At 49.0% G+C, this 70,339-nt stretch overlaps 1 protein-coding gene across 4 annotated transcripts; it reads right to left on the bottom strand.

Annotated features, from left to right (window-relative positions):
• Positions 1–45,574: 45,574 nt before the first annotated feature.
• TRIM29 (tripartite motif containing 29) lies at positions 45,575–70,093 on the bottom strand. 4 transcript variants are annotated; one of them, XM_064634395.1, is made up of 9 exons: positions 68,942–70,093; positions 61,283–61,378; positions 59,855–60,088; positions 59,307–59,505; positions 56,037–56,120; positions 52,599–52,664; positions 51,363–51,464; positions 50,253–50,329; positions 45,575–47,764 (listed from the first exon to the last, which is right to left on the bottom strand). In XM_064634395.1, the coding sequence occupies exons 1-9, from the start codon at positions 69,794–69,796 to the stop codon at positions 47,702–47,704; spliced, it is 1,776 nt and encodes a 591-aa protein (XP_064490465.1). In that variant the 5' UTR covers positions 69,797–70,093; the 3' UTR covers positions 45,575–47,701. The 4 variants fall into 4 exon arrangements, with proteins under 4 accessions (XP_064490465.1, XP_064490467.1, XP_064490466.1 ...); XM_064634397.1 differs by having other exon boundaries at positions 51,363–51,461; positions 52,605–52,664; XM_064634396.1 differs by having other exon boundaries at positions 52,605–52,664; positions 68,942–70,092.
• Positions 70,094–70,339: the final 246 nt, after the last annotated feature.

Here is a 70,339-nt window from a genome sequence, read left to right as displayed (position 1 = left end):
CCTCAAAAGTGAAAGGACAAGAGGAAATGGCCTCAAGTTGTGCCAGGGGAGGCTCAGATTAGGTATCAGAAATACCTTTTCACTGGAAGGGTAGCCAGGCATTGGAATAAACTCCCCAGGAAGGTGCTGGAGTGGCTGCCTGGATGTGGTTTGGGGGTGCTGGGTTGGTGGTTGGACTGGATGACCTGGAAGGGCTTTTCCAACCCCGATGGTTCTGTGACTGCAGAGCAAAGTGCTGCAACCAGCTGGGAGCTGAGAGCTCAACCTTGGCCCAGGAGTGAGATGTGGGCTCTAATTGCACAGCTCTGGAGCCACAACTGCGTGGCAGGAGCGGGGCAGGGGCAGATTTGGGGGTTGGTGACTTTACGTCGACTCTTCGGTGCCAGTGACTCATGCAGACCCTCGTGCCTGACTTAGAAATATCAGATTAAAGCTGCCAAACCCCCTGTCCCAGTGACCTGACAGATTTCCCCAGGTGAAGTTTTAATTCCCCCCCCCCTTTCCACGGTGTCCTCTGCCCTCACCCCCAAAATATCCGACTTTTCCCTCATGTGGGAGCACGAGGCTTTAACAAATGACACCCCAGAACATTAACTGGTGTGCCATGAAGTATTATCATAATTAATTACAGCTAAACTGCAGTTGTCACACAAATGAACAGAGTACATTTCATGATGCATTATCCTTGCTCTTTTATTGTTTGTCCTCTCGCTCGTTAGGCTAAAAATAATCAGTCATTTACAGCTTGGTTGTTCAAAGTTCCACTGCAGCCATGGAGTTGTAGGGAGGTGTGTGTGTGGGGATATTTAAAATGTAGGTGCAAACAAATATGAAGTTATTAATGAAAAGAGCACAACTGGTACTAACAGTGAGGTCACAGGAACTTTCTTTGGTCTTTATGTAGTAACAGAGAAGGGGGTTAAAATGTTTGCAAGACTTGTGCAGTTTTGTGTCCACTTCTGAGGTAAAAAAAATGATTAAAAGAAGCAAATTGTGGGTGGGGTGTAAGGAAGAGCAACAGGAAAACAGGCCCTTCAAGGGGGTCTGTGACACTTTCCTCCAGCTAAGGGAGACAAGATCTGGGCAAATAATACATGGAATGACCTTCCCAAAGACTTCTGAGCTTGGTCTTCAGCTTCCAAATATTGGCAAAGCTTCCCTGAAGGGGCTGGGATGCACCTGATTTACTCCAGTTAGCTGCCTGATGGTTCCCATCAAATTGACTCAAACAAGGCATAACTTTTTTTTCCTCAGCTATTGACAACTCGCTGGATGAACTCTAAGTCCCTTTCCTTGGATGTGATTGAGTTTACTCTGTTAAAAATGGCCCTGTTAACTTCTAAAGCAAAAATTGATTGCCTGAGCAGTGACCTGGCAGAGCAGGGGGTGGTTGTGCATAAGAAATTTTCAAGCCAGGCACTCAAAACCCTGATTTTTGAGTGTGTTACCCATGTGAATGCACACAGAGCCGGGACACAGTGGATGTGCCCGCACGAATAGTTGCCTAAAAGTGGAATATAAGGACGTGCAGCTGTTTGTGCCACACCTGGGGAAGGAGCAGGAGGACTTGGCTGGTTCTCTCTTGCTCAACACCACGAGGTGGGCACTGTAATTCTCTGCAAGGCAGATGCTCCTGTCAGTTGTTGTTTCCTTGCCAAGATGCACAGTTTCCTCTGGGAGCCCTTAGGGGCCCGTTTACCAGGGATAATTAATTAAATTAACAGCCTTTGGGAGGCGTGCTGGAGGTTCATGTAACAAGTGTGCTTTGAAACAAGGAGCTGCATTTCAACAGCCCTGGGTGAACAACGTGCAGGTTAAAACTCTTGGCCGTGTCTTTCACTGGTATTAATCAGCAAACAGCCAAAGTGTGCCAAGCTGGGGACCCAGCTCCTTTTATCTGTCCTTTTCTCTTTCATATTCGCTCTCTCTGTCTCTGCTAGGTGTAGAAAATCTTGTTTTTTCATGCATACCACGGCCCAAACTCGGCAACCCCTCCCTGTCAGCAGGATTTCACATCGATTCTTCATCATCTTTCATGTCATAGAATTAGGTCTCATTAAAACAATCTCTTCCCCCATGAGCCAGGCTCGTTCAGCCTCCTACTGTCTCCCCAATCTGCCCCTTGTTCTAATGAAACAGCTCTTCCATTTGCACCCCCTCCCTCCACCTTGGAAGGCAGGGAGAGGAAAGATGGGAAGGATGGGAAGGGAATATCTCTTGCCACTTCTAAAAGGAAACCAGTGCCAAATATTATGAATATCCCCTTGTCTCAGCAGAGATGGCCCTGTTGGGTTGTAATTACCCACAGCCTTCCAGGCCATTCCACGGGGGTCATGGATCAGAGCTCTGGAGCAAAGACAACCCACTCAGCAGAAAGGTCAGGCAGCCAGGGGAACCCATTTCCCTTTCAGCTCAGGTGGAGGCAGAAGGAAGGGTGTAGCTGGTCTGCATTTCAATGAACTCCACACTGGGAGCTGCTTCAGCAGTTGCTGCTGTGCTGCAGAAAACTGCCTTTTTTAGCCTGAGCTGTTTTGAGGAGCATTTGGGCAAAACAAAGTAAAATAAGGACTTGGTGAAGACTTGCAGCGATACCAGGGAGAACTTGGGGTGAACCTTTGCTCTGGGGATTTTGGGAGCTGCTCGTGCACAGGGTTAGAATCACGGAATCATTAAGGCTGGAAAAGACCTCTGAGATCATTGGATCCACCTTGTCCCCCAGCCCATAGCACTGAGTGGAGGATGGAGACTCCAAACCTGCCTGGGCAGCCCCTTCCAGTGCCTGACAACCCTTTCTAGGAAGCAGTTCCTCCTGATGTCCAACCTGAACCTCCCCTGGCACAGCTTGAGGCTCCTCTTGTCCTCTGTTGCCCTTTTCTGGACACATTCCAGAGATCTTTCTAGGGCAGATTTTCTTTTAATTCACCTTCATTCTTCCACAGTGAGGAAAAAAGGTAATATTGTGTCTTTCTTTTTACCAGGATTGCCCCTGAAGAAATAGGTTTATCTCATGTAGTGGACTCGATTCTCTCATTCTCCTGCCACTTCTGGTTTTGGGCTGCTGCTCCCACCCTGAACAAGAGGATTCTGGTGTTGTTCAGAGAGCAGCAGCTGACAGGGATGAGGTAATTTTTTAACCACTGGGGACTCCTGACTTCCTGCTTGTCCCATCTGGCCAAACTGAAATGGGTTTTGAGAAAGGGCCAAGTCAGTTTGGGAGTAGTTTGGGCAATTCCCAGCATGTGACGTGGGCTCTGCTGTGCAAAAGGGGTCAAACTTTGAATAGAACTGACTGACTCCAAGTTATGAGAGAACCAGGGTTGAACTGGAGGATCTTTCTGGTCCCTTCCAACCCATTCTGTGACTTTATGACCTTTGCAATCTGGTGTGACTGTTTTGGAAAGTATCAAGGTGCTGCATCTTTGGGCTGTTTGAGGAGGGGATTGGTTTTGGGTTGGTTTTTTTGAGATGTTTCTTATCCCCTCACACAGCAAACCATTGCTGGCATTTTAAAATGAACCCAGGAGAAAGATGCACCTCTCCAGTTCCTGTCCTTAAGTTCTGCTTTCACTCCTTTTCGTAATCACCTTCCTGTTTCAATGCTGCCCAGCATCTTTTCCACAGGGATCTCCAAGTTCAGCTCCCTGTATTCTGCTTTTCCTTTATTAATAATGGATTGCAGCAGTCCCAGGAGGGGCCTGACTGCACAGGAAACTTGTTGGAACTCCTAATAAAACAGAAGCCTCGAGACTTTCCTGGCTCCCCAGCAAAAGTTGAAGGCAAGATCTTTTCTGCTCTGTTGGTGTCACTCTCCAGGTACAAAATGGGATGGAACTTGCACTAATTAGGAAGCTGCTGAGGCAGTGCAACAGTCTAAAATGTTTGAACTCTCACTTCCTCCCTTTCTGCTTGACTTTAAATAACTATTTTAGCTGTGGCCTCTTTGTACAGTAGAAATGATGGGAGAACTTGAGTGCTGTGATTTAGCAAAGCCAATAAAGTGACTTTCCAGTGAAGCATTAAAGTTGGAATGTTGCTCCTGGCCTCCCCCAGGTGCTCTGTCTCAACCACTTCTAAAGTCCAGGTGGCATGTTGGTTAAAATAAATTAATTGAGGGGACTATGGACATAAAAGAGTGGAATTTTACTGGCAGAGAGGGAGGGAAAGCCAAGACTTGTCCAAGATCATGGAACACCAGTGGACAGGGCATGTTGGCAGTGTGGAGCTTCAGCTTGAGAGGAATAAATCCCCACCTCCAAGGGTTTTCCCAGAGCTGCAAACACACAGTTGGAGCAGGTTTTTGGTGCTGCAAGGTCTGGGAGCCACAAGCTTGGTGTTATTCAGGATGAGTGTTGTCAGCATCCCTGTGAACTCCCCCAGCCCAGCTGTGCCACAGCTGAGGACCTGAACAGCTTCTGGCTTTGGATTTTTCCCTGAAAACCTGTAAATTTTGAGCCATGGCACCTTCTGCCAATATCAACTGGGAAAATCTGGGACTGCAACTGGTTGAGGGTGGGTTTGTTGATCTCTGCACAACTTCTTACCCCATAAAAACCATAATGATGAAAGGGTAGAAACTGCAGCTGGGCTCTGCCTGCCCCAGGATTCATTTATTGTCATAAAGGAGGCGAATTTTTATCTAAAAACCATCAATATTTTAGGGCAAAGGCAAAGCTCAGAGTGGGGAAGGGAAGCTCCCTCAGTCTCTTCTCATAGTTAAAAGTTCGCTGCAGAAAATTTGATACTTAATAAATTGGAGCCTTCTCTGCTTTAAATCATTTTTACAGCAATTGCAGAAGAAAATATAATTATTACAAACTGGTCATTTGTTACTGAGAAATCTCATTAAATTGACTTCATGCTGGAAGGTTTGGGGGGGGAGGGGAGAAGACCTGACAGAGGGGTGGGAGAGAAGTCTCTTAATTACAGATTGATTCTTTCTCCTGATTGAATGTAGAATATAATCAGTTCATCCTTTTCTACCGGGGCAGATGGGAGCTACAGGGACCTTTTTGTCTTCCTTGACCTGCCAGTGTGGCACACTAATGGCCTGGGGATGCAGGGAATAGCCTGGAGAAGAACCCGGAGAAGCACATTTAGATGAAGTCGTGGATCAGGGCTGCTTTCCACCCCTGGGAGTCACTCTGGGCCAGCAATTTAATACAGTGTTGTCTCATCATCATATCTTTATTTGATACTGAACTAATCCCACAGTTCTTGTGCACAGCAACCAGTTTTCTCTGCAGCTGAACAGGGAGGTGCTTCCCTGATCCAAGGGAGCCTGGAAGCAGCTGGTTCAGGGGCTGGTGGCAACATCCAGGCTTGGAGTCACAGAACCATGGGATGGGTTGGGTTGGAGGGACCTTAAAGCTCATCCAGTGCCACCCCCTGCCATGGGCAGGGACACCTTCCACTGTCCCAGGTTGCTCCAACCTGGCCTGGGACACTTCCAGGGCTGGGGCAGCCACAGCTTCTCTGGGCAACCTGTGCCAGGGAAGAGTTTCTTCCTAATATCTGCCCTCCTTCAGCCTGAGGCCATTCCCCTTGTCCTGTCCCTCCATCCCTTCTGCCAAGTCCCTCTCCAGCTCTCCTGGAGCCCCTTTAGGCCCTGGAAGGGGCTCCAAGGTCTCCCTTGGAGGAGACTTTTCTCCTCTAGGGGAACCCCCCCAGCTCTCCCAGCCTGTTCCATAGGGGACTTGCTCCAGCTCTGGGATCGAATTTGTGGCATCCTCTGGACTCAATCCAACAGCTCCATGGCTTTGTTGTGTTGGGAGCCCCAGAGCTGGACCCAGGTGGGCTCTCCCAAGGGCAGAGCAGAGGGGGAGAATCACTTCCCTTGACTTCTTTTGCTGCAGCCCGGGGTACAACTCGCCTGGAAAGCTGGGAAAGCAAAATCCTAAACCTGCCCTGCTCCCCAGTGCCAGCAATATGTGTGCACACTGTGCAGAGGGAAAACAAATACACAGGATGGCCATGCTGCAAAATGGGGATGATTTAAGGTGGAGGAAGCACCAGCCACATAAATTAAAGCTCCACTCTCATTCCTGACAAAGATACCTGGGACCACAACGTGCCAAACTCACAGGGGGGAAATGATTGCTGCTGAAGGGGAGGGGGGGAATGGGAGTTTATTTTTTTTTTAAATGTTCTTTCAGAGGAGGAGGAATGTTGTGTGTTTTGACATCCAAATGGAGCAATTGTTTTTGCAAAGCGATTTTTCGCCGGTTTTAGACCTTTTTAGCGAGTTCTCATCTTGGATCCTTAAGGCAAAAAAATTGCTGAAATATGACAAATTGATAGACCATAATGTTCTAATGGTGTGTGGTGTGTTGCTGAGAAAGGAGAAAAAAAAACCAGCAAGAGTCTCTGCTAGGATTTTAAGAAAATGATTCCTGGACATGTAGATTGTCTTTTACCAGCATTAAGAACAATACCAAGCACTTACCCAGAGTATTTTCCTCTATAAAGATTGTACAACTTCCTGTAAGCCTGGGTGAAGAAGGTTATCCAAATATTGGAATATTTATTCGATGATAAAACCAAATATTAGAGAAATAAGCTTTTTTTTTTGTCCAATTACAAGGACATGCTCAGGATCTCGGACAGCAAAGCCCCAATAAAAAATTAATAGAGGCTGAAGCACTGAGCCATCCCCAAAGGAGCTTTGGCTTTCCCTCATGGGTTAAAATACATTTGGCTTAACTAGGAACAGCAGGAAAAACAATAATGATTTAAGAAAAAGAAATTAAAAGTAACTGTAGGGACAAAAACTAAATAAAGGCTTGGCAGTTCTGAATTTTTTACTGATTTTTCTGTGACTGAAACTGTTCCCTTAACTCACCCTGATTTTTGTAGTTACTTCCTGCTGTTTTAAAACTGTTCCTTTTTTGTTTCTGGATCCATTTCACAAGAAAACTGAAATGTCACCCAGCTTTGGGGTTGAACTTTTGAGCCCTCTTTTTTTCTTTAACATCTGAAGTAACTGAACTAGAGAAGTGATTTTACCCAACATCACACGAGAAAAATCCAAATCAAGACAACCAAGCAAAGCCAGAACTGCTGGATTTTGGCCAAAACTGGAAGGGGTTGGGTATTTTAAGGATTTACACTTTCCTGGGGACACGTGCAGTGTTGTTGGGAGTTGTTGGAGAGAAGCTTCAGCCTGTTTGAAATGTTCTTGTTGGTCAGTCAAGGAGGAGGAGGGATGGGCTGCTGGGATTTGTGACCCACATGGACACTCAGGAGTCTTGGAGTCTCTTCACAGCAATAAGGAGAGGAGAAGGTGACAGTCCCTGTTTCACTGAATGACCCAAAAAAGAAATGAAAAAGCTTTACCACTGTAATTACAAAATGAGCAAACCCAGAAAGAACAAGAATCTTTCCTGGCAGACCAAATCTGGACAGCACTGTCCTTCTCAGTGGCCCCCACACAGCTGGGCACAAACTCTCCTGTTTGTTTGCTCTGTTCACTCTAACAAGGAATCCTGCAAAATATTGAGGGTGCTCAGAGCCCAGAGTCCTGTCACTTGGAGAGGCTCCAAGAATTCAGCACCATGGAAAGGCTTCAGCACACCTAAAGAGGCAATTCCTAAAATCATGGGAGTGAATTTTCACACACTGTGCTGAATTCTCAACGACAACACGTTTGCTTTTCACATCATCTGACTGTATCTGAATCAAACATATCTGTTTAGCTGTTGCTCAGTGCTTTTCATTCCTTCTGTTATGGGATCCTTCTGTCCCCTACAAATGTGCAGAGGAGCTCCCAGAGGTTTTAATGAGTGTTTGATGTTTGTAGAATACTTTCTGAACCTGGTCCAGTGAAAGGTGTGGGGGGGTTGGAACTGGATGATCTTTAAGGTCCCTCCCAACTCCAACCATCCTGTCACGTGTGTGGCATAATTCATTCAGTAATAGTGCAGAGAAACATCAATTCCCTCACCCACCCCCCCAAAAATGGCTCTGCAGGGCGTGTTTTGTGCAGCCCCAGCCCTCGTGGCAGGGGATGTGTGTCAAGGCAGCCGTGTTTGTGTGCTCTGATCCCTGCTCTGCCTCGTGTCTGAGTTGTGCCTCAGCTGTGACAATCCTATCTGATCATTAATAATACAATAATGAAACAGCAACTGGAGAGACACTTGGATAATCATCTGAGCAAAGGCTCATTAGTGCTGCAGAACAATCACTGCCGTGTAATAACAGATCCCAGGAAATTTCAATTAAAGCTGGAACTCTGCTGCAATTTGATTTTCTTTCCAGCCAGTTGCAATCAGCCGAGGCAGCCCGAGCCCCTCCAACTCAACCCTTCCCATGGGATGGACGTGGCTGCCTGGCTGGATTTGGGATTTATTTCCCTGCATTTCGTTTCGGTTCTGCCTTTCCAGGGCAAACAGAGGAGGATGTTGTTCTCTGCAACATCACACCCTCATCTCCTACTGCCAGGATCTAAGTTGGGACAGATGGAATTACAGGCTGGTTTGGGTGGGAAGGGACCTTAAAGCTCATGTCCTTCCATCCCCTGCCATGGGCAGGGACACATTTCATGTCTCCCCTCTGCCTCATTATGTCATCCCTGCAAGCAAATGTTTGGTTTGGGTGGGAAGGGACTTAAAAGATTATCCATTTCCACCCCCTGCCATGGGCAGGGACACTTTCCACTAGCCCAAGTTGCTCCAAGCCCTGTCCAACCTGGCCTTGGACACTTCCAGGAGTGAGGAATCCACAACCTCTGTGCTGGATTAAGGAAAGCTCTTCCAATACTCTGGTACTCTCATAGAGGAGCTCCATGTGGAAGAGGAGACAGGTACCTGCCATCCTATAGGGACAGAGTCAGGGAGCAGAGGAAGATGGAAGATTTTTGTGTGTGTGTGTGTGTGAGAGCCAGGTTTTCAGCATGCTAAAGTGCAGATTTGGCCCAAATTATAGTTTACCATTTTGTACTTGGGGAGGGAATGTGTTTTGCACTCTGTCCCTTGATTCTCCCCACCGTGGAGTGCACAGAGCAGTGCTTACCTGTGCTTGCTCCATCAGAAAGCTGCTCTTTCCCTTGTCCTTGGGTTGTTCTGGATGGTGGATGTCCCCCTGCCTGCCCTGCAGCCCACCTGGCTTGCTGTCCTCTGCCCTTGAGCAGGATAACTGTGTGTCCTCACAGACAAAAACCAGAGGTCCCAAACCCTTTTGTCCACTCAGACCTGTGGTATTTTTTGCATGGAGATGGGCTGGCAAAACTCCAAGATGAGTAATTGCATCTTGCCATCTAATTAAAATTGTGTCAGTGCTCTCAGATGGATGTTGTGCTCTCCTTCCTTCCTTCCTTCCCTGGCCTAACCCCTTTGATCTCATCCCGGTGTGCTGTTCCAGCCGGCTCCACCCCGGCAGAGGGATGGAGGAGGTGAGCTGGGTGGGGGGGTGTGTTCATGTCCTGCCTCAAGGGTGGATTTAGTGGTGGGGGACACAGTGATTGTCCATGGCCAGCAGCTGGAGGGGAGTTTGTGAGGCTGATGACTGCAGTGGAAGCACAGGTTCCTCTGCTGCTCTGACAGCCCACGACGCTCCCCAGCCATGTTTTCCCTCAGTGGGTTCCCTCCATGCAGTCACTCCTACAACAGTCTCCTGCTTTCAGCTCAGGTCTCCACGCCCCAGAGATGCTATTTTTGAAGGTCCTTGTCCTCCCAGGGCTCACTGTGACCTGGCTGTCACACAGTCCCTCAGTGCTCTGGAAGAAAAGGAGGAACACTGAGTGTCACCCCAGGGACGAGTCCATGAGTCACTGTTGAGTTGGTGGCTGGAGGAGATTCACAGTGAAACTTGCACAAAAGCAAACTTGGGGAGGAGGAGGAGGGGAAATCTAAGCCATAAATATCCAGTTTTATTTGCAGAGCTGATGGTTTTATGCAAACAAAACGTGCTCTCTTGCTAGAGGTCTCCTTAGCAGTCACCTGTGGAGGCAGCTCCTGTGAACATTCGGAATTGAAAGTGGCTTTTGGTTTAATGGTTTCTCTAAAGCGCCTTTTTTTTTTTTTTTTTATAAAAAACTTGCATTTTCCTGTAAGCACAAAGATCTGAGTGGTGCAGAACAACAGGTCAACGTGCACACAGCAGGCAGCAATATTTAGCTTTGATCTTCTCCACTTTGGCTTTTATCTGCAGATGCATCAAATGAAGTCTCTTGGCATTTTTGCTCCCTGCTCTCTATAATCCATTGAATAATTGTTTGCATGTTCTGTTCCTTAGTATTTGCTGGTGTATCATCCCTTTTTTGAGATGAGCAAGGGGCTCAGTGGATCCACAGCCTGACCCAATCCAACCATTATCACATTTTTAGGGAACTGCAGGGATCAGCAAAAGCACACTGAGGGAAGGCCCTTGCTCAGGGCTCTCCTGCACATCCATGTTGGAGCTGAATCCCAGATCTCCTGGAGCTCAAATGACTCAGAGACAGACAGAGGGAGCACTCAAAGCTGGTGTTTGTAGGGACTTGAGGACTTGTAACAAAGGAATGTTTCCATAAAGGTGAGCAGCACATTCACTGAATTCTTGCTTTGGCGCTCAAGAGAAAAATAGATATTTTTTTGTCCTCCTTTCCCAACTCCAACCCTTGCCAGGGTCCCCTGGGGGAGAATTCCTTCCTAACCACAACTGTCTCCATCAGCTGCACCCTCACCACCCGGAGGGAAATTCCATTCCCTCTCTGAATGATTCACTTCTGAGGTGCTGGACTCTTCCCAGCTGTTTCCACCCTGTAGCTTTGCACCTTCATTCTCACAAATGTTGCTCTCAACTGGTTGCAGCCCCTTCCAGTGGGTGCAGAACCCACTGGTGCCTTGTTTCCATCAGCTCTGCCAAGGTGTTGAGAGGCTCTGGCTCGCTCCCCATCCCTTGCTGACTGGAGAGGTGTGAGGCAACAAGGGGAGACAGGAATGTGTGATAACTGAGAAGCAAACACACTGCAGGGGAGGGAGGGAACAGCCTGCCTTGGATGGATGCAAGAGCATTCCAGAAGGCGTGCTGGCAAGGAGGAAAGGGGCAGAGCAGACCCAGTGGGTGCCAGGGACATGGGGAGCGAGGAGAGCAGGACTCTGCATCCCCAGCTCACCTTGGCACAGCTGGGGATGCAGAGCTGCTCCCCCCACTCCTCATCCCACACCCTTCCCAGGTGGAGGGGGCACGCTCAGCCTGGCTGCTCAATCCCACCTCCCCCTGACAGGTTTCTCCTCTCCTGTTTTGGCACTGCTTGCAGTGCCTGTCATGTCAGTGAAGCCTCTCTCCTAATTTGAATTTATATGAGCATTTGTGCAGGTCCAGCCACGTGTGAGAGCATCTGCATGGTGAGATGTGTTTATTTCGAGGGGGACGTGTGAGTGTTTACCAACAGCCAGGAGTTACAAACACTTTGGAACGCTCTGATCTCTTTCTGTTGATCCTCCTGTTGACACTGGGGCGACAGAACGTTCCTTGCTCTGATGTTTCAGATGTGACAGGAGTTGCTTAGCACCTCTGAAAACCCCAGCCTTGAACAAATGCTCCAATGACCATAAAAAACAGGCGGTTACACGATTTCCTCGCAGTGACATTCTCCTGGCAGAGCTGTGGGCACAGCCTGAGGATGCTGCCGGAGCATCCAGGGCCTTGGATGGCCAAAATTCCCTAAAAACCTGCTGGCTGAGCTGCAGAGCAGTGGTTGGTGAAGCAGCACTGAGGTTAGGGCAGGGCTGAGCAAGTGACATCGGTGGGCATCGGATCAGCCCTTGAGATGTGGCAAATGGAGCCACACAGGGAATTGTCCCATTCCCTGCTGGATCCACGCTGCAGGAACACCTTTCCTGGGCCAGGTGTGTTTAGGTTGAGCCTGAGTGTGTCCTCACCCTGCTGAGGCAGAGGCTGTTTGCTCCTGCAGCCTCCAGGGTGCTGATTTTGCACTGTGTGGTCTGGCTGTGGCTCCATCCCCATCTCTGTCAGGCTTTTGTGTTGCTTTCTGATATTTGTCTTGTACTCAGTTGTTTCTTTAATTAGCTGCAGATTTTTCCTCCCTCTCTTTTATCTTGCTGTGGTCTGCTGAGACCATCAATAAGCTTCATGGAGAAAATGTGCTTTTTTTTTTAGCTTTGAGATTCTTCCTTCCCTTCTTTGAATCTTTTTTTTTTGAGGGGGGGCGGGGAGATAACTAAAGGAGAGAAGGAAGATTATCATCATTTTACCTGTCTTACCTGCCACTTCCTTCTTGAGATCTTGGGAACAAGGATGAGGTGGTGTTTCTCAATCTGTCCCTGCATTGCTGTGTGCAGATGACTGATCCTGATGGCACATCCCAAATGGGGCTCTGCTTTGCTCAGCAATCAGGTTTGTTTTGCTTTCTAATCTAAACCTTTGCTCAGGTTTAGTTTAGATATCAGGAGGAAATCCTTTATTGGCCAGGGGGGAGGCCCTGGCACAGGTTGCCCAGGGAAGCTGTGGCAACATCCCTGGAAATGTTCAAGGCCAGTTTGGAACAACCTGGGACAGTGGAAGGTGTCCCTGCCCATGGCAGGGGGTGGGACTGGATGAGCTTTAAGGTCCCTTCCAACCCAAGCCATCCTGTGGTTCCACATCCACACGAGAGCACATATCCCATGTGGAAATGGGCCATATCCACCTTTGCTCCTGGAACACAGGGATGCACTGAGCTGGTGGGATGTACAGCAGGGATAGATCTGGCTCAGCCATATGTCCCAGAGCTAACTTGCTTCCCTCCCACCTCTGAGGCTGCTAATGAAGCGAGATCCCCCGCAGGGAGAGCGGGATGTTAAAACAGGAATTGCTGCATCCCGAGGGAACGGGCGTCAGCAGCACGACAGGAGGAGAGGGAAGGATGGAAGGATAACTGATCCGTGTGTGTCAGGACCCCACTGTGCTGCTCAGGGCTGTGAAACCCCGAGGCCAGAACACCTCCCATCAGAGTTTCAGGGCGTCCAAGCTCCGGAGTTTTTCCTTGTGCTGCGTTTTGCAGCTCCGTAATTCCCTCTGACACGGCCTAATTTATTCCCATTAAGCGCCGCAGGATCCGGGATAACCCGGGAATCTCCCTGCCTTTGGCTCTCCCAGCTGCCCCCATCCCACCAGCCTGCTGGGGAGAGGAGGAGGGGGAGATCTGCCTTTAGGCTGAGGGGGAGCTGGGGAGCAGAGTGAGGGGTAAGGAAGGATCTCAAGCACGGGCGCCATGCTCGTTAACTCGACAGCATCCTGGCCTAATTATTGTAATTAGGGGTTTGATGGGGATCCCTTGACGTGATGCCCCTCAAGGCAGGGCAGTGAGGAGGTTTTGCCCAAGCTCTGAGTTGTTCTGCCACAAACACAACGTTTTCTGGCATCAAATAGGGCAGGACAAGGGTGAAGGCAGTGGCTGAGCAGGGGTGTCCTGGTACCCCTGGCAAAATACAGCATCTCAGCAGCCTGCAATTAAAATCTGCATTAAAACATCAATGATCACGGAGGAGAGGTTTGTATCCATCACCACCAAAATCATTGCTGATGTGTGATGCAGCCTCTTTTAGAGTTTTACTACAGCTCCAATGAATGCTGGAACCCTCAGCTCCTGATGTAATTCAATCACAAGGGAACCAACAGGGAGGTGGAGGGAAAAAAAAAGACACAAATCCTTAAATTCCATATAAAAATAGATAAAAGCAACTGGCTTAAAGGATTTTGTTGAGCCTTATTTAAGAACTTTTTTCTTTTTTTTTTTTTTTAAAGGAGAAGAAAATGAATTTGGCACACGCAAGCTCTTTTACCTTGCTCATCAAAGGGTCACAAATTTTAGTTCAGATCCAGATCAGAGCGAGATTCTAAAGGTCACAGAGGGGAAATAATCTGAATAGGAGAGGTGGGAAGGAAGGGCAGCTACACAATGTCCCCAGCACCCTCTAATCATGCTTCCTCTGCTTGCCAGCTATCAAACAGAAGGGAACATTTGAAATAATACATCCATTAAGATACCTTCAGTGCCTGTCAGATTTGTTCTAAGAGGATTGTGCTTATTACACAGTGGTAAGGGTTTTTATATTCATAAAATTCCTTCAGAGCAAGCAAAATAATAAAAAAAAAAAGAAAAGAAAAAAAGAGGTAGGAAGAAAACATGCCTCTGGAATGGGGCTGGGTGAGCAATTAAAATTCTGCCCTGTGTCAGCCTTCAGCAAAGGACACAGGCAGGAACAGGTTGGGCTCTACCTCTTTTAAGTGCAGTTTCTACCTAGTTTGGGCACATCCAGGGCGTGAGGGGCAAAAATCTGAAATTAGAGGGAAATATGGGAGATGTGTGAGGCTGCTGTTTGGGGGTTTTGGGGCTGGCTGTGCCCCTCAGGGCTGGCAGCCCCCCGAGGCAGTGGTACCTGGGGAGTCAAGGGGCACGTGTGGGAGCTGATGCAGGGCAGGAGCGCCCCTGGAACGATCCTGGGGATTTGCTTTTCTGATTTTTTAGTTTTTTAAGCTCCTTGCCAGGGCTCTGGGTCTGGAAGAAGGTGCAGCATCAGCCTTGGTGGGCAAGCAGGGTGTGCTCCTGCTCCTTGGTGTGGATAATGCCCCAGTGCTCCTTCCTCCCTCTCCATCTTCTCACCCTTCCCTCGCTAATCCTTCCTTTATCCCCACATCTTTAGTGACTACCTGGAATTTCCTTTGTGGTTTCAGATGCTCTGTTTTTATCTCCAGTTCAGGTGTTGGACTCTGGCTGCCAGAGCTCCAGGAGTGTCTGGACAACGCTGTCAGGGACAGAGTGGGATTGTTGGGGTGTCTGTGCAGGGCCAGGAGCTGGACTGGGTGATCCTGGTCAGTCCCTCCCAAGTCAGGATATTGTGATTCTCTGGTACCTGAGCTGTCCATATCACAGATATTCTCCCTGACACCCTGAGATCCCTCAAAGCAAGATCCTATCTTTCTGTTGCTGTGAGCATAATCAAAACCCTGAGCATGCCCCGGCCAGATGAAAAGCTCTGAGGACGAGCAGCATTGTAAAAAGGGGCTAAACATTCCTACTGGAGATCAATGCCTTTGCTGTGTGATTAACTCTGTTTCCCTGCCTCAGAGTTGCACCTCTGTCACTTTGGAGAGACAGAACCCACCTCTCCCTTCCTCTTGCTTTTATTATTTCACCCTGTATCTGTCAACAGACGGGTGTTAACAGCCTCCACGGGCAGGAGTTTTATTTAACATAATGCCCTTTCCTCATCACCACCGTTTCTCATTTAATCTTTCAAAGTCATAATTATCTAATATTAATGTTCTCATCACTGCAACGTTCACAGGAAGACAGTGGGTTTTTGTCCACAGAGACAAAGATCTCCGAAATTAATTTAATACTCGTGCAGGATTGATTTCCACCTCAGAGTTGCCCTCAGCCGGAGGGACCAATCTGCTCAAAAAATATCTGCTACTAATTACCCAAAGAGCCATTATTCAGCTGTAGGATTGAGTGAAATTGTCCTTCAGACGTCACACACACCCACAGAGTGTCTCAGGCTTCATTGTTTTGATGTGTCTTGAAAACACGTCGTGGTTTAACCCCAGCCAGGAGCTGCTCCCTCGTCCCCCGTGGCAGGATGGGGGAGAGGCTTTGGGGGAGTAGAAGAAGTGAGAAAACTCGTGGGTTGAGATAAAAGACAGTTTAATAGGTAAAGCAAAGCCAGCCAAGCAAAGGAAAACAGGGAATTCATTCCCCACTTCCCACCATCAGGTGTTCAGCCATCCCCAGGAAAGCTGGGCTCCGTCGCTCCCAACGGCCCCCGTTCCTCCTTCTTCCCCCAGCTCTGTGTGAGGAGGGAAAATTAACTCTGTTCCAGCCAAAAGCAGCACAAAACATTGAGATCATTTTATTTGCTGCCACTGGGAACTGAGATAGGGACTAGTGGGGTCCATTTTTCTCACAATGAGGTGTTTGCCCCATCCCTGGAAGTGTCCAAGGCCAAGTTGCACAGGGCTTGGAGCAACCTGGGCTAGTGGGAGGTGTCCCTGCTCGTGGCAGGGGGTTGAACTGGATAATCTTTAAGGTCCCTTCCACCCCAAACCATTCTGTGACTCTGATTTGGGTAAAAGGGGTCTGGTCTCCTTTCCACCTTCCTGCAGAACTCTGACAATAGCTAAAGAATCAAGGCTGTGGCCTGGGAAGCTGTGGATGTGCAGGATGAAGTTCCCTTCCTGGTGTAGCTGGATCAGAGCCTTAGCTGGGGGTCTTGGCTTTGGCTGCCCTCTGAGAGCTGGATGTGCTGTCATGAGCTGACCCAGGGCAATCAGCTGCTACAGGGAGGGGGGAAAGAAGCTGAAAGGTTGACTCCTGGTTAATTGAACTGCGAGTGGATGTTCTGTCTCCCTGAGCCGCTCGTGTGTCTCCAGATGGTGCTCAGCCCACTCGCTCTCCACGTGGACTGGCTGACGTGGTGCTGGGAGACGTGAGGCACGACAGGGGCAGGGATGTGCTGCAGGTGCCCCCAGCCCTGCTCCCCCTGCCTGGCAGCACAATGGGGTGCTGTGCTGCTGGGGAAGAGCTGCCTGGGCTGCAGGGGACCTGCCTGGAGGGAATCCAGGCTTGCCTCAGTGCAGATATGACAGAGCCTCTCTTTTTTGGGTTTGATTCATCAGACATCAAACACTTCCTATAAAACTTCATTGGATGCCCCATAAAAACACAGAGTGAGAAACCTCTTTCTCTTATTTTTCATTTCCGTTCTTTATGTTGATGAAAAAGCCTTTTACTGCAGGAAAATATCTCTGTTGAAAAAAATATCAGCTTCCATGTTCCTTCTGGCCCATAAAACCTCTCTCCCCTCACCCTCAAGGTCGTGCCTTCACCAAGGTCAGTGGAGTTTTGGAGGATCAAAGCCAAGGGGAGGGAAGTCAGAAGTTTTGCCTGGAGAGGTGTGTCTGTGGCTGCTCAGATGCTCTATTTTAGGACTGGGATGTACCAGTGCTCACCAATGTGTGTTACCAGCCCTGCTCATCCTGTTGCTTTGGCTCATTTTCCAGCCCAGGCAGACCTGGGATTATTTTTTTTTAGGGCTGCTGGAAGGCTCCACACTCAGGATTTATTTGCTCCTGACAGCCCTTGCTGTGTTCCTTTCCAAATGCTGCTGTCAGGATCCTGTGCTGATCATGTGATGCAGCCAAATATCCATCTCCTTGCCATTCCCCAGCACAGCAGGGTCAATAATTAAAGTCCTTTATTCTTATCCCTGACATAGCCCAATAGTGGAAGTAATTGGAGGCTCCCACAGGCCACATGGAAGTCTGAAATGGCTGCTGGTTCCATTAATTTCCTTCATGTGTCATCAAGACAGGTGCAGAACGAGCTAATTAAAACTCAGAGGTTCAGAAAAAGGAAGGAGATGATTTTTTTCCTTTTTTTTAAGGAATTCACCACCGGCAGCATCTTTCTGAGTGGTTTGAAGGGGAGAGAGGAGCAGAGAGAGGTGAGAAATGCTGGACAACTGGAGAGGGTTTGCTGAGGGAAGGAGGGAAAGAAGTTGAAACCAGCAATGCCTGAATTCCCCACCAAGGTGATGGGGCTGCTTTTGGGTTTGCAGCCAATTTCACTGCAGAAATATGGGAAAGCAGCAGAAAACTCTGTCCCCCTGGGCTGAAATGAGGCACAGGACACTGGAGAGGCCAGGGATGCTGTTTTCCTTGGTGCTGGGTTGCAGGTTCCTTCCCTGCCTGTCTGACACAGGGATGATGATGTTCAGGCCCAGCTACTTTCAAACCCAAATGAAAACGATGGGAATTTGCATTTTTGTCATGCACAGCTCGTCACATCCCAGGTCCTCAAAGCATTCTGCAGACACAATTAATTGCAGACATCCCCTTTCCTCTCCTCCCACTGCAGCAAGGAAGGGAAAGATCCCTTTCTATCCCAAAACTGGGTCCAAAAGGTCATTTTCCAGGACTGGTTTTTGTGGTGTTGCCTGAGAGGCTTAGGAGAAAAAGAGCAAAACTGGGAGAGAAATCCAGGAGTGTCTGGACTTCCTACTTGGACTACTAAGAGATGCAGATTTGTCTTGTTCTTGGGATCTGTGTATCTCCAAACCAGGACTGTAAATGCCCAACCTAACACTCAGGGATGTACTTTTACCTTGGTATATAATCTTAAATATAATATGACCGTGGAAAAATGATGCTTTTTAGTCTGAAACGAGCTTTTTAAGGGAATATTTCTGTCCCCTTTTTATTCCTCCCCACCTCTTTCATCCACAGCACCAGGATTTCCTCTCTAGCCCATGACAAGTCACTGCATGAATCAAACCTTTCCATGTTGTAGTGCAGAGAGCTGGTGCTTTTTGATCAATCAAAGAGGGATCAGGCCATTAAAAAAGGAGAATTCGCTGCAGCACCACGAGCTGCTCAGCGTGGATGTGCTGCTGGAGCTGCTCTCCCACATCCCAGCTCCTGGGGGAGCTCTGTGGGTTCAGAGCCCGGGTGTGTGTTGCAGGAACAGCCCTGAAAGAGCAGCAGCAGCAGCAGCCCTGTGAACAGCCTGGGATCCATGGGATGCTTTGATTTGAGTCCTTAATTAATGAGCCCATGCAGAGAAGCAGCAAGTCAAAGTGCCCTCCCCAGTGTTTTGTCTGAGCTTGTCAAGTCCCGTCAAACTCCACCAAAATCCAGAATCCTCCTCTCTTCTCGGGGAGTTTTTCAAGGCACAGTGGCCACAGAAGCATCAGTTAGCACAGGGATCCTCAGCAAAGCAGGAGCTTCTTCCAGCCCCGAGGAGCCTCCAGGATGGAACTGGAAATCCTGGAGGATGTCAGGGAAGAGAATCCCTGAAGCTGCATCCAGCCTTCCCCGGTGGAACAGGGCTGGGGAGGGGCCTGGAGCAACCTGGTTGGAACAGGATGAGCTTTAAGGTCCCTTCCAAGCCAGGCCTTTCTCTGACAGAGACAGGAGGGGGATAAAGGGGTGTCTGTCCTTTCCAGAAGAGCTGCTCTGATGTTATTTGGTGCTGTCGTTAGCACAAGTAGTCAGCTGGAACCTCTGGGCAGACACAAACCTTGCTGGAGCAGATGTCTGGGAAAAAAAGAACCACTGAGCTGTTGCTAAATGCTTTTATTTCCTTCCCCTTAGTTGTTTGGAGATTCTTGTCGACTGCAAAAATGAGGAAAGGGGGAAAAAAAGTTTAATTTGCACTAAAATAATGTTCGGTATCTGGGTCCCAGTATATCTTACCAGCACAGATGTTCCTCTGTTGTTCTCCCTCTCTTGAATAACTTTCTGAATTAAATTGGGAATTGGGTGATTCACGGCGTTTAGAGCCTATTTTGGGAGGAAATGAGCAGGACTTTGCAGGGCTGTGTGGGCTGAATTCACACCTTTGCCGTCGCCGTTTCCTTCTGTCCCTCTTTTCTTGTCTCTCTGCTGTGCCTGGAGTGGCTGCTGCCACTCATCCCAATCCCCCTCCCAGCCCAAGAATCCCCCCTCACAGACACACATACCCAGACCCCCCCTCAGTGGATGCTCTGCTTGATGAATGGCAAAGTTTTGCTTTAGTTTTGCAACGTTCAGCTCCATTATTTTGTTTTCTGGCTCCCCAAACCCCACTGGGTGCTGTGAGCTGGGCAACAGGGGCTGAGGAGGAGGAGGGAGCAACTTTATCTTACCATGTGTACACACATAAAAGGAGCCTCATCTGGAGAGCATGTTCTGGTTTGCTAATAATGGTGAAATTAGGGTTTGATTATATATTGGGAAGAAACTCTCTGTATGAGGGTGGGGAGGCCCTGGCACAGGTTTTCCCAGAGAAGCTGTGGCTGCCCCATTCTGTTCTTCTCTCTGCAAGGATGGAAGCATCAGGTTGTGTGACCAACAGGACAGGACACATCTCTTAACCCCTTCATCCTCACCTTTTCATTCAGACACTCAGGGTAAGGGTGACAGAAAAACCATCAGATTTTGTAGTGCAATAAAATGTTTGTAGTGTGGTTAAAGGCTGTGGAAATTAGGAACAGCCAGGCATGCAAAGAACTTTAATTTTCCTTCAGAGTGCAGTGGGGGAAGGGAGATGTTCCAAAACCTTTGAATTTTCGAAGCAAAATCGGTTTGAAAACCCATCACAGGCCGGATTTCCCCCCTGTGAGCTCCAGCGAGGTACTGTTCATCCTGCAGATGACTTTTTGTAGGTCTCAGCCCATGTCGTCTTGTTTCAGCTAAAAAAGGACTTAACAGATGGGTTCATGAATACATTTAGCTCAGACATGAGAAGGTTTTTATAAGCAGTGATATAACGGGAGCAGATTAAAAAAAAAAAAGCAACCAACTGTTTTGAAGTGGAACTTGGTCAGCTTTCAGAATTGGACTGGTTTGCTTTCAGTGTTGATGTTTGTGGTTTATCAGGTGATAAATGGCAATTTAAATCATCTGACAAAGAAACATCAGGCTGTTGTTCTGGAACTGCCAAACCCAGACACCTCATCATTGTCAACGCTCTTTTCTACCCCTCCCTCAGCCAAAATTAGCACAGTTTCACAACATAATCTGATTCTGAATGAATGGCATTTTCAGATGGAAAACAGTCCCATTCAGGTCCTCGTTCCTGTGATGCAAAAATGAATTTTTAGTGGCAGTTTCACCCGCTTTGCTTCCTGTGAATACTCTGCTTGCAACTTTCTGAAACGTGTGTATCGGCAACATGAGATTCAAAAAGAGTTTCTAACTGATAAATCTTGGCCTAAAGCTTGTCAGTTATGAGTGTCTGGGAAGAGCATTTGGAGCAGCTTTGATTCTTGTCTGTAGTTACATGGCATATTTTAAATCCCTGATTGGATAAGCATAAATCCCAGTGTTAGATTTCCTGTATAAATCAACGCTTATGAAGCTCAGATTTTGTTTTCCAGCCATCTATCTGCTTAAAACAGTGTCAAAGACACTTTTTCCAGGCAATTCGTTGACTGTGATTCTTAAAAAAAAAAAAAAATAAAATAAAAAAGCCAAACGTGAAGAGCCTCTGGACACTTCTTATCTTTTAGAGCTTTTATCCATTTTCTTTCATTGCTACATTTGTTTGTTCCTTAGACCTGTTGTGCTTAATTTCAATCGAGATCACAAGGGCTTTTTAGCAGAATTTGTCTTACCATGTGTACACACATAAAAGGAGCCTCATCTGGAGAGCATGTTCTGGTTTGCTAATAATGGTGAAATTAGGGTTTGATTATATATTGAAAAGAAATTCTCTGTATGAGGGTGGAGAGGCCCTGGCACAGGTTTTCCCAGAGAAGTTGTGGCTGCCCCAGCCCTGGAAGTGTCCCAGGCCAGGTTGGAGCAACCTGGGATGGTGGGAGTTGTCCCTGCCCATGGCAGGGGGTGGAACTGGATGAGCTTTAAGGTCCCTCCCAACCCAAACCAGTCTGGGATTCCATGAAATAACATTGCACATTATTTTGGATTTATGATAATTACTCATTTTTCTGACAGAGAGATGGATGAGGTTCTCTCCCTTCACTCTAAGGCTGACTTTCTTCATTCAAGAATGGAATTAGGGATATTTTCCCCTCTGTCACTGTCACCACACTCCAGCTGGTGGGTGCTCAGTCTGGGAAAAGCCAGAGCTGCAGCCTGAGGACAGACAGGATGTCACTGCCACTGAGGGCAGCAGTGAATTGACAGGAGGTCACTCCTTCCACCAGCAAGTCCTTCTGGACTGAAAGGGAGTCTCTGGACCAGCTTTTCTGAGCTTTGTACCACATCTTTGGTGCTTGGTGTCTGGCCCAAGGCACGAGCCTGAATCCCCTTTAAACCCTGGATCCTGAAGAGCTGAAGGTGCCTGTTCTGCCTCTGTGAACACTCCCATCTTTGAGGCAATCCTAAATTCTCTGCTCACAGCCCTGATTGCCACTGCCTAATTGCACTGCAGTTGAAAAGAGTATTTCCTTTTATCAGCTTTAAATGAATACTCTTTACTGCAATTGGATCCCTGTATTATGAAAAGTAAAACCAGGAGCCTCCAGCAGACCTCCTCTGTGCCATTTATTGCCTTACAGGCCTCTATCATGTCACCTTTTATTCATCCCCTCCCTGAACTAATCTAGTCTTAATATTTTTAATCTCTTCTAATACAGAAGCCTTTGAATTCTTCACATTATTCACATCCCCAGACCTGCAGTGGAGCAAGATGTCCTAAGCAAGCTGTTAACTTTGCAAACTGTGGCGAGCACCTAATGACCATTAGGGAGGGATGTGATGAGTTATATCAGCTTCCTGGATGACTCTGATGGGGTAGCTGGTCTTTCTGCTACTCTTAGTCTGATACACTAAATCTTATTAATAAGCATCTCCTCGATGGAAATCAATGATGCATTGAATTACCCGACAGAAATGAAGATTTGAGAGTGACCTCTGGCCATGGATCAGCCTACAGTGAGTTATCAGACTCATAGGTGCCCATGTATTGGAAATAAATGCCTCTGGACAACTTTGCTCCAGTGCTTTCCAAGGATAATCCCAGCCCAGTGTGCCCCCACAGCAGAGCCTAAAGGTTAAGCTCCACTTATCCCAAAACATCTCCACCTTTAGTGGATGCCTTGCTCTTATTTCCAAGTAATAAATCCAATTGTCCCTTCTCTTGCCCTTTCTCTTCCCTTTCCACATCCATAAATCCTTAATGACACCAGCAAATGCTGAGATTTATGGAACTCATTTGCAACTGGCTGTTTTTTGTTTCTGTCACACTATTTCCAAACAGCATCCCAAGCGTTCCCTGATCTCTTCAGCTCTTCCCAGTGCTGTTGTGTTAGAGACCTTTCTAATTCAGGCTGAAATATCCCGTCCTTGATGCCCATTTCAGGCTGGAGGAACCCACTGCATGAAGTTATTCCGAATTTCCCCACTCCCATTGAAGTCAGTGGAGTTATTGCAGATTTTTGATGAGATATTTGGCTGTCTTTCCAGGGAAACAGCCTCAAAGGATCAAGCCATGGGTCTACCAGAGCTGTGTATTTACCTCCCACAATAAACAGCTCCAGATGATGGAGAGGGGGTCACCAGTGGATAACTGGAATTGTTTTCTCCTTCCAAACATACATAAATTAGAGGCTGGTCTGAGCAGTGAAACATAAGGATTGATATCCTTCAAAAAAGCAGAGACAAAAAGCTGATTCCTGAGTTCTCCCCTTTGTCTTTAAGTCGTTTTTCTTGAGGCTCAGTGCTAATTGTAAAGCATTTAATTGCCTTGTATTTCTATTTGTAATTCATTTTTCCCCGCCGATCGATGCAGTAATTCAGATAAAAGATTGGGAATCAGATCCCCAGCCACAGGGAATTTATCATCCCGCTATTGATCCCTGTGGCATCACACTTGGCTTGGGCAAACGAGGCTCTTGTCCACGTTAGGAAAAGATGCAGCCATGCAAAATGGGGGAAAATGAAAAGAGCAGCGATTGCACGGGGGGGGGGTTTAAGTAACAGCTGATACGTTTTTGTGTGGCCCTTTCTGATCCAAACGGGAGCCGTGGCACTGAGCAATCAGCTTTTGGCTTCCCCCCTGAAGGGCTCGTGGAACAGCAAAGCAGAGCCCTCGGGACCATTCACGGCTCTTAATCATCCGAGCACGGGCAGAGCTGGCAACACAGGGGGGGAAAACTGCACCTGTGGATGGGGGTTGTGTGGTTTTTAGACCTCCAGTGGACCACCAGAGCCTGCCCTTATTGCTTTGGTCACTAATTACACAGAAGCTGATTGCATCAGTCATCTCCCTGCACATCCAGCTGGGGCCGGTTTGGAGCTGTTTACGTGGGGATGGAGGGAAGGAAGGGAAAACATTCACTGGGAAAGGCTGTGATTGCTGTGCCCAGCACCAGGCAAAGCCAGACTTGGCTTCTGTGCCTGTGCCATCAGTGACTCCACAGCTCAGGCATGTGCTTGGATTCACATCCTCTCCTGTCCTGGCTCAGGGACACCAACCTGTCCTGACTCAGGGAATGAGATGAGCTTTAGGGTCCCTTCCAACCCCAATGATTCCAACCTGAGGAAAGCAAATAAAACAGATCCAGGACGTATCAAAAAACGTCCTAAGTGCCAGAAATAGCAGGAAATTTGTGAGGCAATAGGTGATCCTGTGAATCTTGCATTTATTCCCAGCCGTTTGTAAGGGTTCAGAGTGGGACTGGCAGGCTGTGGCACTCGGGGGTCTGCAGGGATGCAGGAGGGAGCCCTGCAGCCCTGGCTGCCTTGACCCCTTGACTTTGCTCCTCGTTTCTTCTGTGTTGTTTCCCCGAGTTCAGTGGGAGAGGATGAACTGGCCCCTGGGTGTGGGGCGTGATGCTCCTGGTGCCGGGAAGGCTCGGGAGCGGCGTGTGCTGTGCTGGAAGGTGTCAGCCTGGCACTGGCTGCAGGGCTTGGCTCCAGCAGGGCAGGCTCCGTGGGGAGGGTGGCAGCAGCCCGTGTGTGTCCCGAGTCTCGGGGTTAACAGCACGATTCAGATATTAAGCAAGCAAAGTGTCATCGAAGTGAAGGACTGTGCCCCTGCCAGCACAAATCCCCGCCCGGCTCGCGGGGGTGTCTGACAGGCTCCTCCAGAGAGCACAGTCCCCGGCTCTGCAGGGGAACTCACTCTCCAGGGCAGCAAACAGAGCTTGTCAGCCTCATTTGCTGCTCCCTCCGCCTGGTTGTGCCCTGCTGGGGTTCACTTGGCATCTGCCGAGCGAGTGCTGAGAGAGGGGAGAGGTCTCCAGTTTTCCTTGCTGGTCTGCAGGTCTGACTCCCAGGGAAGGCTCACCTTCCATCCCTTCCCTAGCACTCCAGAGAAAAGAGGCACCATCTGCCAGGTTAAAACTCTCACCAAAAAGCACAGGCTGAAGGTGGAGAGGCTTTCTGAATCGTGAAGGACAACCTCAGGACCCAGATCCCCTTCTCCTCTGCTCAGTCTTTAGGGATGTGCATGAAATCAGCACTTCCTCGGTTATTCACGTGTCCTTCCCCTCTGTCACAAGCAGTTAAAGTGTTAAAGCAGGCTTGAAATCTGGAGTAGTCCCCAAAGTACACTCCCAGCTTTGATGAGGCAGGGATTTAAAAAAAAGAAGAGGGGGGGAAAATCTGAATGCAGAGATTTTGAGCCCCATTTATACCACAGTTGATGATGTTGTTATAATGGGATTGCTGTTGTAAATTAGATAATTATCTCCCTTGGATAGTGGTTTTGTTCAGGAGCTTCAGGTATGGTTCAATCCCTCTGGTGCTGAGAGAGGAGTAAGGACTTAGCAGAAGGATGGTCTTTTCCTCAGACAGTTTAAATTAAATGTGTCAGGAGACAGAGAGTGAACACAGACAGAAACAAGGCAAGGTACAAGGGTAGTTTATCACAAAGGGCCACAGATGCAGCCCCAGGTAAAGCTGCTGCTTCACTGGTTTCTTTGCAAGGCTGTTTTCAGGAGAGCTGTGACAGCAAACAAGGATTTGGCTCTGCAGGTTGCTTCTCTGGACTACAAGAAAGCTCCAAAATGCCAGACAAATGATCAAAGAAGCATCTTAGGGCTTGGCAGCCCCGTGTCTTTGGAAGACACACCAATAACTCAGCAGCCAAGAGCTGAAGGGAGGAGAGGAAATGAGGGAACCATTGGCAGCTTGGCTTGGGGACCAACTTCACACCAACACCTCTGTTCTCATCTGTAATTAAAACTGCCATGAAAATGGGGGTTCTGGAGGGTGGGTGGGTTGGACAGTGATCATCTCAAACTCCCTGCAGCCAGCCAGGGTTTATCAGCCTCTGCCAGGGTTTCACCTGCACACAAAACATGAGAGGCAACAGCTTTGTTCCCAAAGGCCAGGGCAGGGATTGGGCTGGACACGGGGTGTGGAACTCAGGGAACTCAGGGAACTCAGGGCAGGGATGTGCAGGATGCAGGTAGAGGTGATGCCAGCTCGGTTTTGTGGGAGGGCTGCTGACCTCACCTGGAATAAACTGGAGGCAAACCAGGCCCAGAGTTTATTTAAGTGCTGCCAAGGTCCCATTTCCATGGCAAAGGCATTGCTGGGTGGGTAGTGAAGGGGTGAGGAGAGGGAAGGAGCATCTTCTTTGTTATTAGAGATGTGATTTATATATATTATATATAAATATATATATTTATTATACCATTATATTATTTATATTATATAAATATTTATATATTATATAAATATTTATATATAATATAACTATTTATATCTATGAATATATAATTATTATATATTCATATTATTTATATAATAATACAATAAGATTATATTATCTCAACATAACATAAATATTAATACTGTATCATGAAATGAGATATTTTATTCTGTTACTATTAGCATAATACTAATAATTTTATTATTTACATTTATATATGTGAATGATGTATATTTTAGCAGCTGGTCAGAGGGAGAATTGCATGTCAGAGCTTCCCCTGAACAGCAAGCAGAGGTGCCCCTGAATTCCTGACCCTTGTGTCCAGGTGGGATCTGGAGGGACAGCAGCTCCTTAAGTGGTGAGGGGAACAGGTATGGCCTGAGAGAGCTGGGGGAGAGGCCAAGGAGCTCCCACCAGCAGGTTGGGAGATGCAAGAGAGCTGAGAGACCCCAGCTCCTGCTCCCACACCTTTGGGTAACTCAGACTCACCTTTTGGAAAGCAGCCCCACCTTTCCAGGGAGTTTAGGGCACAAGTCATAAACAGGTCACTATTTTTGCCAGAAAAGAAAAAGATCCCTCCCAGGAATTCTCCCCTTCTGGTCCTGTCTTCCTAGGGAAAAAACAAACAAACAAACAAACAAAAACCAAAACCCAAACAGTTGCAGCCTTCAACACCTACTGCAAGTGCTAAATCAAGAGCAGGGGATGAAGGTGCTGCTTTTGGTGGTAATGGACAGCTGAGGAGATTTGTTAAGGATCCAGGACCTCTCTGGATTGAGCTCAAGACTATGGGGCTTTTAAAAATGGCATGATTTTACTCATACAGCAATTGTAGCCCAGTAGGAGCAAGAAGAGAGTTTTCATTCCAAGTGTGGCCTCTTCAGGCCTGTGAGTCTCCAGTTCTCACAGCCACTCGAATAGTTTTCATTTAAGAATCTTAAAATTACCTAATTTTTGCTTAGTCAAAGCTCATTTTGCAAAGGCCCAGGGAGAGGACCTGGCTGTGAGTTCCACCAGGCTGGAGGGGCTCCAGGGAACTTGAGTGGAGATGCTCTGGGATGGATAACTGGATGGATAACAGAAACTGGGGACACACATTGCAGCACTCAAAATAGAGGCACCCATCGTGGAGAAGGTGTTTCTTTGGACCTCATGGAGAGCTTTGGGAGGGAAGGAACATCAGCAGCTGGATTCTAGGAAGGGGAGAGGGACACCCCCGGCAGGGTTGGGCAGGAAGGGCTCAGCTGATGTCTCTGCAGTCCCACACCACAGTGCAACATCTTCTCTAGGAACCAAACAGGGATCCCAGAGGTGCCTTTCTGCTGACACCGAGCTGGCCAAGAGCTGCTGCCTCACCAGAGTCTCATTGTAGCTGAAAACACTTCTAGGGGCTTTTCTCCTCTGCCTTCCCCAGCTCCCAACCTCAATCCCGGTTTAATGAGCTGTGTCTCGGTGTAGAGCCATCCCTTCCTGCCTTAAAATGCCTAATTGGCTGTGAATAATGCTGGGCCAACTCTCCTGCCCGGCTCAAAGGGCCCTCGTGTGCCTCTCCCACATCCCATCTCCAGGAAGGGTTTGCTGCTGCATTTATGAGCAGCAAACAGAGGAGACATTTACATATAAATAACCTGCCAGCAGAAAGGCAGCGAGGGGCACCAGGTAGCTGCTGCTTTTATTACTCCCAAAAGAAGCAAGGTGCCAGCAGGTCAGTGCCCTGGGTGCATCCCAGATTCATCCCAGCACCCCCCTGACCCCACAAATGTGAGGATTTGTGTGCAGACCCGGAGCTGGGAGGCAGAGGATGGTGGTCTCCCCGTGACTGTGGGGTGGATAACTTGGAATGGGACGAGAAGTCCGAGGAAGGTGAGCTTGGCAGGCCAGGGAGAGAAGGAGGGATTCAGCAGGAGAGAGTGGGAAAGCAGCACGTTCCTGGAGAGGGAAGAACAGATAATGGGGGGAGGCAGGAAGCACCAGCCTTGCCAGATCAAAGGGGGGATTGATGCTGCTACAGGCTGGTGGGGAATCAAAGGGGAGATAAAACATGTTAGCAAGACAGGGGAGGCTTTCTTCATTTCACACCCCACCCCCCTGCCTTGTAAGGAAGGATAAAGAAAGAGAAACAATGAATATAATGTCAGTGAGGGGCTGGAGTCCCAGCAAAGAATAAATAAATCCCAGGCTAATCTGGCTGAACGTTCAAACACATTCCTGCCCAGATTTAACACACACACACACACAAAGACCTGTGACAAAAGCCAAGGCATTAAAGCAGGACGTGGTGAAATGGGGAAGGAAAGAGGGAGTTGCCTGAGGACAGAGAGGGCTGGGCACAGCAAAGCAGGGGGAGCAGCACCAGGGCTCATCCACACCAAACCCTGGATGAGTCAGGCGAGTCTGACCCAGAAAAAGTGCCCCTTTCTCCCTGCTGGGTTGGGAGCAGCCAGGTGAGGTGATGAGCACACCCACCTCTGTGCCAGGGGCATCTCCACTGGCAGAGATGAGTCGCCCTTTAAGTTTTTCATGCTATTTAAGGGGCAAGATAAATTCTCCTGTTCACCTGACAAGCTCTCCCTGCTTCTCAACAGTCTGAGTCCAGCCTTTCTTAAATGGCACTGAATCCCCAGCCGTGCTGTAATCCTTCATCCTCTGAGAGCAGTTAGATTCAGGGAGGTGAGGAGGCTTGACCAGTCACCCAGGAGACACTGTGACATCCTGGAAGAGCATCCAGAGCTTTCTCAGCCCATCAGTGGCTCAGATAATCCCCAGAGCAGGGGCAACTTTCACCTGTGGCCACTGCCAGAGACTTAAAGAGGTCTCCAGGCCAGGGGTAAAAGCAAAGAGGATGTAAAATCTAGAGGAAGCTGCTTTGTTGACTAACCTTCAAGGTTTGTTCTTGAACATTTCTTGCTGTTATCCAGATGGGCCTCGTTCCAAGTGGATGTTTGTGTAACTCCTGAGGGGCATTAGCAGCTCTAGATCAGCATTTTAATCTTCGCTCCATTTCTGTTTCCTTGGATGGCCCCTGGGGACCATCTCAGAGCTTTCAGGAGAAACAGTAATGGGAGATTTAAGAAAATGAAGACACGGGCTGGTTGGTGGTGCAGACTGGGGGATGCTGACCTCCAAAAAATTGGAACTTTAGCAGAAGTTTTCTCGGCGTTGCAGCTGCTCTCAGAGCCACACTCACACTGTCAGAACCTGCCTAGCAACCCAAAATGCAGACACAGCTCTATTGGAGACAAACCCCCCCTGCCAGCTCTGCATTCTGCAGCACTGGGGAAAGAAAACCCCACGCCTTCAAAGCAAACCCCAGGTTTTCCCAAATTGGCAGGAAATGACTCATTCCACAGACACAGGCTCGGAATAGGAGCCCAGGATTCCAGTTCCCATCCAGGTACGGCCGTGGGAGCGCTGGAAAATCACCTCATTAGAGATCTGGGGGTGAGTGTGTTCAGGATCTCAGGTGCTCTGCTCGTTCTGTGCTTGTCTCAAGGCTTTTCAAGTCGGAAAGTGAAGCCTCTGGTCTTGTGCTGATCAAATTCCACATGGAGAGGATGTCCTGGGACAGCCACACTCGGGTCCTGCTCTGCCCAACCAACCAAGCAGCAACAGGCTTGGCTTGAGAATCTCCTGTCAGAGTGGTGCAGGTAATTAGACAGATAATTAGGTGATGTACAGGTAATTAGACACCCTGCCATTGACTGACAGGCAGCTTGGGCACCACTTACTGGGGTTCAGCAGGGAAATCACAACTTCAGGTACGTTTTTCCAACTGCCTGAAGAGAAGATTTTCAAGCCAGGGTTTCTCTGTAGTATTTATCCTTAACCAAAGACTGCCTTTCTTTGGTAATTCCCAAGAATTCTACTCTATCTCTTTCTATTTTACACAGTACAGGGGGAAAGTGGATAGAAAATGACAGAAGAACAAAACAAATCCAAAAATAAGCTCCTGCCCTTGATTTTGTTCCGTTCCTGGATCCCTTTGGCTGTGCTGTTTTCTCAGTGGCTGACATTCTCTCACGGGCATAATCATATTGATTACATTAATATTATCCTGCAGGATTAGTTCTGATTCTTGGGGAAAAACAAAAGCAAAAAAAAAAAAAAAGAAAAAAGCTCTGCTGGGCCAGGGGGAACTGAAGAGAAATTCTTATAAATAAAACCCCCAGGTCTGTGTTGGTTTGGTTTGTTCTCTGGGGGGCTGATGGAAACAGGGACACTGCAAACACTGAGTGCAAGTCAACTGGATTCCCATCCATTTCTCCACCTTTCCCCCCCCCTCTCTGTGTGCCTGCCTTCATCTCAGCGTGTATAAATTTCAGAATATCCCACCCTGGTGCTTCTGTTCCACCAGGGAATTCTCTCATCAGCATTGTAAAATGCCTCATTAGGAGGGAAGCAGGCAGAGCAGGCTTTGCTGAGACAGGACCTAGGGGGGTGATATTGGATTTTTTTTTTTTGTGTGCTGTTCCTCCACTCAGATGTGCTGGTTCCATCAAGGATATTTGGGTTGAACTGACCTGGTGTATTCATCTCTCAGATAAGGGGGATTTGTATTATTAATACCCACTGCCCTGCACAATGAGCTGAAGGACCCTTAAGGAGGTTTGTGCTGTTTTCCCAACACAGAAAGACTCCCAAGGCCCAAGATAACAAGCCCAGATCAGTCTCCTCTTCCCCATTTAGTGTCTCCCTTTTTTGGAGATGTGTCAGACACTGAGCTCATCTTTTCAAACACTGTGTTACACGGAGAGGAGTTGTTCAACCTGCCATGTATAGATGCAGTAAAAAACCTTGATCTGTTTGCCTGGTGGGAGTAAATGTTTCTCTTAGGAGGTTCCAAGCAAAACTTAGTCCACTTTTCTCCTCTGTCTTTGCACTGAACTGAAAGAGATGATTTCATCAGATTTCCTTGACTTTTTTTTCCCCCTCTTCTTAAAGCTTCACCTCCATGAATCATGTGTTTATCTTTAAAATCAAGAAGAAAAACTCTCTAGCTCCCCCCTTGCACTCCCATTAAAAATTCTAAAAGCTGTGTAGCCTTAGAGAATAGCCTTTCTAAAGACATGAAAAAGAATTGCTGATTTATTTATTATTTATAGGGCTCATTATATTTTAACTCCAGGGGGTGGCAAATATAGGATAGGCTCCTTCAAACAACTTGTGGGCCCTCCAGTGGTGCTCCCCGTGCTGAAGGAGGCAGCAAAAAAAAAGCAGCAAAGTGAAGCAAGGACAGGTGGGGTGGGCAGTTTTTGGGAGTCTTGATGAGCTGAGATAAAAGGAATGGTGCCAGTTTTGCCAGGAAAAGCTGGGGATTTAGGTTTTTGGGGAGGTGGGAGCACTGGGAGCTGGCACAGGATCAGCCCAGTGGTGTTGGATGAAGGATTGCAGAGGAATTGAAGGAAGCAAACATTTTCCTCTGAAACACTGAGACTCTCCAGCTCCTTCCCCCTCCTCCCTGCTCCATTAAACCCTCCTGGGAAGCAACGTGGGTCTCAGGTGGCAAATGAGCCCTGGGAGCAGGAGCTGACAGTGTGTGAGAGGCTGAAAAATGGCCTCAAAATCCCAAAAAAGCCTTTGCAGGCATTTCAAAATGTGCTTCTGTTCCTCTTGGTTTTTCTCATCCCGTTGGTTTTGGTCACTGGTTTTGCTGCCAAAACCAGGTCAGACAGGGATGGACAAACAGAGTGGGCAGGGAGAAACCCAGGTGTGGGACAGGAAGATCAGTGACTGCTGTCCTGCTGAGCCTGCAAGGCCAGAGGAGCCCACAAATGGAGGCACAGCTTTAAGTCAGGAAGGACTCAAATCTTATTTGAAAGGATTCTCTCTCTGTTTCATTTTTTATTTTATTTTTTTTTATTTTATTTTTTTTTTTGCTCAGTGTATTTTTTTTAACAAGTCCATTCAATCAGAGCTGGGACTGGTTGCCTGGAAGGATCTTTCCTGGGTGTCATTTGTCAGCTGGATTCCTTCCCAGCCGTGCTCCTGCTTTTTCTCAGCACATTCTGCAGGCCCTGTTTTTCATCAAAAGCAGACACTTCCTATTGCAGAGGTGCAGGGATGCTTCAGCCATCATTTTGTCCCAGATATATATATATATATATATGGGTACACACATCTCTCTCTTTATTCTCTTTTTTTTTTTCCCTCCATGTCTTTCTTCTTGTCTCAACCTTTAATTGAGTTTGCTGTGACTCCCTGACAACACAAGACATGAAATTACGAGTCCCATCATCCACTTCCCAGGAATTTGTCTGTGTGGGCAATTCCTGGCAGCAGGAGGATGCACTGGTGTTTTTTATCACCCAACCAGCAAGGACTGGAGGAATAAGGACCTTTCTCAGAGTCCAGAAAGATCCCATTTCTGCCCCGTGAGGCACAGAGGGGGGGAGACCACCCTGGCTTTGTGAGGCCCCCATATTCCATGAAAAATTTCATGGGAGAGAAGGGGAGCTGCTGTGAGAAATGGAGCTCTTGGGAGTGATGGCTTGGAACTGAGCTGGTGTTTGGGGCCACAAACTGAGGGGGAAAAGCCCCAACAAGGTGTCTGCTGCTGCTCTTCACTGGGCCACAGGGAGGTCATGAGAAAACAGCTCTAGAAGAGATGCCCAAAGCCTTGTTTTCCTGTTCCTAAATCCCCTCATCCCTATTGTTTAGGCAGCAGCAGGACACGTGGGACTGCTGTGATGCTGCTGGGGGCAATATAAATACAGACCTGTAGAGGAGAGCATTGCCTTGATAATTTGATTTCCACCACCCAACCCTTGAACCTTCCACTCTTTCCCGGTTTCAGGAGGTTTTTGAGATGACTGGGGACCTTTAAAATCTGGCAGTTTTTTGCTGATTGCGATTCCACATCAAAACTTTGATTAAACTTTTCCCAAATCCTCCTTGTTAGCATAATTTGGGTGGATTTATGCTGTGTCTCAGCACTATAACTGATTATTTATGGGAGCTAAAGGCCGATTACAATTAACTTTGATGAATGTAAAGCTTTCTGGAAGAAGGAGAAAAATATCCCCTCCCTTTGCTATAATTTATAACGCAGGTTAGTTTGTGGGTACAAATAAATGCAACTAGGTCATAAAACATCCTGACTCGAGGCAATGGGAGAATCAGGTGTAATCAGAATAACTTCAGCAGAACTCAGAGAATTGCAGACACTTGATGCAATCTGATCTAGTCCTTTATCTTTAATCTGTTCTTTTCTGCTGATTAGAGCTTTACTAGATGTTGGGAGGGTGGTGGTGGGGGGTAATTTATGTAGATTTATGCACCCTGACAATATTTATGTGTGTGGTAACATGTGCCCACCGAGGGGATGGCAGAAAAACTGTGTCACTGTCAGAGATGTCCACAGTGAGGGGAGTCTCTGGAGGATCTTTGCCTTGGGAAGGAGCTGAATGAGAAACCATCTTTGACCTGGAAAGTGAGAAACCCTGAGCACAGTGCAGCCTTGAATTGTAATAACACCCCAGCTCCTCCTGAGAGCTCAGCAAAGCACACCCCCAATCCCAAGTGCTGCTCCATCTGCTCCCAGGGGACATGGGAATGCTTGTCCAAGCAGCCACGAGCCTGCCCAGGCTTTCAGCTGCCTTTTTGCAACCCCAGCCCACCCACATCTGCCCCAGGGAATGGCTGGAGCTGGGTCAGGGCAGGGCTAGGTTGGATCTCAGGGAAAGGTTCTTCCCCCAGGGGCTGTCAGAGCTCCAGGAGGGTTTGGACAGGGTGGGATTGTTGGAGTGTCCTGTGCAAAAGCCAGGAGTTAGATTTGTTGATGATCCTTGTGGGTCCCTCCCAGCTCAGGATATTCCAGGATTCTAAGTTTGATTCCATGATGGAAACTCTCTCCGTGTCCTCAGCAGCTCCTCGGGAGAGACAAGGACTCACGTCCTGTTTGGCACAGGAGGAGCTCCCTGCTGTTGTCTTGTTTCTGCCTCTGACCTGAGGATAAAGATCTCACATGGAACATTTTATCAGCTGTAGTAAATGTTCTTTCTTTATTAATTCTATTTGGGATCAATAATTAATGCTGCTGCCTCCTTTACAATTCCCCTCAGTGGGAGGGGAGCGTGGAGGCGGGTTAGTGTTTCAGGGCTTTGTGTTCCTTGAAGCCCCAACAGTCCCAAAGTATAGGAGGGTTCTTGTGCTGTGAGACTCCTTTCCTTGTTTGGGGGTCAGCAAGATCCTAATTTACCTAGACAAGGTATATAATTGGGCAGGTGATTCCCAGCGCAGAGAAAATGCAGCAAATGCATTTTGAGGAAGAATCTTTCCATTTTATCCCTCCCTGGTCAGGAACAGCACAGTGCAGAGAGGCTGGTGGGGCACAAAGTGAGCCTTGAGTTGGTGGGATAAGCAACAACCACCATCTCCCCACTGCTGAGTGTTTTCTGGCAACAATCCTTTTGCAGAGATCACAAATTTGGACAGGTTTGGTTCTGTCCAGCCTAAAACTCCCGTGCCAGTGGTGGTTACAAGGTTGGCAGCCCCTGGGACATCCTCTGGTGACAAAACCAGGCAGGTTTGCTGCCAGCCTGAAGGTGCAAAGGCCCTGTGGTCTCCTACCTGCCCCTTGAGCCAATACATAGCCCTAGAGCAGCTCCTGCATAAAAAACCAAAGTGATCTGGATTCTAAATGCTAGAAAACAAATAGGTCAGGATTAGGGAGCCAGGATTTATTTGGCTTTTAGCTGATGCCTTTAGCTACCAGCTCCCCTTGGGTGGCTCCATGGCACACCAGGGCTCTCTCTTGGCTGCTTTTCTGACTGCTGCATTAACCAAGAGGAGATAAATCCTAAGCTTAAGTTTGTTTCTGTAACAGCAAAATGCCAGGGTGGGATGTCTGTGCCAGCAGCACAGCCCTGGCTCAGCCCCACCAGCAGCTCTGGACCCTGCTGTGGGTAAAAAGAGACTTTCAGAGAGGGGACAGGGTGTCTCAGAGAGGCTCCACACTTCTTAGTAACCTCTTATGCAAGACTAGCAGGGAGATTTTGCACACCCTGCTGAAGCAAGCTTGCTCCTGTCATCCTCTCACGTGGCAGGGAAACAGAGGCAACGAGTGAGAATAAAATTTCCCAACTCACTTCTCTTCGGGTTGTTCCATTTTCCTGCTGTATTCTCACAGCTCCTTCCCTGGGCTATTTCCCAGCCCTTTCCCCTCAGTCAAAACCAAATCATCTGACATGAAAAAAAAAAAATATGGGTTTAGGTTTTCTTTTTCTTTTTTAATCTGAGAAGGTGCAGCAGCAATAAGCCTGACCCTGACACTGGGAGAGATGTTGAGGCAGATCTGGTTGCTTGGCTTTTTGGAGAGGAAAGCTCAGGTATTATTTTAAGGCCTTCTCCAGGCAGTTTTCTCCCTCTTGCAAAATATCTTCCAAGATCTTTAATTCAATGAGGGGGTTGGTCCTTACCCCAAATTTGAGCCCTGCACAGAGGCTCCACACTATCAGCTGCATTATCAACAGCCTTTGCAGACAGGTTTCTCCTCACTTGAGTATTCAGCTCTCTCTGCTTTTGCCTCCTCCTCCTCCCAAGGCATAAATGGGATTATACCACAGCCCTCCAGTCAGTCACAGACCCAAAACAGGAAAACAATGGAGCTCTCTGCCAGCACAAGTGAATATGGGATTCAGAGTCTAATTAGATGGGGACACTGGGAGCAAATATGTAAATACCAAGACGACTATTGTAAAAGATATTTTTAGTTATTTGTACTGCAGGATTTCTTGATTTGCTGCTGGGACTGGGAGGTTTATCTCTGTGGTCTCTTAGGAAAGGGGGGAAAAAAATGACATGCAAATCAAACTGGTGGTTTTGTTTTTCAAATCTGCTGAAAAGGGGGAGGGCAAGGGAAGCATCACTCAATTAAGAGGGATATGAGAGAGGGGGAAAAAAAAAAGAGGTTTCAAAGATGATCAGCAGTGTGATCTCTCTGAACACTGTGCACCTGACACGGACATGGTGGGACTAGTTAATGCCTGAAAGATATAAAATATGAATGGATCCAGCCAGGGTGCTCCCAACCCCACACTGCAGAAAACAGGCAGTGAGACACGCTGGGTTTTTTTTTTTTAGTTAGAACTAGAAATGCCTGGAAAGAACAGTTTAATGAGGGCTGCCTGCAGAAAATGGAGCAAGGAATAATAGATGAGAGGGACACGTGCCCGTCCCGTGTCCCCACGGGTGCCAGTGCTGTGTGTTTAGAGACACAGACACCCTCAGAATGCCACAGAAATGCAGAGCATTTGCTGGTGGAGACCTGGCACCTGGAAAGATTTCCAGAGCAGACTCACAAAGGCACTTTGGGAGCAGTGACCCCCTTAGAGACGTGCTCAGGGTGAGCCAGGACAGGGAACATCCTGCTCTGCCCCCTGAGCTGAGGCCAAACAGGCTCTTGGAGTTGCTGCAGGAGGGGTGGGAGCCTCAGCCCAGCTGGGGATCTGCCCATTGCATCAGGTTTAAGGGGGACTTGGGGTTTTAAAAGCTGCTGAAACAACAGCCCCGGGCAGGAACTTGTGTTCTGTGGCAGGTAACAGAGTTTGCAGTGCCCTGATTGGCAGAAATAAAAGAAACTGGTCTTACTGGTAATGCAATTGCCATTTAAGATCCCCAAAACAACCTGTGAAAAAGCAGCTGCCTAGAGGAGAGTCTGGCCTTTGAGTAAAAGCTGAAGGAAATTACTTTGGTACCTCGGGGGAGACTCCAAAGAACTGATTTAAGATGGGTCAGAACAGTTCTTAGTACAAATTGCCCTTTAATTTCTTGTCTGCCAGGTGCCAGCCGATCTCCACTCCCAAATCCCTGCATCTCCAAGAACCTTTCCATCCCATGATCTCTTTTCATCCTCCTTTCCTGAACTCTTAACCCATCTGCTTTAAATAGAAAGCACCTTTCCCTTCTGCTGCGAAACACAGGCAGAGTTATCCTCAAAGAGGAATCACAAACTTGCACCAGAGAGTTTCTGCACTGCCTGAGCCCCAGCTCTGGCTTTCCAGCCCACCAGGGACCTGCTTCCAGACAGGAAAACTCGTGGCAGCTGAACTGCATCCCTCAGGCAAAATTCTAAGTGAAAGGAAAAAGAGGAAAGGCAATAACAGCTTTGGAGCCCCATAACCACGTGGTATAATTCTCACCAATTAATTCATGAAATCAGAAGGAGATTCCACCCAGAAGCCACAATCTGGCCATAATTATGCTCACCAGTGTTAGCTTATCAATGTTTTTCCTTGTTGAGCTCAGTCTAATCAAATTTAATGGCACACAGTACTGACAGTGCTAAAATGCAGAAGCTTCACTTCCATTGCAGGTTTGGGAAGCTGGTAAGCAGCTTCTATTTTGGGGTTCTGGGTTCCTCACAAAGTCTCTCAGCATCTGTCTCATCTCACTACTCTATAACTTCTTGGATCTCAGGGCAGCTCAGAGGAGGAAATGGCTCATTGTTTCTTCCCATCTCCCACTAAGTCCTCTAATTTAGGAGTGTTTCTGGGCTTCTTTGCTTTGAAACCACAAAGGTTCTGGTGTGATAACATCATCCCTGTCTCTGGAGGATGAAGGGTGTTCCCCTTAAGGGCACAGGTATCATTAGGAAACCCTGGGGAGCAGCTCAGCCACGTGGAGTTTAAGCAGTTCATAACCTGGCCTGGATTAGTGGCCAGAAGGAGGGTGGTTTGACACAATTAGATGACCTTTCCCTGGTCATCCTGAGGTCTCTGTGCTTTCAGGACAGGAGGTTGAGCTCCTGCTTGCCAGGAAAATTCCCATGAGGTGAGTCAGGCTGGTCTTGTTGGCAGCGTGACTGGAACCAGCCCACACTTGGCTTACTGGTCCCAGCTGAGCTCTGGCAGTGGATTTACCCTCTGAGCTCTGCCTGTCCTTCAACTGGTGCTTTTCCTCCTCCTGTGGCTGCAGCAGCAAAGGGAAAGGGACTGGGAGGCTCGAAGACATTTTACCATTAAGTGGCATAATTTAGTCTCTGCACAGTGTTTTGATTTTGCCCAGCTGTGTCTGTGTGCATTGCCATTAATCCCTTTAGCTGGCAGGAGCAGGGCTGCCTGCTGTTTATCAAGAGGGCTGGTGTGATTTCTTGTGTGATTTCTCCTTGATGTGCAGTTGTCTTGGAGAGGGAGCCTCGCTCCTGGTCGGGGCTGAGCTCTTCCAAACGTTTCTGGTGGGCAGAAGGGGTATGCTGAAGGCAGGGGGGAAACAAAGGGTCACCCAGATGTGTGGCCATCACATTTTGTCAGCCCAGAGACTCCTCAGTTCGTGTGCCTCAGTTTGTGCTGCTGCCTGGCTGGCACAGGGACTGCTCCTTGTCGGGTTTTAGTTGCCTGCAATGAGCACAGAGAGATAAATTCATCCTCACCACAAGTGATGGGAGCTGAAGAGTCTGGACCCTTCCTCCCCTTTGCCAGGGAAAGTATGGAGTGCTTAATGAAATAATTGCTCCTTTAACAAATTACCACTCATTAGCCAAGCAACTGTGACTGTGCACGCTCTTATCTAGGAAATGAAAAGATATTGCCCTAAAAAACCTCCTAATAATTAGCAGAACTGAGCTGACTGGCCACAACTCTGCCAGCAGATGTTCCTGACAGCTGCAATAACATAAAACAGCTTTGAACTCCTACCTGGCTGGTTCAGTTTGGAATGTCCTGGCAGGTCTTGCTGCACACTGAGGAGTTTGGGGCTGTGGGAACAGAGAGGGGTGCCCAGAACTGCTGTGCTGGGTCTGAGAGGGGAGCTCTGCATTTTTATTTGTGCCCAAAGAGATCCCAGAATGGTTTGGGTTGGAAGGGACTTCAAAGATCGTCAGGGACACCTTCAGAGATCCCTCCAGCCTGGCCTTGAACACCTCCAGATCTCTGCCCTTAGTCCCATCTTTCCTTAATCTAAGCCAGTCCTCTGTCCCAGACCTTTTTATGTGATTCTCCATATTTCAGTCAAACTTGCTGTGTTAGATGTGATGGAAGTGGAGCATCTAGAGAGGTTCAAACGGGGATTAATCATTTCTCTGGGTAATGAAAACACCAAGTTATTATGTTAGTTATGAAGGGCAAAAGTCCCTCATGCCCACTGAACACGAGAGTGTGCTGGGAGGAGATTTTTGTTCTTGATTATTTCCCTCTCCTTCCCATGCAGCTGTTCTTTTAGCAGAAGCAAATGGATTTGGGAATATTCAGTCATTACTTCTCCCTGAAATTATTTTTCTTTAAAGCATATCAAATAATAAGTGTTTCAGACGGGAGAACTTTCATTTTCTCATACTATTTTTTTTTCCCCCAAAAATACATTCTTCTGCTTAGGTTCCTCTACTTCTTTTATCACGTGTGTCATTCCATCTTTCCATCCTTTCCAAAGCATTGCAACCTGGGCTAGTGGAAGGTGTCCCTGCCCACGGCAGGGGGGTGGAACTGGATGATCTTTAAGGTCCTTTCCAAACCATTCCATGATTCCATGATACCTTCAGGCTTTCCAGCTGGGAGGTGGAGCTGTGCTGTGACCCCGTGTGCCCTGCACTAACAACACCTCTGATGTGCCAAGTGCTTCTCAGATGTGCTAAAATGCCTGCACACAATGTTGTTCTGAAAGTTTTATCATCTAGAACTCTTTGCCCACAGTCCTGAGCTGAGGGACAAGTGGGATTGAAAATGGGATTAGATATACTGGAGGGAAATAATCCTCTCCTGGCTGGAGATTAGACCTCAAGTCCCTGCCTTGCCACAAACTACTCTTGTGACCTTAAGCAGAGCTCAGCTTCTCTCTGCCTCTGTTCCCTGTGGCTGTAAGATGGAGATTCACATTTGCTGGGAGCATTGGGAAGATAAATGCACCAGAGGTGCTGATGCTCAGCTGTTCTGCTAACAGGGAGCCCCATCAGGTGTGTAGCTACAGCATTTAAAAATACTAAAGGTGGTATTAATGAAGGACATAAGCTGAGTACTCACTGATGGGGTCACGAGGAAAGAGCTCTCCCCAAAGGCAGTTTACCCCACATCTGTCTCCTGGCGTGTTCCAGGAAGCAGCTGGCACTGTCAGATGGGCTCCTGAACCAGCTGGACCTGCTCTGCAATTCACTCCAGTGCTGCCTTTGTTCTTGCACCTCCTGACTGATTTCCCCCTGCAAAGTTTCCATTTCCCATTTGCTGTGTGTCAGTGGGATTGATCGTTGCAGAGCAGGATCTATACCCCAGCCATGTGGAAACCTGATACCTACAACAGCCTTGATGGGGACTGAGGCTTTTTACCTTTTTTCTACTAAAACTGAGAACCACAAATGAGTGTTGCAGTCGTGTGTGGTTGCTGGCCCAGCCAGGGAGCTGCTCTGGTTGCCATCTGGTGCCTGGGAACTGAGGGTGGCTTTGAGGACAGGGATCAGTTCCCATTGCTTACACAAACAAACTGAACAGTTTCCTCGATGCTGAGATTTGGGAATGGGTGGGACAAGGAGCTGGATGCCCTCAGTGACAAGGCTGGGCCCCAGCAGAGCCAAAACTTGAGTGATGAGAGCAAAACAGAGGATGGAATCCAGCCTATGCTGCTCCTGCTGTGTGGGGAGACAGGATAGAGGCGGGTCTGATAAAGCAGAGTCAGGCTGCAGAGCTGGGGCACTGCTGTCCCACCTGCCAGCTCCACACAGGTCCTGACATGCCTTTGACACTCACAGCATCAGCCAGCTGAGTGTGGTGCCAGGGAGAGCTGACTGGTGTATTTTAATTAGAGTGAGACTAAATTACACCGGACTACGAGAGCCTGCCTTTTGCACAACGGCTCGGGGAAAATGAAAAGACTAGCATTTTCAATTTAAGGTTTAGTTAGATAATGCCTGTTGGTGCCAGTAGATTACAGAGTGGATATTAAATCCTCCAGGATTTGCAGCGGGAAAGTACTCACAGAATCCATAAGCAGGCAGGAGAGCACGGCTGTGGAACTATCGTCCCCTGGAGGTCCCGAGCAGGAGGAGAAAATGGGAAGTAAATCTTTCCTTTGAAGGAAGCTCCATGTAAAGAGCACACATGGGCAGGCTGTGGCCTTTAAAGGTTTCCCTGTTAAGAAGCTTTCTTGCTTCTGACAGCAGGCAAATGGCATGTGAGAAGGTAATGGGGTCTGTCAAACTGCTGGAGCAGGGAGAGGCAGGGCTGAGCTCCCGAGCGCTCACGCTCTTGCCGTGGGGTTTGACATGGGTTTCTGTGCAGGATCCCACAGAAGGACCTTCTGTGAGCGTCCCTGTAAAACCAAGGCAGCTGTCCCGTGGCACAGGAGCTGCAGAGTTTAAAAAGCAGTTTCCAGGCAGCTCTGGTGCTGAGCTGTTGGATGGAATCAGTGTGAGCTGATGGGGATGGGCAGCTCCTGCCAGCAAAGCAGACTCTCCTCCTGCTGCCTTGGGATAGCCCACCCCAACTTCAGCAGGACTTGGGGGCATCTAGGACTTGGCAAGCTCTTCCTAGAGCTCATCCAAGTCAGATTAACCAGGTTTAGGGTGCCAGCCACGGGAAGACTGTCCAACTCTGCAGCCCAAGGGAGATTGGGTATCACTGGCATTAAGTACCTGGTATCAGGCTCTATCTGAGCCCACAAACAGTCTGAGGCAGAGTTTGACAGAATCTGCTTTAAATCCTCCCTGAAACACATCCAGGAGCCCAGGATTCAGGATCAGCAGTGCCAGGGAAGCTGCTCCCTTTGGTCTGTGCCTCTGTCTGCTGCTGAGGGACCGCAGGCCACGTTCGCCTGCCTTCTCAGGGAGAAAGTGTTGAAAACTCGTATTTACAAAACACTGAAGATCCAGCAATAACAAGAAATAGAAAGGACAAAACGTTTCTCCTTCATTACTCCCATATATAAGAAGCTTTGCCTAACAGCCCGTGGCCACTGTTCCAGGAGCAGATATGTGGTTGCTGGAGGTGTGTAAGATTAGTAGTTTAAAAGCACTAAAATGTGCAAATTAATTACCACAGCTACCCGTGCATGTTTTATCTGCCTTAAATGCTGGGCTTTTATTTTTTTTCCCAGGTTAAGGGAAATATTAACCTATAAGGAGCTGCATCAAGGTCTGTAGCCTGACGAGCTAAAAGTCTAAAGATCAGATCCTTGGCAATGAAAATTCAGGAGCTATCATAGTCTTTGACTGAACATCCCAATAGTTTCATTAAGAACACGTCCCTGTATTTTATGCCTGCTAATTAGCAAATTCAAACACTTTATCTCTGTGTTATCTTTGTGCAGGAGAGTGGCAAATTTATGTCATTATAATATATTACCGAAATTTAAAGGTTCACAAGCAATTAGATTTTGTAATTCTTGTTTATGCCCCTGAAGAATTGTTCATTTTAAAACTTTATAGTTAATACCTACAAAGATAAAAGGGTGGCCTGTGTTGCTCTGGTGACAGGAGTCAAGCGGCTGAGTGAGCTGAACGGATTCTCGGGAATGTTTTGGAGGTGGTTGCCTTGATTCTTAGCTGGATCTTGCAGGGAATTCACACCCAAGGAGTGGGTCTGTCCCTGTGTTGTTGATGTTTCCCTTGGGCACCGTTGGAGTTTGGAAGGCTGGGATTATAAATGCGGGAGGATTGAGGATGGACTGGCTGTTAGCGGGGTGACACTCGGGTTCGCTCATTTCTGGGGGCAAAAGGCGGCGGCTGCGGTCAGATGGGCGGCGATCCATGGAAATCCAGGGAAAAGTTCCGGCAGCGATGGAGCGGCGGAGCGCTGACACCTGCCGGCAGGACCGGCCCGGGAGCCTCCTCTTTCCTGGGATAGACCCTGGGATTGTCCATGGAGCCACCTCCTCCCCTGGGATAGACCCTGGGATTATCCATGGAGCCTCCTCCTTCTCTGGGATAGACCCTGGGACTGGCCATGGAGACTCCTCCTTCCCTGGGATAGACCCTGGGATTCTCCATGGAGCCTCCTCTTTCCTGGGATACACCCTGGGACTGTCCACGGAGACTCCTCCTTCCCTGGGATAGACCCTGGGAGTGTCCATGGAGCCTCCTCTTTCCTGGGATAGACCCTGGGATTATCCATGGAGCCACCTCCTTCCCTGGGATAGCCCCTGGGATTGTCCATAGAGCCTCCTCTTTCCTGGGATAGACCCTGGGGTTGTCCATAGAACCCCATCCTTCCCTGGGATAGACCCTGGGAGTGTCCATGGAGCCTCCTCTTTCCTGGGATAGACCCTGGGAGTGTCCATGGAGCCTCCTCTTTCCTGGGATAGACCCTGGGAGTGTCCATGGAGCCACCTTCTTCCATGGGATCGGACCCAGAGCCACCTCCTTCCCTGGGAGCAGTCCCAGAGCTGTCTCCTGAGCCCAGGATCGATCCTGGGAGCAGCCCCAGAGCTGTCTCCTGAGCCCAGGATCGATCCTGGGAGCAGCCCCAGAGCTGTCTCCTGTGCCCAGGATCGATCCTGGGAGCAGTCCCAGGGCCACCTCCTTCCCTGGGACTGGTACCGGAGCCTCCTCCCTCCCTGTCCAACCCCCTGTGCAGGGGCAGAGCCTGGGGCTGCTCTGAAGGGCTTTGGGGGTTTGCAAATAAAGCCTGTGCTGGGAAACAGCCTCCTCTGACCAAGAGATTTGTACCTAAACCTCTAAACTTTAAGGAAACTGCAAATTTCTGGGGGTGAAAGGGGGCAGAGACTGCTCTTGATTTGGTTTGGGCTCTGGCAGATGCCATCCCTGCCCACGGCAGGGGGTTGGAATGGGATGATCTTTGAGATCATGGATCTTTAAGATCCATTCCAAGCCAAGCCATTCTGTGATCCTGTGATCCAGAGGTGTCCCAGCTGCTCGTTTCCCTCTGAGTCACTGTAAATGCCTTGCTGAGCCTTGCTCTGACAGCCCACCTTCGGGTGGCCAAGTGTTCTCTGCACCCCTGCAGCTGCTGGCTGGACCAGGGAGACTCATCATCCCCATTCCTGATGGAACCATAAAATAGTTGGGGTTGGAAGGGACCTTTTAAAGCTCATTTAGTCAACCCTGCTGCCATAAACAGGGACACAACCAGAGCAGGTTGCTCAGAGCCCAAACCAACCTGACCTTGAATGTTTTTAAGGATGGGGCATCCATGCTTTCTCTGTGTCAGTGTTTGTCCACCCTCTCTCAGGGATGTTCTTGGGATGAAGAGCTGATGCCTGAGCAAGATCCAACCCCTCCATTCTGCCTGAGCAGAGGCAGAGGAGCCATCCTGTCCCTCTGAGCTGGGTGTGCAGTGGTGCTGAGCTCAGAGCAGGTTGTAAAGTTCCTTCCAGTGCGTCTGGAGCTGCTCTGCCCAGATTCCCTGAGCAGGCACAAGGCAGCCCTGCAGCTCTGAGGTTCATCACTCCATCCCCACAGCCCTGCAGCTCTGAGGTTCATCACTCCATCCCCACAGCCCTGCAGCTCTGAGGTTCATCACTCCATCCCCACACTGCTCACTGCCTCTGACTGCTCGGGGCATGAGCTCCATTATCATTTTCCAGCATCACACAGCCCAGGAGTGCAGGGTGTGCTTGTAACTGGCTCCTCTCATGCTTAAATGGTGGAACTGAGATGTTTTGAGGCAGTTTCAGGACAGGAAGAAGATTTCTCTTTGATTGCTTTTTAATCACAGTAATAACAGTAATGGAGGCAGTGAGTGGAATTGATGAGGAAGAGCTGAGCTCTCCTCTGTGCCAACTCCCATGTGGGGTAAATAAGAAGGATTTACTGGCTTCTCAAGTGAATTGGTGGCATCCTGGCTCTTCAGGAATGAGTCTGGGGAAAAATAGCTGGTATCTAGTACCTGGGAGATAAAATATGCCAGTCATCCTCTGGAAAGCTCCCTGCCTTAGTCTGTCTGGGGTAAATGAATAATCCTTGCCTGCTTCTCTTCTTGTCCCCAGAGGTTGAGATGTACAATTGCTCTTTTAAGCAGCTGTCAGGGTGTGTCTGGCCTTGAATCTGCATCACTGGCAGCCCAAAAGGGTTTTTCTCTCTCCCTCAGAGGCAGGAGAAGCCACAATGTTGGCAAGACATTTGAGCTGTGCAGAACCAGAGGTCTCCAGAGGGTTTCAGTGAGTGGAGGGTCCAAATGGTGCCCAGAACCAACCTCATGGGGAGATTTGGGTCTGTGCTGGGGCAAAACAGTGCCCCAGCTCAGCATGTCCCCTCACAGTCTGATTTTGGGCAGTGCACAAGTGTTTTTCTCCAGTGGGAATTGTTGAGGTGTAACTCTGGCAGGGAAGAGCCACAGGCTGAGGGGTTTCCCAAAATGCCTGTGCAGGAAGGACTTCAGTGGCACCAGCGTTTGGGAACCGACCTAGCTGGGCAGGGTAGTCTCAGGGTATTGCATTAGAAGTGCATTCATCAGCTCTCACCTTCAAGGATGTGGGAATTTTCTCTGACCTTGACTTAAAACATCCATAAAGCAGCGAAAAAGCTGGGAAAAAAATGAGTTTTCCATACCCATTGCTCACATCAAGACTTTAACCTCCCCGAGACCCTTACAAACACACAGACACCAAAGCCAGAGCTGTTAGTTTTGGTCAGACATGGAGCTCTCTCCTTTATTTCTGCAGTGTGTGTTGCACACGGGAGGGGCCTCATTTACATCAGCGCAGCCGTGTCCTGTCTGAGGAGCTGGAATTCCTCTTGCTTTGCTGATCAAGACAAACACGACAAAAACAGTTCATGCACAATACACCTGAAGCCTCTCTGCCACATTCCCCGGGACTGGGAGGTGCCACTGTGCCCCTCTGGCAGGGCAAAGGGGCTGGGGGACAGCGGCAGGGCTGGCAGGGGGGGCCTGGCATCCCCCCAGGAGCAGCTCCATTCGCTGGGAAAAGTTGTGTGTGCGAGGTCTGTGAGGCCCTGGAGGAGGGGACGGGCAGCAGACAGGCTGGGGGGGCTGCAGGGGTGGGGCAGGACAGGGGACAGCAGGAGGAAAGGGACCTTTGTGTCCCCAGGGTGGTCACAGGGGCGGTGCCCAGCTGGCACCACAGAGCCCTCTCTAGGGCAGGGAGGAAGGGGGGATTTTAACAGCCAGGTTTTGGAGGAGGAGGGATCACTGACACAGTTTGGAACCTAAAGAGGAGGTGGTGGAAGCTTTTACTGGAACCCAAGTGATTACTGGAACCTGCTCAGGGGCAAACCAGCGAGACCTGGAGGGGGCTCGTTCTCTCCTTTCACACACATACTCCAACCCTTCAGGGCTTTTCCAAGCAACTCTATCCCAGTTTCTCTTTCTTCACATCCTGCCCTGCCACACCAGCCCCTTCCCCCTCTGGTCATTAAGGAAAAAAAAAAAATAATAACTATAAAGTGACATTTCAAGTCCTCTGGAGCGACCAACGTTCAGCCTCACAAGTTTTGTACGAGGTGTTGCATTAAAAAGCAGAATCTTTGCATGGGGATTAGCCAGAAAATAATCTTCAGGGAATGACAGGTGGGACCTCTCTCAGGCATTTGGGGGCAGGAAAGGGAGAAGGGGGGGGAAGCCATTCCAAAACCTGCTTGAACAGAGCAAGCCATGAAAAGTACTGTTAGGTCTTGGCTCTCAAGGTTGGAGGGCCCTGACCCTGCTGCCACTGACTGACCCAGGGAGGCTTTGGCACAGCGTGGATTTTACCCCTCAGCCTGTCCATGGAGAGGGAAAATCATCTCAGGGAGATCATGGAATGCTTAACCAGCCCTGGCTGCTTTGCAGGCTGATGTGACTCATCTGTCCAGGGGACAAATAAAAAATATTATCCTGAGCAAAAAGCCACGGGACTAATTCTCATTGCCCACTGCAGGGAAAAAAAAACCACCTGAACTACAGTATATAAATCAAGTTTGGTTTAGGGGAATTAAGAAAAACCACTAGAAAACAGAAAAGCACCCAACACCTATGGCATCTAATCAATCTTGTATTAGCAGGATGGATTTTCTTTTTATTTCTTAATTTGAAAAGGTGGCTGGAGGGGCACTTTGATGGGATGCAAAGCCTCTCTGCCCTCCACCAGCAGCTGGCCTTGGGCTGCAGCAGCTCTGCAGAGCTCCTGTCGTGGCTTTTTGGCAGGCAAGGAGCAGAGCTGAGCTGATGGAGGACCCTGAGGAAGAGTGGTGGGACCTGCAGGGCTCCAGGGAGGTGGCAGTGCTGGACCTGCCCCCAGTGAGAGCTGGGTGTCCCCAGGAGAGGGGGGTGACAGGGCAGAAGAGGCATGGGAAGAGCTTTTAGCCCGTCACTGCTCCCAGGGGCTGGCTGGGACCTCTCCATCCTGGGCAGAGCTTTGGGCTCCCCAAGCTTGGCACCTTCACCAGGATTTGAACAGCTCCTAAAAACACACTGGGGGCAAAGGGGGCACAGCTGGTTTGGCAGGGGCTGCTACCCAAGCATGCATGCTTCCCAGGAGAGGCAGAGCAGCACAGGGAACAGGGAGGGGACGAGGAGGGGACAGCAGAGGAGAGGGTTATGTTGTTAAGGCCTGCGGAGCTTTCAAGGCAATTGGAGAAAAAAAAAGTCCTTGTTTCCTCTAGAAAAGGCTATTCCCTTCTGCACCTTCCCTCTCCCTGGCAGAGATTAGAGCAGTAAGGTTAATATAGTAGCAGGTACATCCATGAAAATCCGCAGCTGAGTCTTCACTCCAAGTGCTGCCAGCTCTTCCCTAAATCTTCAGGGCTCAAGGTGCCTCGTTGGAAGTGGCTCCATTGCCTTTGTTGACGTAAAAGGGGCGGTAATGTGACTGCAATGGAGAATTTGGGGCACGTGAGTTTGACCCACCTCCTTTTCCTGGCCACCTACACCTCTCACCCTCCTGGGCAGCCCAACCATTCCTATCTCACAAACTCCTCAGCACCTGGGACCTGGAGGAACCTCTGCCTCACTTCCCTGCTGGAGGTGCTGGAGACACCAGATGCAGAGAAATGGCTTTGCTTTCTGATTTACCTGGCCCTCCTTCCCGAGCCAAATGAGCCTCTGCATCATGTAAAAGCTCAGACTGTGACTCATGGCTTGATGAGGGGTTTTTGGGAGGAGAGGAATGTCACCTTTATGCTGCTGTCAGTGTGTTTGAATTGCTCACTAACTCAGGGGAGTTTTCCCACTCGAAGCTGTGTGCAGTTATTCAGGTTGTGAGGTGTTTCCTGGTGCTCTCTGGCTGGCAAACCCAAACTCTTGTGCATGGAAATACCCTCACAATGGTGTGGTTTTTATTTGCCCAGTGCTCAGTGTTTGTGTAAGTGGAGAGACAGGGGCAGATCCTACAGGAATTGCTGGTTTCTGTCCCTCCAGCTCATTTTACTGCAGTCCCTGAGTGTATCTCATCTCACCAGGACCCACCCCTGCATTTCCACTCTTATCTGCACCATCACAACAAGCAACACGTGGCAAAGGTGTGTTGTGCAGCCTCCTGTTGGCTCTGGAGGGCTGCAAACACAACAGCCAATTTATTTATTTATTTGTTGTGGTCACTGGCTGCACTGGCCAAGGCAGAACCTGCAGCCCTGGGGGAGAAAATGCTCACCCCACTGAAGCAGAGAGGGTGGAAATCAGGGACAATTGGGGTTTGTAATGCCCAGCCTGTCTTAGGTTTGATCCACTGCCCAGATCCCCCATGCAGAATGTGGGAGACACCTCACAGCAAACACACTGCTCCTTTCTTGGGCAGCACTAGTTTAATATCAGGAACAGCAGGAAGGATGGGCAGAGCAAACCCAGCCCATCTTGCTGCTCAGTGCCCCACTCACCTCCTGCTCAATGTTCCCTTTTGTTGAAATTCTTTTCATTTTATGGCTTTAATTTCCAATATAATTAAGATATGGAAGAGGGGGGCCTTCGTTTAAAAGAACTTCCTGGGGGTTAAAAAGACATTCCTCCTTAAACTGAATGCTCCTTTGTGAAAATTCATATTTACAGACCTTTTAGAATGTATATTACTTAAATACACATTTAAGACTATTTTACAAGCTAGATTATTGGCCCAGTAGACCATAAAAGCTCCTGCAGAGATACTGCAGTCCAGAGCACGCATTTCTATTTTGGTACTTTTAAATGCTTGTATTTATCAGCTCAATTGTTGGGTTCAGGGCTACCTGGTGAATAGAGGTTATAAAAATGAAACAGTCATTACAAATGTGAGCATCAGCAAGGAAGGGAGACAGAAAAAACCAGTGGCTGTGTGGGAGAAGTTCCCCAGGCTTTCTCCTGATGATCTTTTTAGGCAGGCAGTGGTCAGACACAAGACAGAAGGGATTGCAAAACTTTGCTGTTTCTTGGAGATACCTTTTGCTGTCGCACATTCAAGTCTGGATTTCCTCAAAGTGCCCCTGTTTGCCCAGGAACATCCCCTTTCCCAGGCATTCATCTCCTGGGGAGCCTTGAAAACTGAGCAGATACAGCTGCAATCCTCAGGCAGCCACTTTCTAACTGCTGTGTGTTTGTTCTGCTTTCCTTCAGTGTGGGAATGCTCTCAGCTCTTGACCCTCTGCTCCTTATTTCCATGGAACAGTAAATACTCTTTCACAAATGGAAAACCAGAAATTAAAAAAAAAAAAACCAACAAAAAACCCCCAGATTTCATCTGAGGGGGCAAAAGCTTGACAATCTTAATTCAGATCATGCAAGACCTTAATGCAGCACAGTGTGAATGGATGTTAAGAAAAAATAGATTGACTTTGTGCTTCTGTGGTAATGCATTAACTGTTTGTTAACCCTGTATATTTGAGATCATAAGACCTAAAATATCACTGTCCTCTGCTTCTTATAATTGTCTGGTTTGTGCTAACAGTGTAAAATGAGTGACTTAGAGACGTTCTAGTGATTTCTGATCCCTCATCTCTGATGTTGCCTTTGCCCAGTGCAGGACATAATTAGGAAGATCCTTTTATCTGGTTGTCTTTGGTGTCATTTACACATTCTAGATGTCACAGACTAATAAGAGTGTCCGACATCCCTGCAGGGAGGAGAATCCTACAGACAGCAGCATGTGTGTGCTTACAGGATTTGTGTAGGGCAAAACCTTTCCCAAATGTCATTTTGCAGTTTTGATTTTCCCCCCAGCCCAGAGCTGGGGAGGTGGGGGGTTACTCTGCATCCCTGACAGGAGCTGTTGACTTGGAGCTTTTTCCTTTCCCCTTTCCAAAGGCCCCATCCCTGTCTCAGGTGTCCCTAGAAGAGGCAGCTCTGCTGCTGGAGATGTGCACGAGCTTTCCCACCAAGGAGAGGTTTCTTACCAAAACAGACTGTTTGGTGGATTTCCACGTCTGTGGCGTCACCTTTGCAGACTGATGTCTCACTATGGAAGGATAAGCTGTGACAACATAAAACAGCCTGTTACAGACCAGCCCCTGCCACCACCCCCGTGTCCCCTGGCCAGTGCTGGGATGAGCAGCAGGACTGGAAGTGCCACATAATTAGTATTGCAATTGCTTCCCATGGAAATGCAGCCATTCCTGGGGTGGGACACAGCCATCAGACAGAGTCCTACTCCACCACCCAATCAGTTAGGAAAAGGGAGTAAAGGAGGTCTGGCTAATTAAAATGTCTGAGGAACGCAGAGAGGTGGAATGCAATCAGACCAATTAAATTCAGGCCAAATCCCAAAGTCAGCATTCTGACTCCTGCAAGGAGCACTCCAGGCTGTTTAATTAGTGCAAAGAGCTGAGGCCTGGGGTTCATGACAGCACCTCTGGCAGTGTGATAAGCCCTAACCCCCTTCTACCACACCAGCTCTGTTCTGACTCAAAAATAACCCCAGCCCTGCTGTATCACAGCCAGTTTCAGGGGATCAGACAATGACCTTTCCCCACCATCTCCATCTGCAAATTAGACCTGACTCTCCCTGGCAGGTGCTGGTGCTCTTGGATTCCATCTCTGGTGCCCTTGAACTCGTGAAAAGAGGAGGATGAGATGGTGAATGTGGGATGCTGGTTCAGGTGAGAGAGGACAGGCAGCTACTGCAAATTTTTTTTAAGGTTGTGCTTAGTTTCTCTTAATCTTTCAAGATGACACTGGTGAGGCTGGAGGGGCAAATAGCCATGAACATCATTCCCTGGCATCTTTCTCGCTTCTAAAATCATCTAAAATTTGTCTCTACCCATTACAAGTGAAATTTAAAATCCCTTCACCTCTTCACTGGACAAAACTTTGCAATAGTTGCTAACACTCCTTATTAAACTCCCCTTGCCCTGGCTCAGCAGAGTTGCTCATGTAAACACGTGCAGGTACATAAGACTGGCAGTCAGGATTGCTCCAGGCCTTCTCTGGGGGAGCAAGGACAGGATGAGGTGTGTTACCAGCTCAAAAAGGGGCAGGAGGGAGGGGGAACACTCAGTTCCTAGTACCGGTCTTAGTGAAGAGGCTCCCGTCAGACTGTTTGCTGAAGTCACCGGGCGGATTCTGTCCCACCGAGGAGAACTGAAAAGGCAGCTTAGTACCATTGCCTACTGGAAGACAGAAGAGGTGGTGTTATTCCGTGCTGTTATCCCATGGTGTTCCACGGGCTGCAGTGGAGCAGCCCAAGCATTTTCAAAACACACCCTGTAAGAGCTGCCTTCCACTGGCCCGGGGGGGGAAAGGTGGCTTTGTCCCTCTTGTCTCGGTGACAAAAGGCAGATGGGAGCAGTCAGCTGGGGGGGCACAGTGTGTGAGAGTGGAGTGATCCCAATGCTCCAGGCAGGGAAGAGCCTTTCTCTTGAGAGACCCAGAGGGCAGGTGTGACTGAGGAGCAGCAGCTTCCTCGCAGGTAAAGTGCCTCTCCAGAGACAGGAGTGATGACTCCACAGCTGCCCAAGCTCCCTTGCCTCCAAGCAGTTGAGGCTTTATTCAAAGCCCATTGAAATTAAAGCAAGGCTTCCCCTCCTGGCCTCCTTGGGGTCAGGCCCTGGCTGCCAGAATGAATCTGAGAGCAGAGGGATGAGAGGGAGACAGCCCTGCCTGTGGCATGGAAAGCAGGAATGACTTGGGTGTGGCTGTGAGTCACCAGAGCTGCCCCAGGTAGGGTGGCCGTGGCTGCCTCTGAGCAAAGGGAAAGGCTGGACCCTCTGAGCATGAAGGAAGCAAAGAAAGAAAATACAGGTGAGGAAAGAGAAGGGAAGATGGGGATCTGGGAAGAAAAGGCTCCCTGCTGCTGGTTCTTGGTGCTCAAAGCACCCCCCTCCCCACCCTGCTGGATGCTGTGCGGGCAGTGAGTGTCCTCTCGGTCTCTGAGAACTTAGGAGCTAAGTAAAAGGTGTTTGTGGGATGGAGAGGAGCAGCACTGTGCTTCTGAGACTGGCTGGGAGTATTGGGAGTCCTCTCCTGGTTCTGCCACAACCTCCACACAGAGGGTTTTGGATGGGGATTTTGTGGCTCCTGTGTTTTCCACCTCCTTTCACTGTCTGAAGAATGAGAACCAGGGATGCCTTTCCCTGGGTGTGGGGTGTGCAGACAGTGCTGATCAGCCAGCTCAGGGATGGCTCTGGGAGACAGGGACTGGCAGGTGACAGAACAGCTGAGAGGGGAAGCAGGAGAGGTTGGTTAGGCAGCCAGAAAGCTGTGGCACGGGGGGTTAGATCCTCTGGAACTGAAGTGGGAATTACCCGTACCAAGTGTTTCCTCAGTCGCTTGGAAGGAGGAAAATTCCCATGACCGTGGGTTGAAATTGGCTGTAAAACAAGAGCATCCAGTTCAGCAGTCGGCTCCTGGTGAGCTGGCTCAAAGGCCTGGGCCTGGCATTGCTCTAGGAAACAGTCCCTGCCGATTTGGGAGCAACCCCAGACCAGAAATCTGGGTCCAGGGAGCAGAGGAAAGCCTGGGCTTTTTTCCCTGGATTCTAGGGAATGGTGAGTAGACTTCTCGTGTAGAGGACAAAGCTCTGCCTGCCACAGAGCTGCCTCGAGCTGCAGAAAATCGCCAGCTCAGGTTTGTCTGCTCAACAGGACTATTCTGGAGAGGGACCTGTGTGCAGAGCTTGGATTTAGAGCTCAGGAGACACAAGGGGAGGAACATTTCCTGCAGGAGCACAGGCTGGCTCAGCACTGGGACAGGCAGGTGCTCCAGGGCTTCCCCAGGACCTCACCCTGGGGCTGTTGTGCCCTTTTTGTGAGGCACTGGGCTCCCAGTAAAGCAAACCCAAGCTGAACACTTGGAGCTGCTATGCTGCCATCCTGTGGGCTGCTGCTCTGCTTAAGCCCTGTTTCTATTTACACTTCTCTCTCTCTCTCTGTGTGTTGCCTGAGTCCCTCCTACTCTTCACTCAAAGACTTCCAAAGGCACAAGATGATCTTTCCAACCTCCTCCTGGCTTTGGCCAAACTGTTTGCAGCATCAGGAGAAGAAAGCTTAGTGGGAGAGGACAGAAAGGAGCATCGAGCAGTTGGAAAAAAAACTGTTCCTCTGTCTTTTGAAACATTTTATGTCTCCCCTCTGCCTCATTATGTCATCCCTGCAGGCAAATGTTTTATGCTGGAATTACAGAATGGTTTGGGTTGGAAGGGATTTTAAAGATGATCCAGTTCCACCCCCTGCCACGGGCAGGGACACTTTCCACCAGATCAGGTGGCTCCAAGCTCCCTCCAACTTGGCCTTGGACACTTCCAGGGATGGGCAACCTGTGCCAGGGCCTCACCACCCTCTGAATAAAGAATTTCTTCCTAATATCTAATCTCCACCTCCTCTCAGTTTGAAACCATAATTTATGATACTCCCTTTAAGGACAAGAGCAGTGGAAGTCTCCTTGAATTTAAGCAGGGCTTAAAACCTTATAGGCTCAGCTCAAATCCAAGCAGTTTCTTAGTTTAGGTCACTGCAATTAGCACACAGCACTACTTGGGCAGCATTCCTCAACCCAGAAAACACTTTCCACTGTGGCCTCAGGTAGAGTTTGCAGTGACCCAAACCAAGCCAGAAAAAGGGGTGTGTTCCTAAACTCCCATGAGATCCTCCAGGATTCCGTGCACATGACACAATGCAAAGGGTGGTCCTCTTCCCCCCCCCCCCCCCCCCATTTTACAGAATTCCTTAGAAAAGATGCAATCAACTGTGGCCAGACTTGGACATGACACATGGAGAGAGCACAGAGAGTTAAATGGTTATGGCTATGTTGCATTATTCATCAGGCCATCCTGGGCCAGCCAGCGTGCCAGATAAGTGGGTCACATCTCCTGCTTTGCCTACTGACTCATTCTGTTCCCAAATTCCCCATCAGTGTGGCTTCAGCAGCTGGATCCTTTCTGTCCTGCTGGAGCCCTGACCCTGCTGGAGAACCCAGTGCAACCACGTGCTTCAGTTGGTTTGGACAACAAAGTGACTTTGTTGGTGGAAAACAGGGAATGAGTAATTTGGAAGGCAGCACAGGCTGGGCTCTCAGCTGTGTAGGTGGAATAAATGTTCCCCCAGTGTTTGTGGGGCCACTGAGCTGCACATTGTTGTACAGCCCTCCCAGTGCTCAGGGCAGGCACCACTAAAGGGGGAACCCTGGATTTAGCAGTGCCTGGTGATCCCTCCTGGCACTTCAGGAGGTCGGGATGCTGGATCCCAGCAGGCAGCCAGGGAACTTCTACTCCCAGGTGTCTGCAGCTGATCCTCCAGGGAGGAGCAGAGGGAAGTTCAGGCACTACAGTGCTCTGTGGCACTGCCAAAAATGGCTTTTCCCTTCCTTTTGCCATGTCCCAGACACACATGGCAGCAGTGACAGCAGGATGAGATGACATTGCTCCTCCCATCCACACTCCTCAAATGCCTGTGGGGCTGTTTCCACCTGAACCCAAAGCTTCCCTTCTTGGGTAGAGATTGGGTTCAGCTCGTGCAACTTTAGAATTAACTTTCAAACTTCCCTCCAGGCCGAAAAGTTTTGGGGTGCAGGGCTGAGCCTGTGGTCCCTCCCCAGCATCATCAGCTCTGCTCAGCAGGACACATCCTCCCCTGACTGCACAGGGCCTGCAGAGCCCCGGGACAGCTGGAGCAGCAGAGCAGCACCAACCATCTGGGAGGTGTTTGGAGACAGGCTCCATGCAAAACCAACCTCTGGCAAGATGCCCCTCTGCCCCCTGATCCGGGGGGCCTGTGGGAAGCAGCCCTGCTGAAGTCTGGGAATGCCAGCCCTGCCCCTGGCATCTGCTCCAGACAACCTCCTCGCCCCCTGGGCGCCAGGCAGGGCTGCCAGGCGTGGGCAGGGAGCTGAGGAGAAGGGCAAAGGGGAGCTCCAGACAAAGGGCTCAGTGTTGGGATCTGGGTTGTCCCCAGGAAACCCCAAGGCAGAGCAGGAATACACCCCCAGGGCAGTGCCACTGCTAATTGCTGGCACATCCCTGCCCACCATCTGGCTGGAAGCATCTGGCAAACCCTGGCAGGGCTGAAATTTGGGCACTTATTTTGTGCTACCCTTCCTGCCCTTTTGTTTCCTACAGGCAGTGCCTTGCCTGGGCTTTCAGCACCCTCAGCTCCTCACTCTGGAGGCTCCTGATGCTCATTTAGAAATGGCAACTGTCCTTTTGGAACTGGATGTGCTGAAAACCCTCATTCCCTCCGAAGGCTCATCCTGGAGTGGGTCATGCAACAACTGGGACATGAGCAAATCACCAGGGCTCCTGTTGCCAGAGCTCAGAAAGGAACTCCAGCCTCCTGCTTTTTTTTCAGGACATGTTTCTCACTTCTTCTGTCCTTTTCCTGTAAGGAAAAAGCATGTTTGCTGGTGAAAGTAAAATCCTAATGCAGAGCAAGCCTAGAGCAGCTTTCACACTCGATGGCACAGTGAGATAAGCTTTGGGTGGAGAATAGCACTGACTTTAACCCAGTGAGACATCTTAAAACTATACATTCACAAACTACACTCTCTGAAGTCACTCCAGCTCTTCTCTTTTTCTGCCCTGTTTGAGACAAAAAGCCAAAACCTTCTCAGAGCTCTGTAAGCTGGAGAGAAGACTCGGCGTAAACGTGCAGAGGGACACAGGGAAAGCAGATTTTGGGACATGTTATCAGTGAGGTTCCTTTCCTAAGCTGTGTTTAGAGGAAGCCTTGACCACCTGTGGGGTGCCATACCTTTGGGAGACAGGAACATGGAAAACCTCTTCAAGTTGTCAGGCTGGTTCCACTCGTAGTTGTTCATCATGAACCGATGGTCACCTGGAGGAGCAGAGCAGAGAGGGGGAAGTTTAGTGGCCCTGAGAGGGAGGGGGAAGGGGAAAACAGGGTGGAATTGCTTCCTCAAGCGCTGCAGAAGTGATTCTGCTCTTTGAAAACAAGTTCCTCTATTTTTCTAATTGGCTGGGAGCCAAAGCAGTGCTGTGGCTGCCCAGGGTCTAAAGCAGAAGGTTCCCTTGGCACAGCCCAGCTGAAGCATTTGGCCACTCTGGAGCTGCCCTATCTCCTAAAAACCATAGGGAGGTTTGAGGCTTGTGGCATTTTCCTACCAAAACACTGCTGTGGGGCTAAAGATGTCCCCCACTTCAAAAGCAGTGGTTTGGGCTTGGCTCCTTTGGTGTTTAACCTGAGCACAGGCCTGGCTTTCAACCCCCTGCTCGAGAACTGCCACTATTTGAAGCTCCAGAAAGGCAGTGCTGGGAGGGCTCAATGGCTCCTTCAGTTTTAGAGAAAGGTGCTAAAATAAAGTAGCAAACAGCTCTAGACTCTTGGACAAGGGTGGTTGGTTCAGGCCTCGTGCAAAGTGGATGAAATCTGCTTTTTTGGCAGCTCTTTCACAGCCTGGGTTTGGTTTTCTGACACTGATCCACAGAAATGATGTTTTATCAGTACACTTGCTCATAAAAATACTTTCTTTGAAGGCCTATACAAACCTGTTGTTCTCTGCAAGGAAGTAAATTTGTTTCCCGTGTTTAAATAGTTCCATTCTTTGATTCTTAAGTCACTGAACAAACTTTTCTTTTATTTCTCCAATTTATTTCTGTGTTATTTAAACTCCCTGGATGCTCCCTGATTATTTGCCTCCTTGCCACTCTGCTACATAGGTACCTGTTATGACAACTAAAAGAAAGTGGATTCCCTTTGGAGTCTGCTATTAAGCAGGTTTCATTCCATTAATATAATATTTCTTCCTGGGAAGGTTTTTACACCAGAACATCAAGCCAGTAGCAAATGAATTTGTTGCAATGACTCAGGGGGAGTCCGAGTTAATTAAATCCATTAAGTAATTGTGGAGCTATTTCCTTGCAGTCACTGGATGCAGAGTGCTGCCCTCTTTCATCTGTAACTGTAGTTTGGAAAAGGGAGAGCTCTGAAGTTCCTGGGACTCACCTTAAATAACATTTCCCAACTGAGTGGATACCACTGTTCTTTTCATTAGGCAGACTCCAAGCTGTGTCCATTAAATCCCTGCTAAAGCCTCTGAAAGTACCCAGGTTTCTGGCAGTGTTTAGTTGCCCTGCTCAGAAATGTTCTGGCACTTGAATTCCACGGATTTCAAGTACCAGTGAGGGCTTCTGGCATCAGTAAAAGGAGGAGACCCCAATTAAAAGTGATCAAGTATCAAGGAATAGTCAGTCTTTATCCTGAGCTACCAGAACTGAACACGGGCATAATCTTGTTGGGTGGCACAAGTGGCCAAGCAAAAATGTGTTTGCCTCAGGGCTGGCAAAAACCAGCTCAGCAGGTGGAAATTCTGCAAAGTTTCAGGCGAAAAAAAAGGAGGAAGAACAATGAACAGAAGTGATTTTTGGATCTGAGCTGTTTGTCATCTCCTTGTATTCAGTTATAGCCACATTTCTCAGCATGAGGAGTATGAAGGATCTAACCAGGACTGCTGCAGCCTTAGCTGCTGAAAGGGAAATAATGTCCAATTCCTGGTACTGCTTTAAGGGCAGGGGGAGCTTTAAAACCTGGCTGTGCATCATGAGCACTTGGAGTGTGGTCTCTGACTTTTCTGCAAGGTTGGTTCTCTGTTCCAGAAGTATCTGCTCCACCTAATTCATGTCTCATGGAGGATGGTGGCACTAGACAGTGTAGTGTATTAATCCAGGAGCAATATAAGTGCTGGGAGCTCGAATGAATTAACAGGGATCTTGCAGGTTTGCAGCAGATTTGGATGAACTGGACTTGAGGTTATTCCTGCATCTTTTTGAGCCACACACCCTCTCGAAGAGCAGGGTACAATTTATCCTCCTGTTACATATCCAGCTTCTTGACCTTTATTGTTCTGGTATCTGGGGTTCCTCAATTACTAATAGATTATCCTCCAGCAGCCTGGTGAGATAACTGTTAATTCCCATCCCTCTTATTCTTAGGGCAAGAGGTCATTTCATGGGATTAAGTAACATGCCCAAGGTTACAAAGGCTGTTTGTAGGAAGTGAACCTTGGTTGCTCAGCCCCACTGCAGTGCCCTAATCTTAGTCCTCCTAATCTTAGGTGTGAGCTTGATGCAAGATAAATCCTTTATTCAGAGCTAATTGGGAGCCACTGAAAGGAAGTGGGTTAGAACCTTAGAAGAGTCATTGCAGTGCTGTGGTAATGACCATTTATTCACCTGAGGAACATCAGCTGTCCTCAGGAATCACTGAGGTGTGGGGACCACTTGTGTCCCTTGAGCCCCCTGGATCAGGGCAGGCAGGAAAGCTCTGCCAGGTGGATCAGAGGGAGTTTTATCCCTGTTCAAGCTGTAGCTTAACTGAACACCAAAATGGAGACCTTTCCACTTGGAAAATCAGACTTTCAAGTGTTAGGTTTTCAGTGGCAGGAGCTGGCAGGAGCATTTCATGGCAGGCAACTGGAATGGGCGGTTGTAAAACTTCCCATCACACCAGCACCCTGCGTGTGCTGACCCAGCTGCACAAAGAGGGTTTCAGAACTGCCCTCCTGAGGTGGTTTCATTCACCTTCCTGCCCCTGCCTTCTCCACTTCCCTCAGTGAGCACTGAGTTGCCTCAGTGGATGTGTGGAATCCTCCAGGCAGAAACTGTGGTGCTAAAACTGGAAGGGCTTGTTGGGGGCCTGGCATGAGGCAGAGCGTCCCTCTTGCAGGAGGGAGGGGTCACTGTTCATGACCCCCAAAAAGAAATCTTGCTCTCAAGTGCCACACAGGAGGTGGCTGAACCCTTAAATACTGTGAAGCCATAACATCCAACAGCAGTCAGGGAAGGGGGGCTGGTTTGGATGCGTTGGTACTTTAAATTCAACTGGCTCCATCCCCGCATAGGTGTGGTGGGATAACTCTGATATTCCAGAAAGAATTCCAGCTACAGGCAGTGTTCCTCCTGCTGTTTTTCCTACTTTCTCCACCGTGCAGAGTGTGTTCAGCACACTTCATCTCCCCTGGGTTTGGGAGGGAAGGAGGAAGGGGGGATTTCTGGGCTGTTTTACCGTTCTCCATGTGGTTCCTCTCAATGAAGTTGCGGCCCAGGTCTGCCTTGCAGATCTTCTCCACGTGCCTCATGCAGACATTGAGCAGGTCATCCCTGAGGAGCCCCATGGATGGGCTCATGCTCTCCCCTTCCAGCAGCACACTGTAGGTTGGGAGAGAGGGAGGGGGCACGTAATTCCTCATCAGAGCCCCAAATTCCTGCCAAAAAAAGAAAAGGAAGGGCACAGGGGTTACTGAGGAACAGGAGAGCTGGAGGGGAGATCCCAGGGAACTGGCTAATCTTAGGCTCCAAGTAGTATGAGAGCTGGAGATGGAGGGGGCAGACAAATGCTCTGCCCATGAGTTGTAGCCATCTGTAAACAAACCTGCATGTCTGAGTTCATCCCTCACCTCCCAGAGCAGAAACAGCTCCAAACATGAAGTTCCTGACTTAGGTGTGCATTGAACTGGAGAAGGTGAACACGTGTTAAACTCACTTGGGATTTGTCCTCAGGGCAAATCCTGTCTTCTGTGGGAAAAGAGAAAATTACAGTGAAGTCTCAGTTACCTGCAGGAAGAGCACGGAGTCACTGATCTGGTGGATCTGCTCCCTGTTCTCCTTGTCCTCCCGCAGCAGCTTTGCCCTCTCCTCCAGCTCATCCACGATTTCTTTCACGTTCTCTGATGCAATCTTTTCCCTCTGGTCCAGGGCAGCCTTCACCTCATCCCTCTGCCTCTCCAGGTCACGGATCAGCTCCTTGAAATGCTGGTCCACCGTGGCTTTCTCGTTGGTGGTGTAATTCTGAGGGGGAGTTCAGAGAGAGGAGGAGCAGCAAAGACACAGGAGAAAGAAAATATTCAGCTTTTCAAGGAATAACTTCACTCACAGAGGGACACAGAGGGGGATATGTCCAAGGACTCTCAGCATTTAGACTATAGAGACTCCAGGTAGGCAAGTTTTAGCATGAGAGAAGTTGTGCCAAGAGAAGTAATAGTTGTTCCTGCAATGATTTTGTGCATGTAATCCAAAGGGCATGATGTCTTCCTCACTGTTAGAGCAGATCTTTTATTCCAATTCATAAACTGCACGCTTAGATGATATTTAAAAACACTGTTTAACCTTCGAAGTCATGGTTCTGGCTCCTCAACAATTTGAACATCGAATTCCTCCCATTTCAAAGGATGAAAAGTGCTTCAGCACTTTTTACAAACCTGACCTTGAGGTCCCTCTGAAACATTCCTCAGAAAGACTGTGGATGTAACTATATTCAGAGTTAAAATTTCTAGGTCAGGTTTCCAATAATAATAATAATAATAATAGTAATAATAATAATAATAATAATAAAGCAGATGAAAAGCAGAACTGGTGAGCCAGTGTGTGTGCACCACATGAAAGGGAGAAGAATGGCTTTGTCTATTAATATTATGCAAATTTTCTGGGGCGTCTCCAAATAGTGTTTTCCCTGCTCTGTTCAGTTAGGGTATAAATGACAAAAAAATAACACCATTGCTGTATTCCAACCCCTACCATGGTGAAAGAATTATAAAGGAGCCTTATATCAGTATGGAAATGAGCTGTTCCACTATAAATAAGATGTTTGTTGGGGGAAGTGCTGCCTTATCTCAGTTTGGGTTACCCAGAGCCCTTCTGCAGGTTATTTCTGTGTGTGGTCTGGTGGGAAGAGCAGCAGCACACCTTTGTTTCCGACTCTGCCTGGCTGCTGGGGATTGAAGAACCATCAGGCCCCCAGAGCAGGGAGGTGCCTGGGCTGGTTTTGTAACAAGGCTGTGCTGCCTCTCCTTGATCTCCCCCAGGACGTGTCACAGGGTGGCTTCAGCAGCAGTTCTGTTCCCAGGGTTGGCAGGACTGAGCTTGGCAGAGCGGAGGGTGAGGGATGGAGTGAGTCAGAGCTGGAGGTGGCAGGGAAACTGAGGAAAGGAGGATGTGGGAGAGTGGAAAAGAGAGCGATAAGTGACCTTAACATCTCATACACACCTTGATCCGGTCCCTCTCCTTCTGCCACTTGTCCACTTCATCCTCCACCTCGATGATCTTCAGCTGCAGCTGCTCCTTCTGCAGCGAGAGCTCGGCCTGGGAGAGAGGGGAAGGGAAGGAGGGAGTCTCATGAGCCGGGGCTGAGGGTGGCCCACTTCAAAGCAGCTCAGTGCTCCCACTGCCTGGCCCCGAGCAGGGCTGGCCGGGAGGCACAGGCTGCTGGCACTGCTTGAAATGGAGATCATGTGCTGCCACTGGACAGCATCCCAGAGCTGCTGCCTGGCTCAGGAGATCCAGCTCGCTCAGCAGCAGCACCCACCTACCACCCTGCCTCTGTTAATCACATGAGAGGCAGGAGCTGGAGGGGGAAGAGGCCCTGTTTCAAAATTCAGCTGTGTGTGCAGGGCAGGGCCCGTCCCAGGGTGTGCCTCTGCAGCAATAACAGTTTCCAGCTAATTACGGAATGACGTTGGACGAGTGTTGCAACAGGAGGATGATGCCTCCGGCAGGAATTCTGTTTGGACAGGATTGTGGATTAATTTGCTCTGAATTGAGAGCTTTCATGTTATGATGAAGCTGGGGAATGCTTGGAAAAAAGAAAAAAAAAAAGAAAAAAAAAAAGAAAAGAAAGAACACAAAAGGAGGAGGGAGGAGGTGTAGGAGGTGCAGTCAACCTGCTTGGCTTAGATCAGCAACTTCCCTGGGGTTCATTTGCATTTGGTTGGGCACTGGCTTCCCAGAGAAGCTGAGAGCAGACACTGGCAGGGCAGCCCATGGGACTGGAGCTGAGGGATGAGCCAGGACCTGGCTGTCAGGGATGCCCAGGGCTGGGCTCTCACGGATGCCCAGGGCTGGGCTGTCAGGGATGCCCAGGGCCAGGCTCTCAGGGATGCCCAGGGCTGTCAGGGATGCCCAGGGCTGGGCTCTCAGGGATGCCCAGGGCTGGGCTGTCAGGGATGCCCAGGGCCAGGCTCTCAGGGATGCCCAGGGCTGGGCTCTCAGGGATGCCCAGGGCTGGGCTGTCAGGGATGCCCAGGGCCAGGCTGTCAGGAATGCCCAGGGCCAGGCTGTCAGGGATGCCCAGGGCTGTCAGGGATGCCCAGGGCTGTCAGGGATGCCCAGGGCTGGGCAGTCAGGGATGCCCTGTGCCGTTAATTCCAGGCAGCCCCTCCCTGGGCCCTTCACAGTCCCCACCTCCCTGCCCAGCACATCATGACAAAGCCTTTGCTGACGCATCCCAAGGTGTTCCCATGTCTCATGTGTGCACAGCTGTGACCACAGGCAATCTGGCTGTGGGACACTCACCCAGAGCTCTTGAGGAACTACCCAGTTGGCAGAAATGACCCATGTTCTGCAGCTGGGCTGTGTTGGGACAGAAAAGTCCTGCAAACCTGTGGCAAATGGTTGCATGACCCAAAACCACTCACATTGAGAACAACAATTAGAGGCAGGGGAGGTACTGGAGGGATAAATCTGCTCCCACACGACTCGCCCAAGAATGTAACAGAACATGGAAATCTGGGTCTGTACTGATCACAGTCACCCTCAGAGTGGGAGCTGAAAACATTCCAGTTCTCCATTCAGGATGGAGAGCAGGCAAGGAGCTGTCAAGCAGCCCAGAGCAGGAGACCAGCCCATCAGGGCTCCTGTCCTGGTGCCAGTCCCAGCAGAGTCTGAGCATCCCCTCGAGCTGGAATCAGGCACAGCTGCCTCGGAGAGCCATGGACTCTTGCTGCTCCAATTTAGGAAATCTCCATTTATAGAGGGAAAGCAGTTCCACAGTTGCTTTGTTGCCTTGTAAAACACAAGAAAAGGGGGAACCAAAAAGGGAAATGCACTCAGAATTGTCTCAGGGCCAGAGAAGCTGCATCCTCACACTGTCACTGTCCTGGTTGTTGGGAGTTAGGAGAGCACCGGCTCTCTAAATATGATCCAAACACCCTGCCAGCCTTCAGGAGTGAACTGAATGAGGTCATGAGCTGAATCTCATCTTTATCAGGGTACAAATGAAAGGGTTTTGTGGTACAGATTCATCAGGCAACCACACAGGCTTCAAGATGAGAAAATTTTCTCTATTACTGATCAAAAGAGTAAAGACTTGAGTTTGATCCAATAGTTTTCACATTTCCAAGACAGTGACTTGGAGGAATCCATGATTTTTTCCTGTGAGAATGTCCTCTGCACCAAGACTCTTTGCACAGCAGGAAAATGCAATGAGATAAAAACATTTTAGATCATTTTTTTCCATTGCACTGCATTAACCAATGTGAGAAATCACACTAAAATGCAAGTTGTGTTCTGGAGCCACAGAGCTACATGTACATGGTATTAATTGTTAGCAAAGCAGTTAAAAAGGCACATCTCCTGAGCAATTATTTCCCTCCTCATCCCTAAATATCAGGATATTCTTATGGCAAGGATGCAAGTGAAATCATACAGTGAAGGACTGGAGGGATTTTTTGGAGGAGAGGAGACCTTTCACAGCCACACAGACACTCCCAAACACAAGGGATTTGAAGAGAAAGATAACAGGAAAAAAAAAAGTCAGGTGATGGCTGGAAGGTGATGATAACAACATGATACATTTATAGTCCTTTTTAATTAAGATGGGTCTCCAAGGAATTCTGGAAAGTATTACTTGCTCAAAAGTGATACTGAGCTCGTTGCAGTTGTAACATCCCTTTGCCCAGAAAGATAGTTTGGGTGCCTCTGGGATGGGATGTAACAACTATTTAAGGGCAGACCCACATAACAATTTAGAGTGAGAGATTTATGACTTGCAAATGGAAATTACAGAGATAGTTCCAATAGCCAGAATGCAAATACCACACTCATCCAGGTTTGGCAGGGGTTAAAACATCCCTCCTGATGGCAAAAGGAAACACCAGCACAGACACCAGCAAGGGCAGGGGAGGTGAAGGGAGGTGTGGTTGTGTGATAACTACAAGCATTAAAAAAATACAACCAAAAAAACCCCCAAATCATAGAAAGAAGTGTTCAAAGGAGATCCAGGGAGACACTGGAATAGTGCAAGAACTGGTGACATGGGCACAAGGATTCCTAAGGGTGTTCTAGAGATGGCCCACATCGTGATTTCATGATGTTTTTAAGACTCTGTTCAGTCTGTGACTGGCTGACAGGCTGGTTTAGCTGTCCAATACATCACATATATATCTGTATATAATTATAGGTACTAGGGACAGTCACCTCAACTTCATCCCCTATGAGGAAACTTCTCTCCCAGCTTTCTTTGTATTTCTCAGATTTTTCCAGGGTGCACAAACCCTGATTCTCTTGTGATGGACCATCCAGAACAAATCCATTGGGTGAGATTGGGGTTCAGAATATCCCAGTGACAGATAACATAGAAACACCACCCACTGCAGGGGGAGTCCCTGCAGTGCAGAAATAACAGTGACAGTGAAGAAGATCTAGGAAATCCAAGTTTAGACCATTCAGTTTGAGTAGAGCAAGTTGAGAAATGATGGCACTGAGAGTTCTTGAGCTAAGATTGGATCCCCTATTAGAGTCTAAGTTAATTAGGCCAGCCAAGAGGCCTAAGTGAAAGTTCAGAGTGTACACCTAAACATCCACAGCTGAACCCAGCCCTTGTGCTGTGGAGAGGACCTGGAGATGTGAGATTATGAGTCTTGCATCATGATGCAACTGGTTTTTGCAAGGCAGCAGTACAAGCATCATCATGCCCTTAATGCTCTGGGAACCCAGGGCCTGAATCAGGGAACACCCCTGTGTCACCAGCCTGGGAGAGCTGTGCTAATTACTGCCAGCAACATCCCAACCCAGTAATGAAGCTGGAGAAGGGCTGTTCAAACGAGTTGTCCCAGTGCAGGGCCAGGAGTGGAGGTGACACGGCTGAGAAGGCAGGAATTTGTTTGAGAAGGCAGGAATTTGTTTGGGATATCAGTTCTGCTGGTTTTACAACTGCATTTTCCCCTCAGTGGGCTAAAACCTCTGGAGCCTCAGGCAGCACCCTGCAAAAATGCCACTGTGGGAGCAGAGGCCAGAAAAGGCTCTCTGCACAGTTTGAAGAGAATTCCTGACTTGCAGACTGGTGGGTTTTCCCTGGATTCTGCCCTCACTGTAGAGGCATTAATGCAGGAAGCAGGCAAACAGGCAAATCTACTCAAATCCCAGTTTGCAGCAGGTCACTTTCCCAGCTTTCCAGCGAGGAAGAACATCCTGCAGTGACTGCACCACGTCAGGGGAAGGAGCATCTCTGTTGAGCTGCGTCCACAGATGACCCCCAACTGCTGTGGATAAGGTCTCCCAGCCACACTGGCTCAGTGGAATGCTGACATTCCATGTTGATCCCATGATATTCCAGGACACTGCCATACTGATACACTCCTGTTTGCTCTCTGGTCAGTGAAAGCAAGACAGAGAGGATGGAAATCCCTCTGGATCCATCCCTGGGGATGGTTGACTTCAAAGCCTGGTTCAGCCTCTGTGAAGTCCCTTTTAAAAGCAGCTTCCTGGAGACCAGGAACACCCAGCTCCCATTCCTGCACAGCAGTTCCCTGCACCCGAGGGACAATGTGAACCTTTCTTTAGAGGTAAAGACTCAAAGAAAAAAAAAGAATAAAATCAAAGTGCCTCTCAGCAGGGCTGACCTGCCCTGCTGAGCACCAGGGCTGGTGCTGGGAGGTGATGCCAGGGTATTCACTGCCAGCTTATTCAGCTCTGGCACTGGCAGGCAGAGGTGAAGTTGTCTCGTTTTTGGGAACAGGCCTGTAAAACAGGTTTGGAATGAAGGATCCCCTTTCAAAATGAAGGATGCTGTCTGCAAGGGGGGCTCTGGTTCTGCTGATAAATCAAGCTGGGCACGGGGTTTTATTCCAGTGTACAAGCTGCTGCAGACAATTCTCACTTCTCGAGCATTGAGTGGTTATTCCCTGGCCTCACAGACTTTTCCTTGGCTGTTTCCTGCACTGATTCTGGTGCAGGGGTTCCTTTTCCTTTAAATCTGTAGCAGGAAACTAATGCAAAGTGGATCTGGGGAAGGCATTAAAGGTTTGCTGGGTAAAATAAGCAAATAGCACTGGGTGGAAACTCAGAGCAAATGGCTCTGTCTGAGTCCCTGTGCCTTTCCCTGGTGTAAAAGGAAGAGGGGGGTGAGTGACTCTCACCCCAGGCTCCTGAAAAGTGGAAGATGCTGCTGTGTTCTCTGTCTGAGACAGAGATATCAGCCTTTCCACTGCTTGCTAAATGCTCTAACTAGTAGGTGTGTGTCTACTGGCTTGTTTGCATTCCTCTCCTCTTAAGCTCTGTCTGCACCATGAAGCAAGCAGAGTTTCCTAATTCGCCAGCAGGATCTTTCCCAACACTGAAGCACAGCATCTCTGTAGGTCTGTAGCAGATAGACCCATGGAAGAGGCTGAATTCTGCACTAATTCTGCAGTGCAGAAGGACAGATGTGCCTGAACCACCTGATTACGAGACAATTTTGTGCCACCAAATTTCTGAGCCCCCAGAGTGACAGTGCAGCACCACATAGAAACACCAGTTCTACTGGAATCCTCTCCAGTTTTGGGGTCATGGAATAGCCAGGGACTAGGGAATCCTTGCAGGTGAACCAGTTAATCCTTGACATCCAGCACTGGGTGAAAGGGTCTCTCTGTATTCTGGTCACCAGCCCCAGTGGCACAGTCAGCAAATTTGGAGGTAGCAAAGCTCCCCTGGAGCTGCTTGGATTCCAAGCTGGGAAAATGGGGCAGGGATAGGGATGACCTGCTGTGGGGTTTTTGCTTATCCCTTCCACAGAGGCCCTCAGCACCAGCCACTCTCCCAATTTGTGGTCACATTCCAGCTGTGATTTGCAAGGCTTGATAAGGGTAGGTGGCACACACAAAGGGTTGGAAATGTTCATTCCTCTTTGTGGTTCTTGCTAAGGCTCCACCTATGGTGAATAAATCAGGGCTTAGGAATAAACATTTGTAAGCAACAGCTCTTCTGTTAATTGTTTTTGTCTGAGTGAATGCTCGCTCAAGTTACAACAGGACCGAACTCGTTGTCAGGAGAAACTTGCACATGTGTGTGATTCATATTGATAAAGCCCTAAATCCTTCAGGCTTAGCAGCAGCAGGATCAGCACAGGACAGTGCAGGAACTAAAGCATGGAGCTCATGAGTGGCACAAGGACTCCAAGGACTCTGAGAGAGAAATCAAACCTCATTTAAATCATAGGTAAGGTCTTCTCTGCTCAGCTATGGTTCCCTCTTTAAAAGCAAGGTGCTGTCGATCCATCCAGCCACAGGAAGAAGATCTGGTTGGCTTTGCTTCCTCAGGAAGCAACTGTTAAGCTCATTCCAGCAGAAACAGCTCAGAGGGATCGGACACCCTGGCAGACACCAGACACGGCTTCATGTTAGAACCGTGAGATGTTCAGGGCTGACATCAAAACCACAAGAAGCAGCAATTATGGAACAAACAGCAGGCTGGCAAGCCCTGCAGGGATTGAAGAAAGGCTGGCTGGGGCATGGGAGAAGCTTTGTCTGGTTTCAGCAAAGCTGCAGGTTGGAGATGACATGGCAAGGACAGACCAAACAGGAGACAGAGATAAGCTCAAAATAAGATGCTCTTTCAGCCTTATGAGATAAATCTTCCCAGCTCCTTAGAAAGAGTTCGACTGTTCTTCCCATTAAGGATTTCTAACAGCAGGCACTTGTGTTTGCCTGTTCCCCACATCAGAGCACTGGCTTGGGCTGTGCCTAAGAATAGGATTGAGCAGATCTGAGTTCCCTTCCAGTGTCTGCCACTGTGGGACTCCAGGCAAATTGTTTTCCATTATCATGTCCTGGGTGTCCTTTCTGCCACCTCTCCTGCCCTGTCTGCTTGGAAGGTTTCTAGGCCAGGACATGCTCTTACCATCAGTGAACCTGGTGAGCCCCTGAGCTTGTGGAATAATCATCACCCACCCAGCAAACAAACAGCACGAGGCTTTGAGCAAACAGAGGTGAAAGGCACTTTATCAGTGAGCACCGTCCCACATCTCCTTAGATGTCCATCCTCTAAACCCATTGTAGCAGCACTCCAGGGGAAATGATCATGTTTTGTGCTTTCTTCATCTAAGCTTCAAAAGCCTCTTCCCACAGGTGTGGCCTGACATTATTCATTATTATGTACGTAACAGATAAGTAAAAGAGCCATAATCTCACTCTGAGGAGCTGAGATGGCAAATTTCAACAGTCACCCAGTGCCCACAAGTAACTTCAACCCTCTGATCTGACCACCTGTATTCTGGAGGAACCTGATGCCCACCTTTCTGGCTGTGGGTAGCACTGCACAAACACTGTCAAAACTCCAGACTGGCTTTTTCTAGGGCTTTGATTCAGCTTCTGCTTAAAGTCAGGTGTGCAACCAGGGGTGGAAACCACGTTCTCCATCCCCCAGATCAAATCTGCAACACACCACCAGCGTTGTGCTGCTGCAGCCAGCCATCAGGAGGACAACAGTCCCGTCACAGCAGCACCCAGGCAACAGCAGTCCTCTGCTAAACACTTCCCATCCACCACCCCTGCATCCCAGGATTCCACACAGACATGGCCTGAGCAGAGATTGCAGGCTGGAGAGCAAAGGCTGGGGTGTCACATCGAGATCTAGAGAGCGATGGGAGCACGAAACAAAGAGAGAATTAATTACCTCTTTCCCTGCTTTCTCGATCTCCACTGTCACTGTGCTGTGGTTCTTGTGCTCCTGGAACATGCAGAGGTAGCAGATGCACATCTGGTCTGTCTGACAGAACAGCTCCATGGTCTTCCCATGCACAGGGCATTTTCTTGCTTCGAAGTCCCTGATGGGGTCCAGGAGCTGGTGGTCCCGGAAAGCTGCTCCCTCCAGGTGGGGCTTGAGGTGCAGCTCACAGAAGGAAGCCTGGCACACCAGGCAGGACTTCACAGCCTTTTGCTTGTTGTCGATGCAGGAGTCGCACAGAACATCCTCGAGCTTCACCCTGGGCCGTGACCCAGCTGCTCTGTCCGGCTTGTTGAAGGGTCTTCTCAGGTCCCCCGTCTCCACCAGAGGCAGGGAAGGTTTCTTCAGGTCCCCCATCTGCCCCCCAGAGAACAAGGACTTCCTCCCTTCCCCGTCGCTGGGCAGGAAGCTCTTTTTGGAATCCAAGGAGAAGAGGGACTTCCTGAGGTCGCCTTTCTCCGGGAAGGAGAGGGCTGGCCTCCTCATGTCTCCGATCTGTCCGCTGGCATACTGCATCTTCTTGGAGTCAGCCGAGTCCATGCTGAAGTAGGTTGACCTCTTCTCATCGGATGACTCCACAAACTGAATGATGGGCCTCTTCCAGTCACTCCCAGAGAAGAGGGAGCTCTTGATTTGCCCCGTCTCCAGCGCAGCACCGCCCGTGCCTTTTATAGCTTCTTTCTCAGCCCCGCCAGGGCTCGTCGCCTTCTTCGCTTCTTCTTCTTTCTTTGGGGTGGTCGGGCTCTTCACGTCCTCGGCCTTCCCGGCGGTCCCGTTGGTCCTGGCTGCACTCCCCGTTTCCATGGTCTAAACAGGGCAAGTGGCTCCTGCTCGTCGTTCCTCCAGCTCCTGCCTCTCTGCCCCCTCCAAAGCGGGTTCCTCTGCCCTGTCCCAGCAGGGAATGGCTCTGGAATGCAGGAAACCTTCTGCCCAAATGACGCACCTGGAGCTCCCGGCGGGGAGGAGGAGGAGAACGCCTGGATTATGCCGGGGAGATGCAGGGGGGAAGAGAGGAGCAGACGTTGAGGGATCAGAAGCTACAGCTGTGCAGTTAATTATACAAGGCAGTCCACACCCAGGAACATTCTTGTCTAACCAGGTTTGGGAGGAAGGGCTGTTTATATACATAGAAAATGCCTTTGTGAAAAAAAAAAAATCATTTTCATTAAGATGTGGCAACCAGTCCGACCGCTTTGTTTCAAAAATAATTCTGCTCCCAGCTGCCAGGAGCTGAGGTTCCCTCCTCGCAGAGATGGGCAGGGGTGGAGAAGACCACGAGATGCCCAGGATGGATTTTGTTAACTGGGTCATCCACATGCACCAAAATAATTAGGGCTGTAATTAAAA

Source organism: Pseudopipra pipra, chromosome 23, assembly GCF_036250125.1.
Source record: "Pseudopipra pipra isolate bDixPip1 chromosome 23, bDixPip1.hap1, whole genome shotgun sequence".
Taxonomy (NCBI): domain Eukaryota; kingdom Metazoa; phylum Chordata; class Aves; order Passeriformes; family Pipridae; genus Pseudopipra; species Pseudopipra pipra.
This window is presented reverse-complemented; position numbering and strand designations above follow the sequence as displayed.

Coding starts and splice junctions, on each gene's coding strand:
- TRIM29 (XM_064634395.1), bottom strand. CDS start 69,796: ATGGAAACGGGGAGTGCAGCCAGGACCAACGGGACCGCCGGGAAGGCC. Junction 59,506..59,854: donor ACTCCGTGCTCTTCCTGCAG/GTAACTGAGACT, acceptor TTTTTTTGGCAG/GAATTTGGGGCTCTGATGAG. Junction 47,765..50,252: donor CCACCAAACAGTCTGTTTTG/GTAAGAAACCTC, acceptor TCTCCATTGCAG/TCACATTACCGCCCCTTTTA.